The sequence below is a fragment of the Solea senegalensis genome, linkage group LG21 (genome assembly GCF_019176455.1).
Source record: "Solea senegalensis isolate Sse05_10M linkage group LG21, IFAPA_SoseM_1, whole genome shotgun sequence".
In the NCBI taxonomy this organism is placed as follows: Eukaryota; Metazoa; Chordata; class Actinopteri; order Pleuronectiformes; family Soleidae; genus Solea; species Solea senegalensis.
Window position 1 is genome coordinate 5,383,706 of NC_058040.1, and position 72,089 is coordinate 5,455,794.

Sequence of the window (72,089 nt, forward strand, 5' to 3'; positions counted from 1 at the left end):
CTGTAATAACTGCTATTAAAAACAAAATGGAACAGTATAGGAGAATATAAAGTGGGTTTGGTGCACTTAGTGCAGCACTGATCACGTTTCTGAGAACTCAGCTTTTGCATAAAGAGTTGCAGTCAACCTGTGGTCACAGCTCATATCCTGTCATTCTTATCTCTGCTGCTGTTTCACCAGCTTATTTGAACAGATTTGATCACATGGTCCATCTGCAGAGAAGTGTGTGTGTGTGTGTGTGTGTGCGGTGTGTTGCTCCATGCATGTTTGAGTGAGTGAGTGAGTGAGTGTGAGAGAGTGAAAGCTGCTAACTAACTAACCAACAAAAAGAGAAAGTAGGATTGGAGGTTGTTGGAGTCAAAGCCTGTGGGGCTGTTCAATGAAACATCTGCCATGGGTGGTGACCTTTATGAACCACCACCCTCCTCCTCCTCCTCCTCCTTCACCACCACCACTGCACTCTGTTCATCCAGCAGTTAAACCACACTGACAACGTGAGTGAGCAGATATTCTAGAGTAGAATAAAGTTGAGTAGAATTCAAACACCAACAACCCCTCTTTTGATTTGTTTCTGCCCGTGAACGCGCATTTGCAGCTGTCACTGAGTTGAGGCGTGTGCCCGCGCGCAGTTCTCTCTCTCTCTCTCTCTCTCTCTCTCTCTCGCGCGCGCGCCCTCTCTCTCCTCCTGAGTGAAGATTATGCTGCAGCAGCTCCTGGCCATCTTGTTATCAGGCAGCAGGATGAGACTCTGAAGAGAACCAACCGACGAGCTCCGAAGCGGGGGGTGCTTGTGCGTTCTATCTCGTCACTTCCATCGCCGACACCAGGTGAACGACAACACCACAGGATCACCAACAATCACGTCCGTGGGCGCTGAAAACACCTCGTGCGAGTTGTGGATTATTCCGAGGACATCGTACTGGAACCATGAGCTGGGGGTCAGAGCTATGGGTGAGTCCCCCGTGCACTTGTAACCGTCTGTCCGCGGCGGTGTTGTTGTTCGGACACAGAGCACGAACCAAGCGGCGCAGTGGGGTTTTTATTTTGCCGCTAATATGACGTTAATGTCGATGTTAGCCAACAGGGGGCTAATTTGCAGCGGTTATCGCCACCGTTTAACGTATTATGAATCTATCTTTACGTGTGTTGACTTAATTCCACCGTATTATCAGTGTAATACGGTGTTTTAGCGTAAATTGGGGGTGTCTCTGAATATAGCTACGCAATTTTAGTTTACTCTTCAAACCACGCTTTGCACATAAACACACATACAGTACACACACACACCCCCTCAGTATATTCTAACGTAGCTGCTGCTGCCGCTGTGTTGGTGCAGTCAGTGTTTTACATGCACGTTGCTCTGACATATGTCTTTGTAACCACCTGATAATAAAATGTGTACCAGGTAGTTTTTGTTTAATGTCGATTATAAGTACTTGTTTGGTCCAAAAAATGTTGAAAAAGGTTGATCGGTGTTTCCCCAACATGGAAAGTATGGTCTTTGGAATTGCTTTGTCATAATTCAGCAAAGAAACGAGAGAATATTTACATTTTAAGAGGCTGAAACATCAGAAAACTCGAACCAAATAAGCCATTATAAATATAGTTGACGATTAATTTGAGTAATAAATGGAGTAAATTGAGTAATAGATTAATCCAGTGGTTCTCAAACTTTTTATACCGAGTAACACCATTATCAAATAACGTTATGTTTAACTATTTAAGATAGGTTTATATGCAAGATTACGTCTGAACAGTCATTCAACATTACAGATTGAAGTGGCTGCAACTTAATTGTTCTTTTAGTGACTAATAAATGGATTACGCCAATTAATATTATCACACACAAAGTTCATCTTAAAGTTCTTGTGCTTGTATTGTTAGAATATAGTTAAGTCGATAATATTGTCATGTAGTAATGCTCCATCATATTTCATTCTGTTGCACAGTGAATGCTGAAGTGACTCTTGATGTAAAAACAAACAAACAAATAAACAAACAAAAAACACTTGACCGTGACCACTTTACAATAAACAAACAGCTCACTAATTTAACTAGGCCTGTTAAACATCACAATGAGAGAAATTAGGGATACGATTTTTAAGAACTTTCATCTTCAGTTTCAAAATTAGGGATGAGCTGATATATCCGGTATCGGTATCAGTCCTGTACTGGTCAAACTTCCTGGATTGGATATCAGAAAGATAAAAATGTAAAAATTCGATACAATCCAAAAATTCTATACATCACATGCTTCGCTGTACACAGACTGTACAAAAAGGTAAATAAAAATCAGCAGCAGCATTTTAGCTGAGTCATGTTGTGGGCTGCTTATTTCTTCTCTATGGGAGAAGAATATTTGTGACACAGTTGGAAAACGATGTCTTTAAAATTAGATGAGGGGTAAGTGGCTTTGTAGTTCAAAATAACTGTGTTGACAATTTCATGAATAGCTTTGCAAAACTATTATTACAAGAGTTTTATTACAGTCATCTTGTACATATTTTCCTTTAAATGAATCTCGTACCCCTGCAAATCATGCATCTTAAATATGGTCCTCTACAAATGTCCGAAAAATATTAAATACCGCATGTTTCATTATGTTGAATTCACCAGACATTATTACTCTGTGTGCAACACAAAGCAGGAGCCCAGTGACCTTACTGCAGCAAATTCCTGTGCCATGATATCACTTGGTTTTAATCCCCCTTACAGTAACTTTGAAGTGAACCTGAACTTGTAGTAACTCTACTGTAACAGTGGTTATTTCCTCCATATTCACCCATTTAATTATCCAAACTTACATGTTTGGTGAAGATGAAGATCACAGGAGTGTGTCAAACTATTTTTACAACTTGATAATAAGCAGTTTGGGGGGGGGGGGTAAGTGGAATTCCTGCTGTCAGGGTTTTGTTTCAGCGGCTCGTGTTGTCATTTCGCTGTGGAAATGATGGACTGGGAAAACCTTCACTCAGCTGTCTGTGTGATGAGAGACAGACGTCGGACACACGGGCAGCAGAGACGCTCGTGTTGAGGCAGGATTCACCGCACGGTTTATAACAATAGAAACATACAGTTTCTCAATTTGTTTGAGTGTGTGTGTGAGTTAAATGACATGAAGTTGGCATTTGACTCTGCAGGAAGAGACACGTTTTATTTACTTAAGCTTGTGTTGCACCTATTTCATTACACTTGTATGCAACAAGCTACCCGGGCCGGGCAATAATTCAATAACAATATATACCACATTAAAATCCTCTACAGTATTTATCGATTTAATGTTTATGCACTGTCCAAACAAGACACAAAACACAGTTGCTACGGAGGTTTTGCCTCAAATTTGTCAGTTGTTTTGTTGTCTGTTTAGAACAGCAATTAACTACTTTTCTTTAAATTTCCCTCTGGAGTAATATTCAACCTTCCATCTGACATGATAGCACACAAATAATTAAAATGGACTGTGTTTTATCGCCCAGCCCTACAAGGCTCAAATCTGTATGACACAGATTCTGCACAAACCCCTGATCACAAGAGCACCTTTCTCTCTCTCTGATATTGCTCCGCTGCAAAGTCAATATTATGAGTTACATTTGTTTCTCCTCTAAGAGGGGCCTGGAGATAGTTGAATCAGTGATGTGTTTTCCTTTCTGAGAAAGAACAGGAGGGGGAGGCTCTGCCCTGAATTCTCCACTAATTTACCTGCTCCAAAGTTCACAGAAAAAAAAAAAACCCACCACATTCTTTGCATTTTCCCCCGTGTTGTCAGAGTAGTTTTACTTTACCACGGCAATGCTCGACTGGGGAACACTGCTGCCCAGGTAGTCATGCAAAGCGAACGTAGCCTCAAGGTACTTTTTATGTATACTTTAGGTCTGGAAAACGTTTGCAAGTTTTTTAAACAGATCCTGAGCTTTTGCAGGGAATCTTGTATTACAACCAGATGCTGTCTTTCTCTCTTTCTCCCCCCCTTGAATGGAATCCAGGCACTTGTTTCTTTAATCTGAGTCCCCTCTCTAGGCAGACAGAGCTGCTCAGCTGCACGACACTACAGGTGGCTGTTGCTACTGCTAGTGCTTTTTTTTCTTGCTGCCATAACCCAGATCAAATAGAGAGTCATACATTAACACAAGCACTGTTAGATTCAGAGAAAGAGCAGGATGTTTTTTAGGCACGGCTGTATACCTCTTGTACCGCCAAAGTCTCTCAGTTCTTTTGTTTTTTTTCTGATTAGTTGCACTTGACGTCATGTAAGTGGCAGAAGCGCAACAACACAAAGAACAACAGAAGAAAGCACTATGGAGACCAGTGACAATGTCATGTTGGTTACACATTTAGTATACCTTCGTCTTTAGTACCCACTTTCAAAGTCAGCTTTCGATAACGTTGTGCCAAAAAAAAAGGTGCAGCATCAGTGTCAAGACTGCCAAAATTGAGTAGCAGTAGAAGAAAGTAAAGCGTTCACCTGGGCCTCATGTTATCATCACTGCTGATCAGAGCCAGGAGCTGATGAAAATGTGAGTCCATTACAGTCATTGACCCATGTTTGAATGTCTATTGTATAAAAATCCAGAAAAAAGCCAGATGTAGGTGGGAGTTGTGGAGTTTTTGACCAGTGGAAAGAGGTTTTTAGGGACGCAACAAATAACAATTTGCATTAATAATTAGGCGTAGTTCAAAATATTGATTTGGTGATATATTGTTGCCCGTCCTCGTGCAGAACGCCAGGGCAAATATCAATTCTAAAGTACAACAATCAGTCCTTGTCAGTTTCATTCGCTGGCTGTCACGACTTGATGTCTAATCAATCAATGGGCAGAAGAGGGAGTTTACATGCCGAGATGCTCCATCCATATTCGATACATAGATTTTTTGCACTGTGGTCCCTGTGTTGTGAATGAATAGAAATCTGCACTTTTAACATTTTGTTTTTTCTTCAGTTAGACAGATATTGTGATATGATTGTCTTGCAATCTATTGATTATCCCGTATTGCTGTATCGTGATATTATTGGTATCATGGACCATGTGTCGCATATCATGAGGTACATTGTGATACACACCCCTATTAATAATGAATCTACCCGAACCTTCGTAATACAAAGACAAAGTTAATAATGTAAGATCCTTTTTTTTATTAACTTTCTCCTGTGTTTAAGATCACTCTTTAATGTCAGGTTCGTGCATATCATGACAGATTAAGAATGAGACAGCAAACACTACATATTCATCATGCACTTCCTGTTGTTCTTCCTGTTGCCAACAGGAAAGTAAATGATGTTACTTCAAGATACATTTGACCGGTGTTTCTCAACCACACACACACAAAGGCTGTGGTGAGTCAGTGCAAAGACGAAGTTGATGAGTTTGAGCTGAGCTCCGAATCGTACTGATTGAGGCTCGTTTGATTGGATGAATAAGGGCGAAGGCTATGAATGGAAAAGATTGTTCATATTCAGACAAACTAACAGAGTAAATAAATAATCAGAAATGAGTGTGGTGGACCTCTGTTGTTCAGGCTTTGTGAGTCATTGTGAGTAAAAAGGCCACATTCTGTTGAGTAGACTCCAAAATGTTGAATGCCTTTGGTGCAACATCATAGCACTGATTACAGTGCTCACTGTGTTCCTAAAGAAAGACCCCGGGGATGTTTGCTACCATGAAAATGATGACAATCACTGTCTCATCCTTGTGACTTGACCAACAACAACAACAGACGTCTTCATCGTGTTTGCAGAGCACCAAAATGTCTGACAGAGATTTGTTTTATTATTCTATGCAAGCAGAAGACAAAGTAGCACACCACTAACGAAAGAGACATTTATGCACAGATGCAACCAGGAGGGAGGAAGTCAAATGTGGGGAAACATGTGACTGTTCCTCTGCGGAACAGAGGTTGAAAGAAAAAAAAAAAAGACATTTTAAATGAGTGTTTGTGTTTGTGCCATTAACCATAGAGGCATTTCATTCAGATTAATCATTCTCAGTCATGTTGAATAGTCTGTGTGTGAAGAATGATGGACTGCAAGATCTCAGAGGTATTTCCTTTCAGGCCTCACATGTCAGAGCTATAGCTGGCAATGTAAGCAACTAAGCTGCCTCTGACTCAAACAGAGACACACTTATGGATTAAATGTCACCAGTCTATCACAGATAGAACTGAAAAGAACAGTTAAATTCCAGCATCTGGTGTTACTTTAAACAGTGTGACTCCCACACCTTTGCACTGTGACACACCTTGAAAGTTTCACTTCATTTGTGCGAAAGATTTGGGAAGTGGACGCAAACGAGTTCACCTAAACTCTTCATATGAAGTACGTATGTAAAACTGTCGTTTTCTCTTCCACACGTTATCGATGAGGCAGCATGGATAAGGCCGACACTCTTCTCAAAATGCAGCTGCTGAAGGTGAGATGAACCGCGGAGTGGTCATGACATGGGTGGTCCGCTTGTTTGACGGCGCGTTACTTTGTTGATTCAGTGTCCGCTGAGGCGTAAGTATCTGTTAGGTCACCGGGGACAACTTTTCGAGGCATTCTTGTAGACACATGTCACTCTGGTGCGCATGGACCCTGATGTAATTGAGAAGGGAAAGTGATATTGTCTGGAGACGCCTTGATAAACATCACTTGTTTTCTCTCATGTGTTTATGTGGTGCCAGTCTAGACTTTGCCAGGGGGGCTCAGACAGAAAGGTTTAGTCAAAATCTTGTGCTCGTATTTGTGTGAATTCTTGGTTGCACTGATCTCCTGGTAGTGATATTTTACGTTTGATCCCGGTGTTTCACTGAGGTTCCTTTTTGTTGTGTCTCATCTTGACTCAGACTCCCCCAGGGTTTGGCCTCATCCTCTGCTGCTCACTTGACATTAAGGCCACTTCCAGGGCTGAAACCTGAGCCACTTTGTTTCATTTTGTCTGGGTCAGTGGAGTGCTAAGACACTGACTGAACCCTCCTTTACTCACCAACACCCACCTGCTGACGCACCCAAATGCCCACTTTCACTTTACCTCTTTCTTGGGCCCCCTTGTGATGATAAATAGAGATGAATTGTCCCCGACTACACCCTGGGGAGTAAGGGGCAGAAAGAAAGAAGGAAGCGGGAAAGAGGTGAAGTGATTCAAGTAGAAAAAGTTTGCATATACATGTGTTAGATATGCAGATTCATACCAAATGATTTTTATTTATTTTAAACCTGTTATATACTTATGCCAACATATTGATGGGTGGTGTTTTCACTTTCTGCTAATAAACCCTCCTCAATGTCAAAGGCTGTATGAATTTAACACTATTAACACTATTTTCATACGATTTAGTCAGCAAGGGATAGACATATTCTGCCCCACTATATTTTGCCCACTTCCTCTGAACTCAATAATTGTCAGCCTTTTTTATCTGTGTAAAGTTGACTCAGTCCTTCCAAACACAAACTGCTGCAGTCCCTAATTTTTGCTATAGCCATCGCTTCTCCTGTTATTTGTTAATTCAGCCTCTAATCAGTGCTGACAGTGGAAATGATATCACTGATGGGCCTCAGTCACATGAGCTCTGACATAGTGTCACCGAAGACCTCACAGCCCTCCATGCTCGCCTCCTTACTACAACAGTGAACTACATACTGTCGTTTGTTTCCCTAATCTATAACACCAGTATGGAAGTAGACATGACCGCTTTTATCGGTCGGTTTATCAAAGTGGAAGATCTTTTTGAGACTACTCCTGCTGTGTTCCTCATTCTGAGCAGAACTGTGTCGATGATTGTCAGTAAGTCTCTACATGTGCACAGCATGATGTATACATTTTGCACAAGTATTAGCTAAAAGCAAGGAAGTGGTATTAGAAATGTATTTTAGGGCTTAGCTGAAATTATATCGGTATATGTACAAACTGCACCGTACTGTACCAAACCAAACCATACCATGATGAAAATACAGGATTTGTTAGCCATGTGTTCTTAAAATGGCTGGTTATGGCTAGGTGTTAATAGATATAAATGTGTTATAAAGGCTAGAAGTACAAATATCATTCTGATACAAAGTTATAATTCAAGTTTACATGGTTTCAATATATGGTCGTGATATTAGTATCAGTGATGTAATCCTCCACAAGAGTTTTGCTTTCTCTGTGCCCCAAAGGATGGAAGGACAACACAATTGTCTACTGTGGCTAGTTAGCAATTGGGATCATAAAGAGAGGGGGGTGATTCAGTGGGTTTCAGTGGTCTGTTACTTTAGCTCCCTAAAATATACCAGATGTAGATAGACATGGTCAGTACTGTGTTAGGACATCTATGGTGCTTTCCCTTGATGCAGTTGTAGTATGACTCATTTTTCTTTTTTTTCTAGGGTTAGTACCTGGTACTTTTTTAGTACCTGGTACTTTTTTAGTACCTGCTCTGGTGAGGTTCCAAGATACTAAAATGTGACGTCCGACACAGGAATCAAATCTAACAATGCTGAGCTGTAGATCAGTTACAAAGACTTCTGAAAACATGTGTTAACCCCTGACATTTAGCAAGGAATTTTCTAAAATCTCAATATTTAACAGGAGTCTGGTGTATTTAGCTACAGCACTGTTGACTGCCGGATCACAACCCGTTCAACCGTACTGTACTGTAGTTCAGTGACCATGTCAGATGGAGTCTGTGCTCCAGTCATGCAGGAAGTACTGACTAAATCTTTTTAATTGACTTATTGACTTATTCTGTTCATCAAGAACTGCTTGGCTTGTCACTAGTTTGTGCGTTTGTGTCACGTATAAAACGTGCAGCTGTGCTATGTCGACCCCAGCCACATTGAAGAGGGACTATGAAGTAATGGAAAACCACGTGCCTGATACCAAACCAAGTAAAGTAGAGTCGAGCCGAGTCATGCCGTGCCACAGCTGTATAGTGGAAAAGAGCCATTAGCTGTTTCTCAATGGCTGCTAAATGTGAAACAAGGGTTAATTCATGCTAAACAGAAAGGGTGGAGGGTGATAGTATGGGAAAATAGTCTTGGCAGTAAATAATGATCCACAACTCCGTTTAGTGAGGCCTGGCTGCAAATTTAATATGTTTTCATGTCTTCTCTGAGTCAGTGCCACTGATAGAATCAACAAACAAAAGCCCACAGACTTATCTTGTGATATACGATAATGGAATGATACCAACCAACCAGCGGCTACTTCTGCAGCCTGTTGTTTTGCCATTACTTTATTAATGTAACACAATTAACACTAAAAAAGGAGTTGATTTATGAAATTATTATTCTCTCAGAAGTTAGACAGTAAGATTGTGTAAGTATCAGACCATCTATGTCTAACTGTGTGTGTCATATCACTGGCCATGGTAAAAGTTAGGCCAGTTGAATTAGCTCAAGACGGATTATAACAATTACAATGGCAATGCAAACCATAAAGTCAACAGTGTGGGGATATTTTGTCATTTTTTCTTGTACAAAAAAAGGTATGAACTGATCAGATCTGCCATCTTTACTCATATTTTTGAAATGACACAAGTCACAAGCTGGCATGACCACCCAGATTTGAGCCAATTTTGATGAGTTGAATAGAAGTGAGTATACAGCACTTGTGTAGTCCAACTTCACTGTCTCTGACTCACTTCCCCTAAAAAAAGATTGTAAATATTCTACCATCATCACAAAACCATTTGTTGTTTGTAATAGAGAGTAGATCCATGGTCTCAAGTCCTCAGAGAGCTGTTAAAATGTTAGCGTTTCACCCAGTAAAAAAAACCCCAATAAAAAGCAGCCAAGAAACTGAAATAGTAAACTATGTGTGGCGTAAGAGATCTGACATAATATCCATAATCTCTAGAGCCTTATTCCCAGGAATTAAACATGTTTTTTTTATTATACAAAATCTTTTGTTTAGAGTTAGAGCTGCTGTTAGTGGAAAAACCAGAGTGAAAATGCGTGTTTCATGACTCTATATTAGGACAGCTATTGAGTCTGTGTTTAGTCAGTGATGTGGGTCTCTCATTCTCAGTGGTTTGACATTAAATCTGTAAGAAACATATGAATACTTCTTAACGCGATGAAGGTGCAGTTAGGCTGCATGGTGGTTATTGAAACCCCCATCAGCAAACGTGTTCATGAGGTGACTTATGAACACGTTTGCTTCCGAAGTTAGACAAAGGTTATCAAAAAGTAGACATGTAAGCAGCTTAATTACACAGCAGTTGGTGTGATTCAGAGAAGGTTTACTTTACCATGAATTTGCCCATGAAGCAATTCTGACCACCATTTGTGTCGTCAAACACAATAGCAAGTACATATTTACAGTTTCATCTCCCACAGAAGGCAGCAATACAACATTTCAGATGCCAGATGTTCTAAAACACCAAATTAGAAGAAGGCAAAATTCAATCCCATGGTTAAAACGGTAACCCTGTACTTTCTTGACTTTCATAACCGTCATTTGACATGTTTCAGCAGTATCTGTGCAAACTAATTGAGCTAAATTGGGTGTATGAATGCAACAGGCAGACAAACATGGACTACAGCAAGCAGAATATGTAGTCTGAAACTCCAAAAAGAAATGGAATATGCAACGGTAGGCACATAGCCAGATGAACCCTGCTGTGGTCTGACTTGATCTTCAAGGGATTGATGGGCTGATGTAATTTAAAGCCAAGTTATTACACTATACCCGTAGTGAGTAAAGAGCCATTGCAGGAAGAGTTGGCTTACATGACAGTGACGAAAAGGTCCTCAGACGGATCTATTTATGAACTGAAACTGTAAGCAAGTCATACAGCTTGGTGCTAGTGCAAAACACAAATATCTAGTCTCTCATTTACAACCATCATGTCTGCCAACGCACTTAATTATAAACTGTGCTGTGTGAATATTTTTTGGGGAATTCCAGTAGATCCAAGTCAGCTATGATTACGTTTGATGACTGACACCTATTGGCAAGGAAGTATAGTAATTATAAACGTACCATCTTGACCAACTACAGAGGAACATGTATTTACTATGGTCTTTAGTGGGAAATGTGTACATGAGACACATAACATGGCAGCACATAGCAGGAGTGCCTTTGCAAGAGAGTCACTGGAAACTTTTATAGTAGGCAGCTGAGCAGAGGTGTCATTTACAGTAACACTCTAGTCAATGGTAACTTACCTTTTGCCCCTCAACACATATCATGCCAAGTTTTAGTGTTTATTGAAAGACATTTTTTTTGCCTGACGGAAACTGAGAACAGGTTACAACAACTGATACTTCAATTTAATCTGATCTCATGACTGTACTGATCATTGGTGGGAAAAACTCAAATTAAGAGACAATCTTGTGCTTTGCAGTACTTTTCATACACGAAGTCTGGAAATGTCTCGATGTTTGGATAGGCAGAATGAGATTATCTGGGTCACATGCTTTCACAGCAGCACCTGGGTTGAGTGTGCCAGAGGCAAGACTCTGACCCACCCGCTTGCTGTGAATTTCACAGAGATTACCGTCTTATCACATGGGCTCAAATTGACATTTTCTTTGATTCGGGGGCTGGCAGGGAAACTTCATTACTTGTATGGGTTGGGGTTGGTAAACTGGAGACCAAAGATATTTTAAGTTTAATAACACTTGCCATGCCAGCCTCTAGGATTCACTTCTCCATCAGTGTCCCACTTATTTTGTACCTATATCCAGATATAGGTATCAACCTTGGGGGCTCAGAACTGGCTTAGTTATCACAGGTAAATCCGGATTGCTTCCAATTGGTTTACTGAATGAATCCTTGATAACATTCAGATAGTAGATAGTAGATAGTAGATAGATGTAGTACAGTAGGTGTTTCTCATGGGGAAATGTTTTCTTTAATTTGAGGGAAAATGTTTCATAAGAATTAAAGAGCCTTATCCTCCCAAAAGAATGAAAACAGCTCAGTGGGAACAATGGCGGATGTGTGTTTGCTGGCCTAGCAGGATTAATCCACACAACAGCCTATTGGGTGGCTAAGGCAGCTACAGGGGTGGTTTAGTAATCAGATTATTAACAGCGTCATTTAAATAGGTTCTGTGATGGTCAAAATATTTCTGTTCTCTTTTATTACACCTTGTGGTTTGCTGGATTCCGTGTGCTTCAAATGATGAACGTGTTCTTGGATTTGGCATAACCAGGATATATGAAGACTTGTTCTGCCACTATACGATTTCCTTCTGAGATGGATTAACGTCATTTAAGGTTGTTTTTTTTCACCCCCCTGCTTTGAATAACGTGACCATGTTGCGCAGAAAAAGTGAGTTTTTTATTTTCCTGGACAGCGTTTGTTCTATGAAAACAGAAAAGGATGAGCAAAAAGAGAACCCGCTGAGCCCCTGTGAAGAGTATCTGCAGCTACTGCTGCAGATGAAAATGACCAGTGATGTAAGTGAACAAAGAACAACAGTAATTCATTATGTTTTTGCATAAACTATCATCAGTGAAACAACAAAGGCTGCGTGCACACAACATGTGCCGTGTGGAGGCTACAAATGAGACATGTAGAGAGTTCCCGCTGTGTAAATGATGACCTCGTTACATACTCAGCTCACTCCTAATTCATTCATTCGGAGTCTAGAGTAAAAAAGTGAGTGTTTGATGTGAATCAATGAGTTGACCACTTTTCCAGTTATTGTGACTCACAAGTGAGAGGCCGCAATTTCCTGTTGCTTAACTGCCATGAGGAGGGTTTGTACTGGTGACTAACACAGTCACTCCTCACAACTCTTTCAAGTGCCATGGACGGAGCAGGAAGGGTTGCATAGCGACCAGGGGGCTATCACACACGGGGAAGAAACATTTAAAGAAAACACGAGTGCAATACACGCATACACAACACACAATCTTAAATGTCACAGGCAAAGCAGAGGCCTTGTATCTATAAATATCTATATGGCATGCAGACAAGAGCTCCTACACCTAAGGTCACACAGTGTCCCACACAGCTGTTCATATTCTGCAGAGTGTGTTAGTGAGTCTGTTCATGAGAAACACATGTGTGTGTGTGTGCTGTATTCTTCCAGAGAAAGAAATATTGTGACTGATGTTAAAAATATGAATGTCTATGTCTATTTACTCTTAAAAAACAATTACAATTAGCTAATAAATAACACGACTGGAGTACACTTAAATTACTTATGTTTATTTTTCACATCAATTTCAACATCAATGTATCTGTGATAAGCCAATATAAGATTTGGTCTACTTGACCTTGAATAACCTGAACTACAAAATGTGTGGGCAGCTCATGAGCGCATCATCATCATCATCAGTCTTTGTTTATGTGTGTGCACACGTGTTTTAATGTGTCTGAGTCCACGTTCTCTTTTCCTGGGACTCGCCTCTGACACAGAGGTTACACCAGGCTATGGCGCCCTTGTTTTCCGCCCCTGTCTTCTTGGACAAAGCCCGTGGTGTGTCTGAGAGAGGGCTTGGCATCTCCCCCAAATATTTGTTCTTGCTGCCTAACACCCACTGTTGCGAGATACAGTGAAGCAGTGCCTTGATCAACTCAAGCACGACAGTAGTTCTGCTTTACTGAACACAGAGTTTAGAGCCTCAGATAACTTAACGTGCAAAGAGGGCAACTCCTGAACATTAGACAGTTTAAATCAAATGTTGAGCTAGATATTTTGTAGTATCTAAAGTGTTGTTAGCATTAGAGATTTATAACATACTGTACATCACTCAGTAGAGTGATGTAGAGAGAGAATGGAATAATCACTCCCTAAATGGGAAATAACTGACAACAGGAGAAAGCTCCTACAGCTTTTAACTCAATCTGTCAACCTGATCAGGATTTCTTTATTTACAATATTACCCACAGGTGAGAACATGCACTCAGAGCACACAGTTATCCCTGGGCACACACAGATATTTTCTGAGCCAGCTTACAGAGAATTGCAGTCGGTGGATGCTGCTCCATGTCTGTCTATCTGCAAAGAGGAGACTCCCTCATGCTTGCATCTCCAAGATGCTGACGCTGCTGCGACTGCCTTTGCCAAAGTCACTCAGTTTGTACAGGTCCCTCTTTTGCCTGAAACCTTCCCTCTGCTGGATCCTAAGGGGTTCTACTTCAAATTATGGTCTTTGAGACTGCAGCATGCATTTCCGAACAGGTCATTGCAGCTCAACTTTACACCCCGCATTCGAAATAATAGTCGTAGTCTCATCTCGACGCCCTCTTATCTCAAACATTCAGATACGTGCTCCATGTGGTGTTTCTGTGCTCTGAAAACCAAGTCATGGAAACAGGGTGTGCTCTTCTACTGAGCTGTTTGCCAGGGTTTAGATGTTTGCCTCTTGCTCAACATATTGAAGAGGACAAAAAACAAGGGCATCTTTAGTCCTGTTGCCTCATTGTCCTCCCTCCTACAGAACATCTGTCCCCAACGTCTCTGTGGATTAACCCCAACTGTAGCGTGACGCCCTCTTTTATTTATCTCAGCAGGTTTCCTGTCAGGAGCAAGATTTCAAATAGTCAATCACCACTGATGCAATGTGAAAGTTTAAAAAGCAGTAAAACTTTGGACAAGCAGATGTTTTTTCATTTAAATGCTTGTTAATTAACAGATACATTAATCAGATTATGTATACATCTTTAAGTGATATGCTTTCAGTATATACCTTTACTCTTCTGTATATTACAACCCCCAGATTTTATACATACACTTCTAATCAGATGTGTATGTGCATACAGGTGGTTCCATGTGATGCCTAACTCACATCTCATTTTTAAGTCAGTACTTTTCTTTGCTGTTTCCTATGTGGTCAACCAAAGAAAGAGCTCACTTCTATCTCATCTGTTTTAAATGACGTATTTTTGCTGGGATCATCACAGCAGAGGAAGGGAAGCTGTAATAAAACATTAAACATCCCCTGGAATATTTGTTTCGAGGGTCTAAAACAACTTTTTCGTTTTTCAGTATTATTATCTTGCTTTATAGCTTTAAATGAGCACCTTCATCACAAATCAACACTTTCTGAGGTTGATTTACTAAAGTACTACAGAGCTACTCAATACACCCTCTCTGAATCAATTTCATCATCCTTAGGTATTTGCTGAAAGATCATTCTCCGTAATCATTTCCTTACTGCAGCAGCTCCTGTTGAGATTGAAGGCGTGTTGTTGCTCTCTACTGCTCCCTGTGGTAGAAAGGAGAACAGCAAGCCAGAAAACAATTGACCTGCTTTAACTGTTGATGCTGTATGTTGACACACACATTATTTTTAAGGGTGTGGTTTTTTTTTGTCCTCATTATTGTCCACATATGAGGAAGTAAACATGCAATAAGAGTTGAATGTAATGAAGCTTCATTATGTTGGAAAATAGGATAAACGGGAAATTTGGATTACACTGGATTACATGCTGCACCCTTTTCCTATGATTCTCTTATGTTTTGGAAGGAAATCTGAATCCATCTGGGGATGGCAGACCTCATCTCTGCCAATTAAGAGCTTCTTTTTGTATATGATTGGATATAATGAAAATGAACAGGATTAAAGCTGTGATCTCATGTTGCCTTGTGCTTATTATAGTTAAATTGTTGTTCTCTGAAGCTTTCTTTTGGCCAGTTTTCAATATTTGAGGATCAGGAATGTGCTTAATTAAATAGAAGTGGATGATCTGTTTGTTTAGGTTCAGGAAAAGCCATAATTCACTGTCGCAACCTGAAAATAAGACCAGGGCATTGGTCTCTCTGTGTTAGAGAAAAAAAACCTGTCTGTGCTACAGGATGCAGGTTACTGGGCTGTATAGGATGTGTACAATATGGAGTGGTGGCTAAATAATGTGCATTTGTTCAGATTAACTGGCAGTGGAACACATTAAAGTGTACCATAATCCCCATCAGCAGTTCGGAAGGGTTGAAGGTCAGGAGGCTGAGCCTCAAACAAGCATGTATTTGTTGTTGTACTGCACATGAACATGCTCAGTAACCGTCTGGCATCTCCTTTGGTCTCAGTGTTTCCCGTTTCCCGGATAATAAAAAATATTTAGCCGAGTGGACGTATTTATTTTTCTACATGTGCTTCCACAGCAGTACACATGTTACAGTGAGTGGGGCTGTGTCCTGAAATAACAAGCAGAGTGGGGCGGGTTCGTCTTCCACTCATCCCCTCCTGCAGGAACAAGGTCAAGTGTCAGAGGCCCCAGATGACAGAATGGAAGTCAGAGCAGGAGCAGGAATTATTACTCTTTTTTTTTTTGTACAAGAGGAAGAGGTTTTTATGATAAATCATGAGCAGATTTCACTTAAAATGCAACTTTTTAGTCTAGATAACTGATACTGTATCATTTACATGCAGGGCACACATGATAAAATGTGTAATAGTTTTTTAAATCAATCTTTTGGCACTGAAAACTCTCAAACTGGTACCTCAAAGATGTGCAGATTGGTTTTAAATTCATTTTAGAATTGAAAATGACTGTTTAAGTGTGAATGAGACCATGAATAGTTGTTTTGTCTCTGTATGTTGACCCGGTGATGGACTAGTGGCTTGTCCCAGGCGTACCCTCCCTCTTGTTTAACGTCAGCTGGGATTGGTTGCAGCTCCTCCAATGACCCCTTAAGGACAAGTGGTTTCGGTCATGGATGAGTGGATGAAAATGACATCTGCCCTTGACATCCTGCTGCTTTATAGATTCCACTGGAGGAACAACTGACAAAAAAGCAGGGAAATAAAATGAGAAATGTGTTGTTTTTGTTGGCACAATTGCTAGTAGAAATGTTGAAGAACTGCATCATTGCATTTGAATGAAATGCTTTAAAATATCTTACAATGTATAAAAGATTACATTACATGTCATTTAAAAAAATGATAATAAACAGTGTATATAATATAAACATTTACATATACATGTACAGGCTGGATCGGCTCAGACGACAGGAGTTTCTGACACACTTTCGAGATAATGTCTTGTTTTCTTTGGTATCTCCCTCCTTCTGCTTTATAATTTATTAATCTGCTCTCTTTCTTTCTTGTTGCTGGGGAAATGCCATGAATTTTCCATTTCACTCGAGCAGCTGCGTCCTCTGTCCTGTCTGACATTAGCAAATATTCATAGACTCAGTGACTCGTCACATTTCTGGTCGTAGCCTTTACGCTTACGTTGTATTTTCTATACATTTATCACATTTAGAATATGATAGAGTGAAGCTGAGTTTTAGGAGACCCCTGCAGCACATGCTAGGCCCCCACCTCCTCCCATGTAATCCCGCCTCTTCTGTCATTTCTAGTCCTTTCAAGCCCCCCTCTCTCTGTTTTTCCACTCCCCCTCTCTCTCTCTCACTATCCACCCATCCTACTTATTCCACCTTACGCCTGATGGAGCATTAAGCTGTGGGCAGCGGTGGCCTCAGATTCAGAGTGGTGTGTTTGTGCACCAGCGCTGCATCGGTTCCTCCCCTGCTCTCTGGAATTCTAACTTCGTCCAGACATTTGGGAATTGCTTCCTACAACTGTACAGTTTCTTTGTCAGCGTGTGGGAGTGGGATCAGCGGATCATTGTCCTCTCTCACTAAACTGCACTTGCTGCACTTTGGACACCTGGGAAATGGTCCTGTGGACGACGCTTGCTTTGACCTAACCACAGCCAGTGTGTGGCCTTGGACGGCACGGATTATATGGACATTTATTGGAGTTGCACACTGGATAAGATGGTGCCCCTGCATAAAAGGGTAATCTGAGTTATGTGTGTGTGTGTGGAGGAGAGGGGAGGGTTTCATGTGTGTGATGTGGCCGCAGTGTCGTGTGCCTATTGTTGTGTGTTTTCTTCTCAGAGCGGCCACCGTCTATTGATTATGACGTAAATTCTGTTGGATGACTTTAATTTCCACGTGGGTCTGAGAGGAAGCTTGTTGGAAAAACAAAGAAACGGCAGAGACAGACAAATGTGACGAGACTAAGGAGGCGCCTTGTTGTTTCAGTAAAATGTCTGAAGTGTTAAGTATTATCTCGTCATTCTTCTGTTGAGTTGCTTGTTGATGAGTGATTGCTCATTGAAACTGACAGACAATGCAGACTGGAAGCCCCCTCCCCACTCAAGGCACTCTCTATTGTTTTTCTTGAGTGCTTCAATCGGGAGTTGTTTCATTTGTAAACGCAGTATCAAGGGCTCTTCCTCTCTGAGTGTCCACTAGACAAAGGTATAGTTTGTTTCATTTTTGCAGAAAAAAAAACCAAAAAACTGTTAGGCTGTAGGTGAACCTTTCATCGCCTCAACCACTTCCTGTGGCTTTGATATGACGTTGCCTTTGATGACAAAGACAGGCATACAGTGCAAAGTTTGCATAGACACTTTGCAGTCAGTTGTTTCACAAGCTAAGTGTCTTATCAAAGGATCTGTTTGCTCATGAAGAACCCTGACATGGTAGAAGAGACGATGGGGAAGTGTTGGAGCGCCACCAAGGTCATTTTTAACTTTATGGTTCATGTTAAAATAATGATACCTGCTGTGAGTTTGTGTAGAAGTAACGACATGATTGTCAGTAAATCTTAGCACGTGTGTGTGTGCGTTTCGAGTAAGTGATATTCCAGGTGAAGTTGTTTTTTTGTCTGAAGTGATGAAATTCAAAACATGACCTCAGCCGACTAGTGGCTCACTTTTTCCTCACATGTCATGAAGAAATCCTAAATAACGAGTTCAGCTTCAACAGCTGTGTTTGGTTATCAGAGATGTAGGCTGTGTAGGCCCCTCACTGTTTCTTCACTCTCCTCCTACTTGTACTGATGTGTGGGGCAAATGGGGGGGTATTTCTAACATAATACCAGATAATTCTACTTTCTCCTTCTGTGTCTTACCATATATAACATAATATGTGTTGAATGTTGGAGTAGGTCATGAAATAGGGCATCCTCAGCTTTAAAACATGTTAAGGAAATGTTTGGCTTGGCAATAATTGGATAATATATATCATAATACCAGTATAACTAAGGAGACATGACACACTATCTCTCTTTTAATCAAAGTAATGTTTACTTGTCCTTTAGTCACATAATTGTCCAACAGTTCGCCTGACAGGCTTTAAACTTGGCAGGTGAATTACTAAAGAGCACCAGTGCATTTCTCATCGAGAGATATCGGTAGAAATGTGACCTAAATGCCCCTCCCCCCCACCGTGTCTTTAATCTTTGTTTATCAAACGCTCACATATCAAAGTCAGAGCCATTCTGATGACTTTGCGAGAGAGATAAATCGGTAGAAATGCGACAGATAATTCCCCAAGGCTGTGATTATGACAACACCTCGCGTTGTCAGGCTCGCCATCTTTGACGGAGTGTAATGTCTGAGGTTCCGCCCAGAGAGTGGGTCAGAAGCCTTTTGTTTGATCAGTGACCGTGAATAAACACAACGACATACATGTCTCTATGCCTGATTACGTCTGCTGATTATCTCCACATCTAATGAGGCGCAGCATTTAATCTATCAATATAGAATGTAAATGATAGGTTGCTGTCTCCCTCGCACTTGAGTGATTCAATCATTATGTCTTTTTCTTCTGTACAGGATCAGTTTGACAACTTGGAGAAGCATACACAGTGGGGGATCGAATTTGTCGAGAAGTACACCAAATTTGTCAAGGAGAGATCGGAGATCGAAACCAACTATGCAAAACAAATTAGGTAAGTGCTCACCGTGATTATGTCTGGGTTTGCATTACTGTTATTAGGGTGTCTGTTTCCCATCCATGTGGCTGTAGATGAAGAACCCCCACCAAACACTCAACAGCAGGATTTGACCTACTCAAGTGTCCTTGAAACAAGAGAGAGAGGATCCTCACCAGCTCATTATGTCGCTGACTGCGACCTCTGACCTCCCTCTGGAGAGGAAACCAGAGCGGAAATTCCCCCATGGGATGTAGAACGTTGAGATTTGTATCATAAAAGAAAAAATCGTATGAGCACTGTTGGTGTTTTAGAGTGAAGAACATTTTTCAGAGCCACTTGCATAGCCGTTAGCATTAATGTTGGATCAATGGGATCATCTGAGTGATTGATAAGTAACAGAACAGCGTGCTTGAATTTGACCGTAGAATTATGAACCCTAGAAATAGATTTGTTGAATGAAGACAAAGGAGCAGAAGAGGAAGAAGAGGTTCGAAACCCTTCCGTCCTTCTTTCTGTCTTCCCCTCTCGTGCATGTGTGCTGTCTGGATTTGGCCACAGACAAGAGGAAGTCAGGTTGTGGGGGTGGAGCTTGTGTTTCCATGGAGACGAGAAGGTATCAGCATTGTCAAGCCCAGGTCTGACCCAGATTTCTTTTTTCCCTCCAACCACAAGTGTCGGCTCCACCCCCTCCAGTTCTCTTTGCACATGCTCTGTTTTGACGCAGTCACAGATTTTTTTTTTTTTTTCTTATGGGGAGTGATGTGAGCAGGAGCAGTCGAGCACAGAGAGGATCCACTCCCTCAGGCCTTCTGCATCCTAACACAGCAGGATATAGCAACAAATCCAGAGTCCTTATCTGTAAAGAGGCCACTGCAATATGGCTAATGCTCTAAGTATTGACCCCAACCCCCCGTTTCATCGCGCCCCCCACTCCTCTTATTGAGAATTAAGTCTGCTTGAGATAATAGGACTAGTCATCTTTGTTTACATGCATTAGTCGTCTACCTCTGCATCCACAAACCTTTTAAGTATTTAGTAGCCATACTGTATATAAACCAGAAATACATGTAGCCCTACACTATTGGGGTGGGAATCGCCAGAGACACCACGATACAATATCATTTTCCACAAAAAAGTTCACTTTTTTTCACAGATGAACTCCTTAGGTGGCAAAATTTGATATCAAATGACAACACATTTGCAATATTAGCTGATACAGAGGAGGTCTGATACCCAGTGGTTCTCAAACTTGTTATACCAAGTACCACCTGTGGTGTACCAAATACTGAGCTCTCAAAGTAACACAACTTTTAAATACAAAGTCAGTTACATCGGCAGATTTATTCCCAAATAAGACAATTTGCTGTCTCATCATCCTCCTCTTCCTCACAGATATATAGCAAAATTAGATTAAGATGGAGCAAGAGATGTGGTGACTCTTGATTATTATAGGTCATAATTGCTCAGCTCCACTCCAATCCCATCCCCTGGTATATACAATAGAACAGTGTCTCGCCAAGTTTTTCCTCCAAGTGTCACCAGAGGAAGCTCGCGTACAACTGGTGGTACACGTACCACAGTTTGAGCACCAAGACAATGCCGCCATGATTGCGTTACTTAAAAGTAACGTCATTTGTTGTTTTGATTCTTGTATTTGAACACATGATTGAATTATTGAGAATCTGCTTACACTGTGTTTAACTAAAGGACAGGAACATCATCATGTTGTCATGAGAGGTTGGCTTTTATTGAACTTGAGGCCCCACAGATGGTGCGGATGTTTTCAGTCATTCTGCACACACAGGTCAGCCTCTGTCTCTGTTATCTGGTTGACTCACGCACACACACACACACACACACACACACACACACACACACACACACACACACACACACACATTAGTACACTTGTCAGAAGAGGCGAAAATGAGGAAATAAGGAGGTGCAGATGGGATAGAGTGAGTCATGAGGTTTTCCTGTGTCTTTACCACACTACACTTCTTTGTTGTTGTGCAACACTGCATCGCCTCAGGACTAATTATCCCTCGTAATCAACTTAGCTCATGGAATCAGGATTAATCCAACAAGACACACTCAAACCTACAAATATGCAGGGCAGAATGGACTAATGCCATTGGTCTTTTGATGTAGTCACCTTGAATTGTTCCCTCTTTTCTTTCCTTCCCTCATAGTAAGAAAAGTCTTTTTATAGTCAGTGGAAATACTCAGGTGCAATTCATTTCTATTAAAGTTTGGTGACTTTTTTATAGTGCAAGGTTTGTTGTTGCCAGGACCTGATGACATGAGGGCTGTCCCTGTTTTCCAAAAATCATGTTTTTACCAGACAACCTATTCATTTAGAAGACATTCATATTTTTGAAGACAAAGTGGTTTTTAAGTGTTAAGTGTTTTCAGTGAGCAGATAAAACAATTACTGCCCTAAAGTAGATTTGAGTTGAAGTTGAAGTGGTTAATGAAGCAATTGCTTAGGTGACACTTTTAGATAAACAATTGACTAGTATACAAGTAGTGCTGCTTTTCATGGTCTTATGTGAAAGTCAATTAAATAACTTTGGACAAAAAAAAGCAGATCAATTATGACATTTTCTGGACACTTTCATTTGACAATTCTACCATGTCTATCACCGTAACATTCACATCCCGCACTAATCCATCAATAATCCTCTTCTCTTATAAATATGCAGGATTCCTGTAGTGTAGTTATTGGAGGGCGATGCATTAATATCTCCTCCTCCACCTCCTCCCCCAAATTCCAGTCCAGCATAAGCCGTAACACAGTAGGAATACGTCACGGCTAACAAAAGAAATGGGGTGAGGGTGGAAAAAGGAGTGTTTTGATATATTATCAACTGTGTTAACCCTTCCATTAAGTCAGTGACTGTGGATCATCTTCCACAAATACACACCGGCAGCGCTCCTTTAAAACGGAGTCAAATGCAACAATGATATTTAATACAATGATAAAACTGACATTTCACATCCAATTGTGAGTGGATGAGTGAGAGGGTGAGTGGGTAGTGGGACTATAATTAGAGATGGGCTGAGAAGGACAGGGGGTGAGATAGACAGACAGATCTGCCTAGCAACAGTGCAAACACCACCAGGGAGAAGAAGTGTGTGTGTGTGTGTGTGTGAGAGAGAGAGAGAGAGGGGGAGACGTGGGCAGAGAGAGCTGGATGAAGTGCAGACACACATTACATGAAGAGTTTTTTCTTCTTTTTTTTTTAAACCTGTGCATTATTTATTTCAGCTGGAATTAAGCATGTCAGTTAACATGCTGAGGCATTTACAGTGGGTTCCATTTGGGAGTAAAGTGCTGTAATCTTTCATTCAGGGCAACTGTTACCACCAGCTTGTTTAAAGTCATTAAAATTGATTCACAATCATCATTTACATGCTGATATGAAAATGGGACGGGAGTGACGTGTTTATTTTTTAAAGATTAACTTACATTTGTTCACAGTTTTATGACTTTTATAATAGTGTCAATGGAATACGTCTGATAAATGACATATTATCCTTGGTTTTGGTGTAAGCCTTGATATATTCAGAGTATTGGCAGTTTGTGCCATTTTTTGTGAGTGTGTGTTTCATACGCAAAGGTGCTTTTTAATTAGACAAACCACCCTAAGTACACACCGTGCACCCAAATCCATCACAGCTTTGTGTATATTATTATGGTTTGCTGACAGAGATACCGTAGCCTGTCAAACACACACATACAACAGTTGCCCAGCTGAGAGAAGGACATTGACAGCCCGCTGCGATCGTAATAAGGCTTGTTATTGTCATTCAGTTCCAGGACACGTCCCCTCACATGTCCTCTTCCCTTCTCCTCCTCCTTGTGCTGCACTCATGTTGTGCTACGGACATGAAGTGAGTGTCATAACGAGGGCAATTGCAGCATAAATAAAGCACACCTGTTTCTGGTGATTGCTTCTGCATACAGAATCCCAGAGGGTGAGGATTTATGACCTGAAAAAGAGAGGAGAGAGGATGTAGTAGCATGAGCAGAAAGCACTCTGTTGGATTGAACGGTGTACTGGATGATCCTTTGGCAGGTCCATCAGGGGCAGTGTCAGGGAAAGATAATGGGGTAATGGTGCACGCGACCCATTAGCAGACGACGATACGGGGAGAAATATCTGACGATGCTTAATGTCCTCTGTCCTTGCAGGAATTTATCAAAGAAGTATCAACCCAAGAAGAACTCAAGAGAAGATGAGGAGAGCAAGTGAGTCAAACAATCACGTATCTGTTTGTCTATCATAATAACATAAGGTTTGTACAGGAACAGTACCATTGTATCTACACTGCACACAGAACCAGGGCATGCATGTCCCATCTATGTATGGAAATAATTGTCAGATGTTTGATGACAAAAAGGTCACTGCTTCATCACAGTGGTCTTGCCTGAGGGGATTTGTGTCAAACACTTGACACAAATGAATTTGGGCAAATGCAAAAGAAACAGCATCAATTAAAATATTTAGATTGAGCCAGTGTGCATTTAGCATTTTGACAGTCTAGTATTTCAAGACACTTAAGGACAGTTAATAGAATAAGCATTCAACACAAGTCGAAAACTGGCAATACATAAATTAATGATAGAATAATAGATTAAAAATAAATAAAAAGTAGAACAAATACAGCAGTAAAAGCAATAACACCACTGGGTTATTACTTATGATGTATCAGGAAAGGCCATTTTAAAAAGATGTGTTTTTAGTTGTGATTTAAAAGCAAATTCAAATGTAAAATAGGTGATAGACATTTATGAATAAAAACTCCAAATGCAGACAGACCCAATAAAGCAAAAACAATGACAACATTTTTGAAACATTAGCTCACTTCAGGTAATCTCATTCTACTCCAGAGAGCTAGTTATTAAAATAATAACAGTTTCTTTTTTGTCTTTTTGCACAAATCTGCACAAACCATGCTACTGCTGTTATTACCCCTGTTGCTTTACCTCTCGTGCTTTTTCCCCCGTGTCTCGCCAGGTATTCCTTCTGTCGAGCCTTCCTGACAACACTTAATGAGTTAAATGACTACGCGGGTCAGCATGAGGTCATCGCCGAGAACCTTACGTCGCAAATCATCGCTGAGCTTTCGCGCTACCTGCAGGATATCAAAACAGAGAGGAAAATGGTGAGATGTCTGTTTTTTTTGCAACGCATCGACACAAAGTGTCTTGAGTTTTGTCTACATGGTTTTTGTCATCGTCCTCTTTCAAACGCTTTAAATGTGACGTTTAGTGAAGGCAGCTGTCCGTAAAGGAAATAAGATACACTGGCATATGAGAGATTAAGTAGCCCATTCCCTATACTCCCCTCTATTCTCTCTGAATGGAGGTCATCGCTGAGTAAATATAGATGCACCCAAAGGGTTGCCAGAGGTGCAGAGCTTGACTGAGTGAGTCATTTTTATAGAGCCGTCTCTATCATTACAGCCGTACTTCCTTGGAAAAAAAAAAGCACTCACGATTGTTAATCAGTGAAGTCATTATAACCTGATTTGTGATGTCGTGAAGTTTAGTGAAGGAGTTAGTGAAGGAGCAGATCAGTACAAAGCCAGCCAGCTGGAAAAAAAGCACTTTCTGAAAAGTCTGTCATAGACTCTGGTGTCAGCAGAGGGCCAGCTGAGGGAACTGGGGCGGAAAACCAAAACTAGAGGGCACAGAGGCCCATGTTTCATGTTTTCATTTTTCTTCTATACATGAATATATGTTCATGTAAACCACTGGTGACAGTATTCCCTGTACTTATAAAGCTTAATTGGGTCACGTTATTTTTGTGATCAGTTTTTTTAAGCTAGGGATTGGCGTAAATATTCAACGGTTTGATTAGAAAAAAAGTCGATCAGTCAATGTGACTATTTGTGAGTATATTAAAAAGATGCATTATTAAAAAACAGCTTATCTCTCTATCCTCCATGTCACATGGTTTAGCTTTGAGTGCTACAGGATGTTTAGAGTCACTGTAGGTTAACATTTCCTCTGGCAGCACAGACAGACACGCACATGTATACTACTGTATGTCCTCATAACAGCAGTCATTTCGCATTGCTGATATTATCATACCCGGCGATTATTGACACTTCTGAAGTGTTCTCATCCACTTTGTCAAGGCGTGTTTTGCTTATTTGGCTTCGTGCAGCAGCACTCTTTGTCTACTGTCCAGATTTGGCTCCTGTCACTGAGGGTCATCAGACAGGCCACTGGTGCTCAGAGGCTGCAGGATGTCACTCTGACACCCCTCTTCCTCTTCGTTTCCCTGCACGTTTCCCCCTCTTTTTGCTCCCTTTTCTCTTTTTCATTTATCCTGTATATCTGTCCCCCTCACTATGTCCCAATAGTGTCTCCTTCGCAAAGTGTGCGGCATCGTTTTAGTCGCGGCTGACGATGTGAATAGCTTGTCACATGTCTTGACTAAAAAAAGCCCACAACAGAGTTCCTTCAGTTTGACAATGTAGGGGGTGGAGTTCATAACTTTATTATGTACAGTATGTTGTGTGAACAGAGGAGTCTTTCATTAGATTGCACTGTGCAAACTGATAAATCGTACATTCACAATATTGAGAATACCAGTGGATGTGGAGAGACGAGCAGACATAGGTCAGGGTTAATATAGCTTAAAGGACTATATTAACTGTCGTGGAGGTCATGTGATAAGTGAGGTCACTGGAATTCACAAAAAAGTCAGAAAGGGCATTATATATACACATATTAAAAAAACCTGTGCATTTCCAAAGTATCTGCATCCTATAGGACAATAGACCTAAAAATTACACAAACATTATACACCGGATATGCATTACATTATCTTCATAGAGCTATAAGAGTATAAACGTGTGAGTAAGGGATGATCTAATTGGCGATTGTGAGGTCTTATGACTTCCCAAGCTTCCTGTCATAATTTTCTCTGCTTCTCATTCACATGAATTTTTAAGCACCACTCAGTGTTACTGTTCTGTTGCGGCTGTACTGTGTGATTTGTGCCCGTGTCAGACACAGCTATGCAGGCAAAGCCAGACAGTAGGATTAGAGGAGGGTCTGGGCTTATAGAGAGCTTATTGGACAGGTAAGGGTCCACACACTACAAATCAAGAGGGAGAAGAGAAAAACAATAATAACAATACCACCTCATTAGTTTCTCATGCAGGGCTTTGTAACGCTCCCCTCCCTCATTTGCTGTTTCCCTGAGTGAACCTCTTCTTGAGCTTAGCTTGGGGTGGCACAGGAGGTGAAGCCAGGAATGTTGTCTGAAACGATTTTGTTTTTACAAAAGTGGAAGCTGGTTTTAGACGACTTGATACTTCATACTACACTGGACTGTTCTTAATAGTTTAATAGGTAAGAATTAAGAGCAGGCAGGGTTAATGTGGGATACAGAGCCTAATTCTTATTGGTGTGCAATTGTGCAGAGGAGTCATATTAAGGTGTTACGACTGACCAAGACCATTGGGCCACATCCACACTATGTTTTAATAGGAAAACACATCATATCTGTCCTTTTCATCAGTGCATGTCCATAGTATTTTACACTGCCACGCTCATATCCAGTGTACATAGATGGTCACCAATGTGACTTACACTAGATATTTGAATTAGTTGTACATTTTGTATAAATGTGTTCAAATTGTTTTTAATTGACAGAAAATGGTCGTCTGGTTGAGATCGTTACACTCGAAACACACATTTTGAACACATTGTAGTGTAGACGTGGACTTTAACACTGTAGCAAGTGTAAAACTTGCAATTGCCACTGTTTATACAGTATAACTGTATCTTCAGTTGTCCACGTTAATGCTTTCACCCAGATAAAACCTAATGAGATCTGTTGATGTAACATGTTCAAAGCTTGAACCAGGTCAGCTTCCCTTCCCCTAAGGGCCCAAAAGCAAAAGAACATTTTTTTCAGCTGAAAACCATAATGTGCTGTAAAACTACTTTAGGTGGGTTTGGCGGAGGTTACTGTCCTCGTTTATCGCTGAGAGGCTGAGAAGAAAGATGAGGCGCAGTTTAAGAACAATGTGTCTCCACTGGAGTGACCTCGCACGCCTTCTTGTGAGGAGTGGAAAGACAAAAAAAAGAAGCCAAGTGGGAGATTTGATGGTTAGAGCCTCCCACATTTGCAAATGTAAATCCAAAAAAAGAACTTCTGTAATATCACTCGGCTCGAACCATCACCTAATGCTGTGAGCGCGAGGAGGAAACATGTCAGTGAAGCTCTCGGGAGATTCAGTCAGTCATCTCTGCGCCTCCTTATGACTTGTGGCCATGTCTTGTACCTGGTGATTTTGTGTGTTGTTGACAGCTGTTGAACACCTCATGTGCACATTCCTATGAAGCAAATCAGTGAATGATGAGCAGATTAGTCCGAGCTGGTGTGTGAGACCTTTTCACACAAGAGTAAACGCGTTTTGCTCCTCTGTTATCAGCCTAACCAGAGCATTTATGTCAGTACGTTAACATGACGTTTATTGTGTCAGTCCAAGGAAAAACCAGACTTTTAAAATATATACTGGGACAAGGACAGTAATCCAATCAAATGATGAAGTCAAGCTACAACTGAAGCTTAAATCAGCTGTCCACAACATGTTCTTTACATGTCTCTTCATGTGCTATAACTGCAGAGGCTGTTATACCAAAAAATCTGTTCCGTTTGTGAAGATGCAGACACTGCTTGTCACCACGAAGTAAATATAATATCTGCTCTCTCCGATCAAATTAGTTTGGATGGATAATAATTGGATGGTGTTTCACACAGACTACAGCACATACACTGATGGGAGGCGAGATAACGAGAAGCAGGTGAAAACAATTAGGAACAGCTGTGGGTAATCAGGGGAGATCGCTGAAGGATACAGGAAGTACAACGCAACAGACCCACAAGGAATAAACACTACAAAGTAAAACAGGAAGTAAACTAGACAAGATGGACCGGGATAAGTGAAACTAACACGAGCCATCCAAGGTGTAGTACAACTATGTATCTTAATATGTATCTAATGGAAAACAATATCAAACCATCAGTTCATCTATTGATGGTCTTCTACATTAATCAATTCTATGTATCGGCCATGAAATGCAGAAAAAAAACCCATAGCATATTCACATTTAAGATGCTGAAATAAGAAAACTTGTTTTGCCATAGTACATTCAATAATTAATTAAGTGTTGCATCCAATTATATTACTGGTAATTAATTGATTTAGCTTTAGTGTGGAGTCTGGGATTAAAGAATTTTATTGTGCGTTGAGTTCATTATTTTGTTTTCTCTCGTTGTCTTTTAAACACCTTGTGTGTTAATCATGTGTTAATCTCCAACATTTAGCAAGGAAACCATAGTCTGGTGTATTTAGTGACCGCACTGCCAGAATCACTAGTCACCAGTTGGTGTGTGTCGAGTATAAAACAATGTCAAGGCAGTTGACTCCGCCCACATTGAGGAGGTACTATCGTAATGGAAAACAATATCAAACCGAGCCGAACCTTCATCTGTTGACTTATCTCATAGTGACTTTGTTTGGTTTGGTCAGAGTAAGAAAACAGAACTAAAACGATGGTCACAGTTGATCTCCTGACTCTAATGGAGGTGTTTGGGTAGAAGCACGTGTGTGTAGTTCGTTGATGGAAGGTTTGTTGATGCAGACAGCCTGAGACATTGAGAGTTCTTCAAAAAAAAAAAAAAATGTTGTTATGGAGACAAATATTTGGTGGAAAGAATACCTCACAGTAACAATGATGTTATCCCGTCTGGTGCATGTGTGTGGCGAACAGGCTTTATGGCATCTTCACTACATCTTATCACCACTTTAGTGAGACGTTGTTCATCATTGAAAAGATTGCTGCTATCAACCAGGAATTTGAAGGCCAGGCTCTTAACAGCATTTGGAAAAAAAAGAAAAGAAAAAGAAATGCTATACCTTGGTTTGACAGGACGTCATCAACTCATGTCCTGTTTTCTCTTTGAGCTCAAATACTTCCTCTGAAACTCTGGATCACTTCCTTATTTCCCTTGAAATGAGAAGCACGACTACCTGAGGTAAACCAGCCTCACTAACTGCTCTCATGTGTCCATTGTTCTGTCTTTATTTCACATCTCCTCCAACTGTCTTTGTGTTTGAGTTAATGCACAGAATACTGACTGGACTTCCTTGTGCTGTCCAAGCGCTGCAATCCCAGAGAAGCACAAGCAACAGCTTTCTGTTCTTTCACAATGTCCTGGGTCTGTTATTGAATGGCAGCATCGTTATTCAGCTCAGCTACTGACTGTTACTTCTAGCAGACTGTGTAACCAGGGGATACCCAATTGATATCCAGGTCTTTCTTTCTTTATTCCATTTCATTTTCCTTTTTTTCTTTTTTTTTTTTTTTACATTTGATTTCTTTTGGACATTTTAGCAGTTAATGGAGGATTTGTTTCTATTTTTTAAGCAGCCATGGCGTGATTTTTAGCAACAAAGGTTTAGAATTAGTAGTCTGTGTTTGAACATCCTGGGCATCTGGCTGTGGTCCACACAGAGAGCTGCAGAGAGATGTGCTCTCTCTCCAGGCCAAGTCCTCTTTCTCTCTTGGAGTGAGATAGACCAAGAGGAGCCTGTTTCAAAAAAAAAAAAAAAAAGGCTTGTGTGTGTGTGATTATAGATCAGCAGCTGCCACCCTGCCTTGACCACCGCGCCACAGTTTCCATGCACCCACAGACTACTGTCTTTCGCCCACTAGATTACATTATCTGGTGCCTCACACACTTCCATGTTCTATCTGGTGGCATGTTTGCTTTAAGAGTCTTGTTTCATGTCCACCCGCTCCGTTAGTTTTCTGCTCTACCTCTCCATACTCTCTCAGTTATCAGTCGTAACCGTCAGTCTTGTCTGTCCCTCTGGGCCAAAGCACACATTCTGTGTTGATGGGGAAGCTGTCGCCACATGCTCCGACATAACTATCTGCAGTCGATACACACGAGCTGATTTCAAGCATGCGATCCATCCCAGATAAGCATTTTACAATGTTTTCATTTGCACCAATGTTTTTTATTTATATGGTCAAATCTAAATACTTAATTGTAACTCTTGAGGTCAGTCAGGCAACTGATTTCATGCAATTCCATCCCTTTTCTTACTGGACTGTTGTCACTTGATGTGTTTTACCACTGTTTAAAAAAACACAGCGCTTGTCCACCTGTGTTTAACTGGTGGGATATAATCTGGTTGCTCTTTGATAGACTAAATGGACTTATATCCATCTGCTGGTGCAAATCTCTGGGCGTTAAGCCTGGCGGGTTGTGCAGACATCATAGTATAGTATCTATTTAAATACGCCCTACTTTCTCATTTAACATTAATACTCTCCTGTCACAGTGACTGTAATATTCATACTCTCTTTCTCTCCCCCCCTGCTTTTAATTTATTATTCTGGCTGTGCCAAGGTCAGGTTCACCTGCTTTAAAATCCCTTAAGCTTGTGAAGCGCTTGATGATATTTATAATCAATTCTTTCTCTTCTCCATCTCTGCTTACAGCACTTCCATGACGGGCGTAAGGCACAGCAGCACATCGAGAGTTCGTGGAAACAGCTGGAATCGGTGAGTGGGTCTTCCTGCGGTGTACAGTCCCGTATTGATTTTTACATTATTCCAGTCGCAGTAGCTCCAATGACACGGCGTCAAGAGGAATTTCTCATCGCAGGTTCACGTTTTGGAACAGATCCCTATTTTCCTGGAGAAAATATGTTAATTTGACACATGTTAATGTGATAGATCTTAGTCAGTGCAAACAGCAGACACATTGTAGGCTTTCTAATGTTACCCTGAATGTTTTCTGCATTGATATTTGGCAATAACGAAAGAAGGATGCTGACAAAACGTGTTGTTAAAGACCCAATCGTGGTCAGGACATTCAATATAGTGTATTATTCATTTAACATCAGCAACATGTAATACAAACTCACATGCTACAAATGCTTAGGGAACATCAGTGTCCCTATAAAGCACGAGCTGAGGTTCAGCTGTGTTTAAATGAATGTAAAAACAGGAACCGGGAAAGTGGAGGACTGTGCAGAGCGCTGGGGGACTTGGTATTATACCGCAAACAGTTCTCAAGTGATATTTATGACGAAGCTATAGCAAACTTTCATTTTTTTTTTGTTTGTTTTATTGCGTCATGCAGGGTTATCTGTGGCCAAGATGAGACTGAATGAAGAGAAAGTTGAAAAACTAAGCAAGAGCAGGTTTCAGAGCGTGACTTTTATACATTTTTTAGTGAGAGATTGCACAGAACACCAGCCTCTTATCTCTACCCGGCCCCCCCTTCAAGCGGGAGAGAAAGAGTGTGAAAAGAGATGCATAACCGCCTTGTCCTGCAAAATCTCTGCACGTTCAATGATTCCATTGTGTTGTCGAGGCAGATAGGCATAGTTCAGAGTGCACGCTGGCCCAACAAACACTGATTGTTCAGTTGGAAGGGTCGAAAGAGGGTTGGATGAATGCTTGTTTTTCTCTACACAAATGGCCACTATGAACATTTGTTTAATCTGCAGGCTGCAGACTCTGACAGACACCGCGTCTGTGTCAGTGGCATAAACCGACCTCTGTCACACACACAACGCCGGGCCTGGAAGTGTATATGACGCATGTGTATATGTTATGACGTGTATTAACTGTGCTTATTAAAAGGTCAACTCACTGTGTTGTTCCCCTGCTACAGCTCAGTTACTGACGCCATGTGTCTCCTCTTTTTAATTTAGTGTAAACGGCGGTTCGAGAGAGACTGCAAGGAGGCCGACAGAGCACAGCAATACTTTGAGAAGATGGACGCTGACATTAACGTGACCAAGGCTGATGTGGAGAAGGTATGTGTCATCTCACCCCCTGTGCTGCAGCCACCCACCACTCACACAAGCAAGCCTCATACCGTCCATGCATGAAACACAGCTTCACCCTTTTATTTGCCCCATTCCTCACTCCCCCCCAAGTAGCGCTGTCCACTTAGCGCTCACCATTTTATTTGCCCTCTTCCATGCCCCCCACTCCCCTGCGCTTGACAGACAGTCAAAGACTGAGTGAGCGTGCGTTTGATGCCTGCGCCTGTGTGTGAAAGCTGGCATTGTCTAAAAGAAGCCGATGGCAGCCGCGCATCCTGATTATCACTGTATCGCAGCCACCGCAATGCTCTGCTCTGCTGTATGGGCCTTAGCAACAAGGAAGAAAAGAGGAGCGTGTGGTGCTTGTGTGTGTGTTTATGTGGGTAGTGATTATACGTATACAAAGTGTGTTTTTTTTTTTCAAATGATACACCATCCTTCAATAAATCATCACATGCGGTCAAACATCCAGTGCTTAGCAGACCAGAGTCCCCGAGGGGATGTAGCTGATGTCATTTCCCGTTGTCATAACCAATTTAAAGCAGCCCTCACAATCTTTAGCCTTTAACCCACACAGCTCCCACGCCCGCAAGGCATGATGGGTCAGCAGAGCGCGGTCCTGCTGCTTCATCAGCTGTCGGAGCAGAGCTCAGGCGCAGGAATCGACACAGTACAGACCCGATTATTATGCAAATACAGAGTGGAATAAAGGGCCTTTCTGCACTTCTGGACGTACAGCCAGAGAGCGACAACAGTCTAACACTGAACTCAACTGCAAGGACTCAGCACTGCAGCTAAAAAAACAAGCGTGGTGTTGTTTCTGATTACAGTTCTTCCATTTATTAAAGCATGAAAGACTCGTACATTACTAAGACTTTTCTAGTAATAGTCTACTAAGACTATTACTTTTCTTTGCTCTCATTTGATCAAGGTGTTAATATGCGAGACGCATCACTAACCTCTACAGAACCATAGAACCGGGACTGGGTTTGTTCCGGCTAAAATGAGCATTAATTGAATTGTGCTTCATTGCACCCAGGTCTTATCCCCATCATTGTTACCACTCTGACAACTTATAGTTAGATTTATTTCAATAACTTTTTAGTAGAGAAGTTGGCGAGACTTGTTTCAGTAAAACTTCAGTTTCTTTGGAAAAAGTTAGTTCTATAATGAAGTTGGTTGAATTGTTTTGACTCCTACTGACATGGTTGACATAATTTCCTTTTAAGATTTTTTTTTTAATCCAGTGTTAGTCATAAATGTGATACTTTTTCCACACATAGCGTTCAGATAAATCTGAATCAAGTTTCCCAAAGAAAGGTTAACAGTCTTTGAAATGAGTTTTCTTGTTGGTGTTTAGTCTTCTTACGTTTCCATTGTTCAGAAATTAAGAATTTTCTGCGGACATGCACTCACTGGATTATTGTCCAACACTTTCAACTCCTCTCTTACGTGTGTTCTTCTGACAGGGGTTTATTGGTATTGTGTTTTCCTTCGTTTTGTCTACATTGACTGTGTGAATGTGCAGAGTGGCTGTGTTTTATTTGTGTTTTTTATCAGTGTTGGTAAGTGCCCCTTGTCAGAAGTTTGGCTTTAAAGAATAAAGAGTATAAAGCGAGGATGTACACACAATAAATAGATATATTCCAATACCTATTTTCTATTAATGCACCTCAGCTTCCTGGAAAGAGATAAAATGAAACAAGCTAAGGTGTTGTTTGCAGTTTTGCGGTGTAATTAAGTGTGATTTTAAAAAAGAAACTAAGGGTTTGTACATGTTAGTGGACATAGATGTGTGTGGTATTGTGCAGCATGAAGGCCACGTTAGAATTCAATGCGTTTTTAATGAAGAAATTATACCATTTAAGCTCCTCGACTAATTTACTTGTCTCTGGCAGTAAGAACGGAGCTGTCAATATTTGACATCCTTTGACAAGCTCAGTTGATCTCGCTTGTAACGTCTCATCTCTTCCTCTCTTGATGCAGAGGAGCTGCTGTTTGTGGAGCTGAAGTATTGCGGGTTTCTCCACCGCTGGAGCAAACCTCTAACTGTTCCCCTCTTTTCGCCTGGCGAACAATACCCCTCAATTTGGGGTTTGCATTCACGGCCCACATAGCCACAACGATCTGACGATAGACTTCCCTAAGAAAAGTGAACACACAGCATAAGATACCAGCTTCCTCTTTTGTCACATTACATGCGTGGTGGTCCAGGAAGTGCTACTATGGCAACTTCTTGTTTGTATGGAAACGGCTAACAAACTTTTTTTTGTTTGTGTGTGTGTGTGTGTGTGTACGTGTGTTTTGATATTTATTTTATGCCATGCCTTGAAGCGAAGTTCTCTCAAGGTAGGTCCAGCCGACAGAGAGTCTGTCCTGTCTGTGGGATCACACTCTGTCTCCACACAGCCGCGACCAGATCACTGTTAACACGCCCTGTCCTGTCTTACCCGTGACCAGTGGCTTGCCTCGCTGTCGTCCTCTCGTGTCACCGTGAGGTTTATATGTGTGGTTTAAGAAAAAAACGAGGACGGTGTTGCACAAGGTGTCAACGTGCAGTGTTATTCTTATTATTAATCTATTTGTTCTTCATTCTCAACTTTCTTAGAGACGCGAATAAACACAAGTAAATCAGGTAGTTTCCAGGAAATGACAGCAGGACGTGATGCACGGCCGCTCAGTTTGTGGTTTTCGGCATCCGACAGGTTACCATAGCGACATTCTCGACTCACATTCACTTTGCATGCTCCTACACCAGTGCAGCACAGACATGCTCACAGGGCTGCACCACACGTAGATTTTAAACAGCTGGGGTTTTTTCTACATGTGCTTTTTAGCTTTTCTCTGGATTCCTTTTTTTTTTTCTTCATTGTCGGAGGCTGTGACTATCATTTTCCACAGAGGTATTGTCTGTCAGTCCTCATGTGCCAGACATAATGTACCTTTGTGTCAGACAATCTTGGCTCTCATGTCCTCCTTTTCATCTACTATATCATCTACTATATTACTTACCCATATGGGAGTGTGAGAGACTGTTGCCGCAGATGTGTGGAAGTCCTTTAAATCTTTTCCCAGAGTTTGGTTCCCGCTACTGCCCCTGCACAGTTATTTAGCTCTGCTTTATTTGTACATCTGCAGTGAGCAGACCAAGTGCTGATTGCAATCACAGGTTCCTAAGGTCACTTTTTGTTGATGAACCAATGAAATCACTTTTTTTATATGTGGGAACAGGCCTCGGATCTAATAGAAGAGGAAACAGATATGAAGACACATATACACACACACACACACAAAACCCTGCACAAACACATACTGTCTAGCTGAGATAATCTCATCTCCATCTGCTTGCCGTGGATTCGTAATAGGCTGCTCCTGCTGCGTTTCTGCTCGCCTGCCTTCATTTCCTTAGACGAAACTGGCTTAAAATAATCGACGTTATCAGCAGCAGACACTGAGCAGGCAATCCAAATCCAAATCCCTCCGTTCCGCAGCCGGTCACCTGCCATTTTATGTGCGGTTTCGGGCCGACATATGGTCGTCACTGCTGCCCGACGAGGGTTTGCACCTGTGTTTGTGTGTGTCCATGAGCTCCGTGTTTATACGTGTACACGAGCATGCATGAACACGCCAATGCACAAGTGTGTCAACCAATGTATGTTTTTATGCCCTATTTCTCTGTGTGTGTGTGTATAACCCATATGACTGTGATAATCAGGGGACACCTAGGACACACTGAGGAAAGCATGTGTGTTTGACATGCTCTGTTTGTGTGCCGTTATCTCCAGGCACGACAGCAAGCTCAGATGAGACACCAGATGGCCTCTGACAGTAAGGGCGATTACTCCTCCTACCTTCAGAAGTTCAACCAGGAGCAGAATGACCATTACTACACAATTATCCCCAACATATTCCAGGTAAATACAACAACAACCACCACAACACAAGACATGCTGGTGAAATCTGTGGCAGATATTGAGATTTGATTTGTGATAGAAGTTACTTTTTAGTTCAGTATTCACTGTTTAATAGAGGTAAAATGTGTAATAGGGATTACAGACTTACAGACACAAATGATTTAATTCATTGAAATTAATGATGACATGAACTTACTTTAGTTTGATTGAACCTCACTTCAGTTGTGTTACCAGTTGAAGTCATTTTTGTTTGTTCCTTTTTCCACAAGATACCATCAACATACTAAGCACTCTATTTTAAATGCAAGGATGAGAACCTTAAAATATAACATTACTGAAATCATTAACACTAAAGTGTAAACCCTGGGTCAGATATGTTGCATAGAATATATCCTAAACATTATAATCCTGGTTTAGAAAGTTCCTTCTCCATAAAATGTATTGCCAACGACAGCAACATTATTATATTATTAAATTTTACGCTTTGCAGTTTGTAAATTGCCTTATTTCACATTGCGATTTTGAATTGAAAACAATTCATTCTCCTGCATATGTTAATAGATGTTAATAGAGTCTCCTCCTTTCAGGAAATTGTTTTTTAACATTTCTGTCTTTGCAAATGTTGCTTAAAAAGTTAATGTGCAATCATTAGTTAGCGTGGGAATTCAGTTCTGTTTTCTGGCTCCTGCCTCCACTCCCCTGTGGGCCAACGACCAAAAATAAATTCTCAACACGAGGGTAACAAGCCATTATTATAACGAGTAAGGCCACATCCCAGTCGGACAGATTGTGAATTTAGGACACAAAAAGGAGGTTTTTCTTGAGTGGGTTTCGTGCTGTCGTTTCAAAGTGAAATCAACCAGTAAATAAAGTAAAAAATAAAAAAAAGACAGAAAGGGCTTTACCAGATGGCACGTTAGATCTTTAGTTCTCATTATCAAAAGAGCTCTGTTTCAGGCGGCTTTATTCCAAGCCCATTGTATCAGTTTCAAAGCGAGCAGCGCCCACGCTGATCTGATTCTCGAGCGCGTGCTGATAAAACATGTGGTTGGCGTTTGAATGTTGTTGCTTGTTTTTTAAATGTAGAAACTTCAAGACATGGAGGAGAAAAGAATTGAGAGGATAGGAGTGTGCATGAAGACGTTCGCAGACGTGGACCGCCAAGTGCTGCCCATCGTGGGGAAATGTTTAGACGGCATGACGAAGGCCGCCGAATCCATTGAGCCCAAGGATGTGAGTAAACCCACTAAATTTCTTCCATGAACTACACCAGGACACATCATAGTCATCCCCACTCAAAGGGAAATTCCTGATTTTTGTTTTTACAAAGGAAGTTCAGTTATCTCGTCTTGTTTACTACTCCGGTGGCAACAGTCGCATGATGCCTCAAAGACCAAGAAACACGTTAAAAATAAACATTAATGATGTCATCAGGGTTAGACACGACAAGAGATGAATTATGGGGACGTGAAGGACACAGCTTTTATCTAAATTACAGCGAGACCCGAGAAGACATTTGAACCGTTTTTTAAATCGGTGTCTCGTTGAAGTGGAATTTATAACTGGTGGATTATAACACGCAGTCTCATGTGAGTTGATGACTTAGTTCACACATATCCAGCTCCCTCAGCGGTCGATTCCTCTTCGGTGCTTGACAACAGGCTCATAGCAGCAACAGGCAATTTTCACCCTTGGATGATGCTGAAGTTGCTGATGCTTTTCCTACTTGATGTGAGAGCTGCACAGTTCATCACATACTGTATTGGCTGCATTGGCCCTTTTTACTAAGAACATTTTGCTCTCGACGTGCAGGCCGGCGTGCTGTGGTTCACTGCAGTCCATTAAACCTGAGGGCAGAGTTTGGTATTGTGGGAAATCCATGTAAAGCTGCAGTCAGCAGGACTTTCGGGGTTGTTTTACAGATAATAGAGGAAGTTCAAAAGTCTTGATTGATTGATTTACATTGCGCTGGATGATTATTATGGATCCTGACACTCTACACAATTGTATGCAGTTGCTTTATAGTGAAAATGGTGCTTCTTCAGTGGCTCACTGTGCTACCATATTTGTGAAAACCTCAAATGTAACAACCACAGTTTGTCATTCATCGCGGGGTTATGAAGATTAAGTGAGACACGCAGCCAGAGCCAAGTTCTTTTCAGCTGTTTTCAGGCTTTATTTGCAGTTAAACCAATAGAATAGAACGTGAACTGTAGTAGATATGGGACCAGTATCTGCTGCTACAGCAAAAAAAGCGTATATTTCTTTGACTGCGTTTTCATTTCACTGGCTGCTAACAGCAGGAAGCCAAACCGCCGCGCTTCCAATAGATTCAACCTATTGATCCGAGCTCCAAGAGTATCTCTGTTTTCAATTATAAACCTTCTTTGAAGTTAATATGAAGTTGTTTCACTTAAGTTCTGTCACATGGTTTGTTTGTATTGTTTGCCTAAGGGAGAAAAAAAAATACTTTATGATGAGATAATAAAGAAATGGACAGTGTGATATATTGAGATGTCACATGTTGGCTGTGTGCTGTGTGACATAAAACAAGATCAGCTCCAGGCATCACGTCGTACGTGCATGCGCGTGTGTTTGTGTTTGTGTGTGTGTGTGTGGCTCGGCTCCAGGGAGACGACTCCAGCCTGTGACTGTGTGTCTGCCGCAGTAAACAGCAGCAGCAGAATAACATGTCACATGCTCCTTTCTTCTCGGCCTCTTCGTGTATACAGTGTACAGCAGCTGAACTTTGAACTCTGGTGCTAACTCTAACCAGACCCCCTGACTTTATCAGTGCAGCTATATCCATCCATGTGCCGCACGTGATTAATGTGCGTCTTCCTGTGTCTGACGAGCCGGCTCGTGTCCCTGACCCTGGTGTTTGGTCATAACTCCTCCCTGACAGATTTAGGTCTTTTCCTCTTTCTTCTGTGGCACCACTAACTAAATAATGGCCGACCCATTCCTTTCATGGTACAGTCATGAACTGTTATCAGGCACAAACTGCTCAACAACAGGATCACCAGGCCACTATTGTGTTGAGTCTTATCTCCAAACCTGCTGATTAGCAGGACAATCCTCTCCACTAACAAAAATACCACATCGAACATTGCTTCCATTTAAAAGTGAAGTTCTAAAATTATAGTTTTATCTTTGCAAAAAAAAAAAAGTAAATAACATTGTTGCTGATTTTTCCAGGACTCAAAGCAGGTGGTGGAGTCCTACAAGTCTGGGTTCGAGCCCCCGGGCGAGGTGGAGTTCGAGGACTACGGCCAGGCCATGAAGAGGACGGCGTCGGACACCAGCCTGACCAACTCCAGAGAGGGAAAAGAGAAGCCCGTTAGCAAGAGCAAGGGCAAACTGTGGCCTTTTATTAAGAACAAGAACAAGGTAACGCGTGAATGCACACTCAACAGAGAGTTCCGTTTACACCCCAACGAACGTTCCGCAACACCTCACCGGTTGTAGATGATTTCACTCTGTACATTGCACTTTGGGGGACATTTTTACGGGGATGGGATGAAGATTAAATGTTACATTACTTTATGTTGGTTATGTCTTGTGACACAGTGGCTATAGAAAGATGTGCGTGTTCAGCATTGTGTCAAATTTCTATTATTCTTTGACTTTCGTTGACTTCTGTTAAGTTTAAGAAGTTTTTTTTGCCAAGTCTCTTGTTAGTATTGCCATTTTTGTTGTTGTTATTATTATTATTATTATTATTATTATTATTATTATTATTATTATTATTTGCCACCCTTTTCCTCCTCCCTGGCAATCACCCTCACCTATTATTATTATGGAGCCACCCCTCTGTAACACACACTAATGCATTTCTTCCTTCAACCCGTGGACGGACTTGTCTGGCAGATATTAACCAGGTCTAAAGTAACAGTCTGCCTTTTGCTGTTTTTTTCCACTGACTGGTGATCGGCCTCGAGTCGACTTCTTCAGTTTCCTGCTTTCTGAACAGCAAAGCTGGACTTTGATTGACCCCCCTCCTGGGCTGGTGGTACTCTTGCTACCGGATTAGGTTAAATCATGAGCAGTGTGCGTGTGTAGAGGAGGAGAAAGGATGAAAGCAGGTGTGTGCAAATCTAGATGAGAAACCTCAGTGTGCTGACTGTCTATGGACAGGAAATACAGCTTAAAGTCACATACGTGAAGTTACAGTATAGTATGCAAAGTTTATAGATACAGTTTGTGACACATTAGCAGCCATACACAGATCAAATAAAACGAAATATTATACTTATATAGCGTAACGTGTTTTAGCACCATTACTGTCCTGAATGATGCAGGGTCTATTGGTGTTCCTCCAGCGGTGTTGTTGTAAACACTTGTCTCTAAATCACTTGGCCTTGCATGCGCCTCGTCACTCGCTTCACTCTCCAACTGCCAAACCGGTTCATGAATTATGCAGTTTGATGTTTTATGAGAACAAGAAGCTGTTTGATTCCTCTCGTGATGATGCTGACCTCAAATTCAGCGGCTGATATTCTTTCTCTGGCAATGTGGTGAATTCTTCTTGTCGTCGTTGGCATGTTACAAAGTCAGGAAAGGAAAAAAAAAAATAAGGGAGAAGGATTTTCTGACGTGAGGAGAGCTGCATGCGCTTTGACGGAAACTCTCTTTTGCTGTTTGCTCTGTTGCAGTCGCTTGCTTTAACACATTTTACACTGCCTACTCACTTCTGGTTGTTTTTCTATCTTTTAACTTTTTTTTATGTTTTATGTGTTTGACATTTTACTGATACACTAGGTTCGGTGTTTTCTTCAGTTGTCTTTTACATTCTGTTTGGGTTTTATGTTATGTGTTTGTTTATTTTTTTTAATATTTGTAGGCTTATTTATATCGTTTTGTGTTTCCTCCTCCTCTTCCTCCTTTTGTCTTTTTTATGTTGGTTTCTCGCCCCCCTTTTTTTTCTTCTCTTCTTTTACCACATTTTTCCTCCTCCTCTTCTCCGTCACGGCTCCCTATCTTACTGGTAGCTTATGTCCCTGTTAACGTCCCCCCACCAGCCCCCACCTGCCCCCCCAGCCTCATCCCCGCCCTCACCCTCTGCTGTTCCCAACGACCCCCAGTCTCCCAATCAGCACAAGGAGCCCCTCTCCCACCGCCTCAACGACTTCATGGCCTCCAAACCCAAAATGCACTGCCTCCGGAGCCTGAGGCGAGGGGTAAGTGTGTTTGTGTGTCCAGCAAGCTTTGTGCATGTGTGTCTGTGCACCTGTATGAGCTCAGAGATGTGTACCTGCTACACTGTATGGGTGAAGTCGCGGCTCGTGATTGGGCGTCTGTAGCCAGAAATTGAAGCGTTTCTATTTTAAAATGTAGTGTGTAACCTTTAAATGTAAACAAATATGCGTTGCAGTCAAACAACTGAGCTGCTCTTTTACGCTGAGACGGACAGACGCAACAGAAGCACTGCGCTAGTAAAGCGAGACGGATGCAGACAGGTTGTGGTATAACTGAAACCCACAAATAGTTTCAGAAAACCTGGTCAGTCAGCGCTTCTGATGGGCTAAATCCTTCTTGTACCCATGCGACGCTGCGCTGCAGGTGTATGCACACAGCTGCTCCCTCCATCACGTCTGGTAGTTTTGCTTGACATCAAGCGGCAAAGTAATGCCTGACTGAGGGAGCGTTTCTTTTGAGCAGCCGCTGCTGAAACTCTCGCTTTGCTAGAGTGATGTTGCCGGCTCCCGTTAAAGAAAAAAAAATGAAATAAATAAATCACTTCCTGTGTGCAGCATGCGACTGTCGCCAGGCGACACCAGATCTAAACACTGCTAAACTGGAAAAACAGAGAGTCGTGTGGAGCTTATAGGCTTTATCAGCACCGTGTGAACTAATTTGACAATTGTTGATATTTAAAAGTTATGCACTACAGCTTTAAATATGACCTCAGTTAGAAAATAGCACCTGCATTGACCCATCACGTAAAATTTGATGCAATTAAAACCAAAAAAAATTGATTTAGTGTGTGAAACCCCAATTTCTCTATACAATTCTTTCATAGAGCGACAATAATAGAATCGTAAATCAACTGCCCACCCGACCTTCACTCATACAGTGTTCAGGCTTTTTGTTCCTCTAGCATGCTTTTGTAACGCGTAACTGTGAATCCATCGTGCTCGTTTGACTCACCAGCGGCATCTCCATCTTGTCCCTTCATTCTTCATATTAACTCTAAAAAAAAAAAACCTCCCATCATACCTTCCCCTCTTCCGCGAACCCCCCCGACACAGTCATGGCAGTAGCATGGAGGCGGCAGTTGCTTCCCCCGTGCAGGTCTCTGCAGTCCGTGCTGGAGGCAGATTCTTTTTGCTTCTTCTTTTTTTTTTTTGCGTATAAGGGAAACAAATGAAAGAGGAGGATTAAATATCCCAGTGTGAATTAATTCGAGGGGTTTCAGTTGTGGCAGTCGGACGACAGATTTTCTTCTGTGCGGAGTCAGTAGAGTAATTTTAGAAGGCTTCCTGGAGGGTGGCTGTGTCAGCACCAACCCAGGGTCCTGGCGGGTGTCATGACCTGTTCCAGCGCTGGAGTCCAGTGTACGTGTTCTAACAGTCACTGGAGCAGGTCACAGCATGTCTTCCCATTACATGCCTCACCCTCCAGCTCTCCCTGCACTCAGGATTGGGCGTTGACTCACGTGTTCCTTCCGGGCCCCTCAAATATAGTTTTTGTTTTACCCTGGTATTTTTAAAAGGGTAGCAGGTGCCCAAAGTAAAAACAACGGGCGTGAATTGGTGCTAACGTGACGTCTAAAACAACAATGTATCGTAGAGGAAATGATTGAAGGTCAGCAGAAAAAGGGGAAGCGTGTATTTTCTTCCAGTCCCGCACAAATCAAGCAGGAAGTGACCATTTCTCAAAGCGGAAGTGCTGCAACAACTCTCGAGAAGAGTAAAAGTTCAAAGTTACCTCAGACGCATTGTTTTCAGCCGAAACAGAGATGAAAAAGATTGAAGTCTGACCTTAACTGTTACTGTTACTGTTGCTTTTCATAGCACAGTAAGCACTGGAAGGTTGAGTGACATTTTTAAGGCCACGGTCACAGTTAGTACTCCCATAATTCATACCAATACATTTAAACTTGTACTCCTTTGTATGATTCACAGTCTCCTGTTTGTTTTTCCATGTATATAAATGTCACAGTATAGCTTTATTATGCTGTATATTAGGGATAAAGGAACAGAAGGTGATCGGGTTAATCCAGTATAATGAGAAGAGGTTCTGGCTCTGCTGCCTCACACAGAGTTTAGACTAATACTTCTGAACTAATGTGGTAGAGGTTACTAATTAATTGGCACAAACAGTTTGCCTGTAGTACTACAGTACCTTGCGTTGGTATCTGCTGATGTTCCAAGCTTCGTAAATGTCCGAATTAAAAATTCACACGGGTCTCTTTTGCATAGACAGTAATGTCTGTGATTAAAAAGAAAAATTCGAGATAAAGGATCATCCTTTATTAGTCCCACTATGGTGTAATGTGCTGCGTCACAGCAGCACAGATGGTAAAGAATGAATTAGGCTTGCGTGATAAACACCAGGAAAACATAAACTTTAATTTGTCATATTATAAATATGTCAATGTGCTTGTATTACAACTCAAAAGATTGAAGGAAAGTAGTAAAGAGGTTGATATAAACATGTTTATTGCAAAGTAAGTTCATACCTTGGCTACAGATTTTCCATCATCATCAATCAAATTCTGTGGCTACAGCTGCAGGTAAATTAAGAAAATACAGCAGTTTCCCACCTGTCACAGAGTCTCACATCAGGGATTAGTGCAGATTTGCCCCTGGAGGTATCATGTCTCTGTACAGTGGAACTATATCTACCTCTGCAGGAGAGCCTTTGTGTGCGTGTGTGTGTGTGCGTGCGTGCGTGCCATATAAACTGTGTAATCCATCCGCAGTCACTTTGTGTGCACGTGCGTGTGTATTTTTTTTTTAGCGAAGACAAAACAAATCTGTGGGGTCCTGTAATAGAGTATAAGAGCGTCAGTGCTGTTTGTGTGCGCTCTCACTGACAAAGCTGTATTCTCTCCGACGACCACCACAGCAGCAATCCCCGCACTCGCTCGTTTGTCACAAAGACCTAATGAAGAGGACACTGGGCCGGCCCACATATGCTTTCGAAGCCAGGCAATATGTTGTAAGTGTGTGTGTGAGATGGATGCCAGCGAGTACTCGTGTGTGTGTGTGTGTGTGTGTAGCAGGAAGTATGAATGGTGTGTGTGTGTGTGTGATTAGTAAAAGCCATGTACAACACGGGACAGTAGCCTAAAAAGTGTGTTTTGTGATCCAGTCTTTGTGAGGAAGACCATAAGTTTGTCACCATAAAACGAGGAAACCTGTCCCCCGTGTCTGTGCCTGGCTCCTTATTGATCACACGGCCGTGACGCGTGTGGAGTCAGGAGCGAATGATGGAGAAAGGAGACGACGACTTCATCCCCCCCGCATCACATGTATCAGCTTGAGGTTTTTTTTTTCCCCCGCTGTGTCCCGCAGCTGTTTCGGGGGCCGCCGAGCATCGACAAAGGGGTCAATTCACAAAGTGTCACGAGCACCTGTGGATGTGCGGAGTGAGGATGATGATGATGTCATTCATCCTCTCTCGGCCGTCATCCCGCCACGCCAATTAAATCTCACTGTCAGGTGGTTTTACATTAGCCGAGGTGTTGGTCACACTTTGGGTCTGGGCTCAGCCTACAGTACCCAGAATTCACCCCTTCCAGGGCTTTTTGTCTGTGCTGGTCTTCCTCCCATGAGCAGCAGTGTTATTCGTCTGTGAGTAACTTCCTGTGATATACCTGTATATCTGTGTGTGTCTGGGTGGTTGGGAATGAGCTCAGGTCGATTTTATCCATCGAAGAGCAACAACAAAGCAGAGAAGATTGATTTAGACTACATTTACTCATGCTTATGCACAGCTGTCATGTGACTAGCTGTCATCTATCACAAATACAGTGCATTTAAAGCAGGAATAGCCAATCAGACACAACCTCATGTCCCTAATTCTTATAAAGAAAAACACTTACTTTTCACTCAGCAATGACAAATATGATTTTAATTCTCCATTTGTGTTGAAATCCTAGATGATAATTTGCAAGAATCTAACAATGACATATGTATAGGGATGATACAATTATATATGAGACAATTTAAGTGTTAACGTCAAGCTTTATTCTTGTTTACACAGTGGACAAATGCTGGAATTGTAGTAAAGATGTCAAAACATCATATCAGATGTTAAAACATGATAAATCCAACCCACTCTTCTTTATATTTATTGCATATTAATGTTCATTCTTTTTCAAAACTTTTACTTTTCCTGTTTTTACACCAAAGGTTACATTTATAAATCAGTATTTAGAGTCCAAATTTGACCCACTATAGTTTGACACTGTTTTTTTTTTAACAGTTATAAATGAGTTATAGGAAATCACTCACAGGAAATGTGAGATGTATTAGAAGGGAGGTGCGTTGCAGAATCACAGCATGTCATAGTGAGGATCGCACCAGGCCTTTCCAGGTGGACGATTCGATTAGTGTGGCTAAAGTGGGTGGAGCTCCTCCGTGCACCAGCCTGTGAGCCTCTAACAGGATTAGAAATCATCTGCTCCAGCTCCACCATCAAACCTGCACTCGTCTCTGTTCCTCTTTATTCCATTTATAAACTCAGGAGGAATTACTCAGCAAATGATCACAATTTCTTTCCCCAGTATATTTGACAGTGAAGTCGCTCTTGTTTTCTACTTTCATTCAGCAGCTTTTATCTCAAGTGTATCATCTTAAGTTTTATTCTCAATGACATAGTTTGGGATTTTAAAGTGCCTCTCCAGCTTGTCTGTGCACATTATCTGCCTCCATGTCACCATATGGACCTGCTTATGTGATACATGCTTATGGCGCCCTCTGCTGTCACCTGTCTGTCATTGTAGTGGCAGCGTGGTGGTAATCGAGAAGTAAAGGGAACACCCGCCCGCCCATCCCCATCACACGCCACCGTCCCTCTACATTTACTCTCATTCCGTCTTCCCCTTAATCGTTTTCATCCTCTGTAACTCCACGCTTGTGCATTAGGTTGGTCCTCTGTGCCAACTTACTCCTCATTTCTCATTAATCCAGCGTATTTGAAAATGTCAAACTTCATCACGTTAACAAAAGAGCGGGGTGGGGGGTGGGGCTCTGTGCCTAACGTTTGAACCACACAGCACCGCCCTCTTTCGGCTAAACGATGAAGTTTGGCAAATGTCATGAAAATCCATGTTTAGAATTCTGTTTAAGGAAAATGAAAGCAATGGTTCATGAGAGTCCCCTGTTGTTGACTTTTGTCTGTTGTTTCTTTCTCTCTCTCTCTCTCTCCTGCTCCCCGCCATTTCTATCTCCTCTTCCTCCCATGAAGCTTTCTCTCAAGCTGGTAAGCATGACCGTATAACCTCACGTCCATAGCGGCATGACCATAGCACGCATGTCACGTCCTCCCAGTAACACATTGTTAATAACGTTGTGTACACCGTTTTGTTTTTTTTCTGTGAGTGTGTGCACTTTCTCTCTCTCTCTCTTCTAATTTTTTCTTCTTTTTTTTTTTTTTGCAATTTGAGATAACAATGTAATTGTTGCTGCGACTCAAACGTTTGGACCCCAGACTCACGTCGCTGTGTTATTTTTGTTGTTTTGTTTCTGTGTTTGTGATTCGTTGTCCCGTTTCCTCCCAAAACTGTGTCTGTGATTGCCGTGGTGCAGATCACACTCAATTCCCACGTCCGGAATCTCCTCGAGGTGATCACATTTACTCTGTGTTACCGTGTCCATAGCCTGTCTGGTAGTCCCTACTCTCTTTTCTTGTGTAACAAGTACTAATCTGATCTCATTGGAGTCGTCGTTGTTTACTCATGTTGCTCACACATGCATGCCAGTTGTCACTTGTCCAGTAGAACAAGCTGTGATGTTTATTTTCTGACCAAGGTGTAAAAAAAGGTAAATATGAGTCTACACTTCACATACGCTCATGAATCCAGTGTTCAGTGAGCAGAAAGTGAATATGTTTGAATATTCTGGTACACAGTATTGAATATTTATGTTCTTTTTAAGTCCATGCTTGATTTAGTACAGAATTTATCAAGTGTACACATTGTAAACAGCAGATTTCTAAACGTCTGTCCATAGTTTCACTCTGATCATGTAGAGCTGCACTCGTTATTAGTCCTGTTTTTACATAAACTATACAAACACTAACTTCATCACTTCTTCTGTACTGTAACCTTGTGAATAGAGAAAACCAGCATGTCACTGCATGACGACTGACACGTCTTTGTTATTATGTTGCATGCCGGGTAAAGTGTTGCGTGCTGACACAGGGAGAAAAGGGTAAGGTTGCCGTGGTAACCTAGCTACTGTGTGTGCAATCCTGACCTCAAGTCCGAAGCTCCAGCAGTTATAACCTGTGAGCGGCCTCCATCTGTTTAGTCCACACAGAGATTTTCCTCTTTATTTTGCATTAAATTAAAAAATATATACAGTATAGTGACAAGGGTTCTATTGGGATCAATATTATTCAAATGAATGCATAGCCTCACATAAATCAATACAAAATTGCATGCATAATGCAATCATTTGAAAGTATGAAAAAGTACAAGGCTGAAAATAGTATTAGAGTTCATGTTCAGGTCATTATTGAGGCTTTTATTTTGAAGGCGCAAGCTTTATATTATTATTTATAAAAAAAAAAACGTGTCTTGAAATAAAACTTAAAGGGATAGTTTAGGGATTTTTGAACATTAAGTTGTGTGGCACAGATTTGACAGGTTGTCAAATCATTTAACGAGTGAAGTAGTCGTGGGAGAGCCTTTGAGACACGTAACATAACAGGTTTTAAACCACAAACATGCATGCGTTACGTTAACATGTTTGAACAAAAAACCTCTGTGCAACACTATGGTTAAGTCACAAGTGTTTCAGCTGTTTTTGACAGAGAGTGAGGGGAAGATCCATCGGGTCATCTTTATGAACCAGAGAACACAGACGAGGGACTTCACCAGAGAGAGAAACCGAGTTTTTAGATACAGCATAAGTTGAAAGAAATAATTCATTTATATACTGTGTGGTATTTTAAGCATGTTTGTGATCATTTATTTTGCAACTCTTGCTGTGGCGCTGTCAGCCTCAGAATATGTTGCCGAGCAGCAATGACTCACCAGTTCACTGCTGGAGCCTGGAAGCCTTCTCATCAGGAAATATGACCCAACAGCTTCACATGCATTAGGCAACTCACACTGAAACGTTATGAGCAAGTAGGATGCAGCCAGTGTGCAGTGTCTTCCATTTCCTGATGTGATTTGCACACCGCAGTCGCTACAGTGAGGCGGCTGAAAAGGTGCAAGGCCTCAAAGTCAATAGACAAGACAATTATCCCCAATTCTCAGTGAGAGTGTGTGTGTTAGAGAGAGTGACTGCAGTATCTCCTTCAGGTCGAATTATGTGCTTAAGAACAAAACAAGGGCTCCGTTTGTGGAGCTGTTATCCACTTATCCCCCGAGTCTTGGTTCACAGGGTTCACAGCAGACAGAGATGCTGCACCTTCCCTGATCAAAACAGCAACACAACAAATCGACGATATGAAATTCTTCATCTCACCGTTTCTTTCCACTTCTTTCTCCAATTTTGATCCCCCTCCCTCCCTGTTTTTTTTATTTTCCTCTCAGGGCTCTGGACCAGAAGATTTCAGCCACCTGCCGCCAGAGCAGAGGAGGAAGAAGCTCCAGGGCAAGATCGACGACTTAAACAAAGACATTCAGAAAGACATGGACCAGAGGTATCAATATAAAGTTATATACCTTATACACCATCTGCAATATTTGTGTTTGCCTCTTTAATACGCAACAAACACTGACTGTGGTCATTTGTTGTCATAGGGACGCTCTAACGAAGATGAAAGACGTGTATGTGAAGAACCCTCAGATGGGAGACCCCGCCAGCGTTGACCCCCGGTTATTAGAGATAGGCCAGAACATCGAGAAGCTCCAGTTAGAAGTGCAGAAATTTGAGGTTCGTTCGGTGCCAGTCGCCAAGCGCTCGTCTCTGTGTGAATGTTAGTGTTGGCAAAGTTGTCTTATTTAGATTACAGGAGACGGTAAATAATGAGGAGTTTCTAAGTGCTGGTGGAGTTCCAGGGAAGACAGCTGCTTGTCCATATTAGGAGAAGATGTGATGCAGCTGCACTCGCTGACTCACTGCATTTTTCCACCTTTTTAGACAAGGAGAGTTGTGCATCATCTCTGTAAATAAATGGGAAACCAGAGGTGTTTGAACTCTTCCTGAACTATAAAAGCCGTCAGATGAACCGGATTCTTTAACACATGTCGTAAAGATTTCGACACATGACACGTAACTGTCGCGTGTGTTTCAGGGTTGGTTAGCAGAAGTGGAGGAGAGAATGCCGTCCAAGAGTGACACGCAGCGGCGGAGCGGGATCTTCGAGACCCAGAACAACACGACAGTGAGCAACAACTGTGCGCAGGACAGAGAGAGGTATGGTATACTCTGTTAATAAACACGCTCAAGTTTAGATTTGCAAAGGAAAACTATGTTTTCACAGTCTATTTACTGTGTCTGTGTGTGTTGGCCCTTGAGCAGCCCGGACGGCAGCTACACAGAGGAGCAGAATTCAGAGACTCAGGTCATCAAAGTCAACACCCATCCTGTCCCCACGTCCTCCACGCCCGAGTTTGACGACGAGTTTGACGACGAGGAGACGTTGCCCACCATCGGCACCTGCAAGGCTTTGTATCCCTTTGAAGGTAACTCCACACACACACACACACACACACACAAACCTAACTCATCTGCTTAACTGAAGCTTCAGTTCAAGTGTTGCTGGTTGGATGGATTTCAAACACCTGCCCTCTAGTGGCCAGCTTTATAATAACAATAATGGGCCATAAGAATAAGCACAATGACTTTACTGAATCTGGAACAAAAGAACCTTTTGTAATTCTATAGGGAGACTGAGGACTTTAATACAAGGACACTGTCAAGCACACTTTTTCCAAATTCAAAACCCCTTAAGTTTCTCACTTAAACAGCCTGTGACCTGAATAAAAACGTAGTTTCTCACCCAGGTACAGATTATTATTAATGATCCAATTGAAATAAAAGGCAGAACTATCTCTAATTACCGTTACTTCTATGATTTAAAAAAAAAGAAAGTAGTTAAGGCATCAGATATGGCCTATTTCAAGGGTCATTTAGAAGTTAATGAAGAAAGTGTTGTTTATTTTTAGACCCATTTGGAGGCACCGGACCAACAGTAGTGACGTCACTCAGAAGAATCTAAATTCCCGCCTTGAAACCTCGAGATTTGCACTTTGGCTGGTGCCATGTTGAGGTTTAGCTGAATTTGCATCACCTGCAGACAGCTGGACAACACCAGCTGTCAGTGGCATCAGTGTCCACTCATGTGCTGTGTTTTATCTTATATCTTTCTGTAAATAGGAACAAACTATACAAAGTTGACCTGGAACTCCTCAGGGAAAAAAAAAACTTTACCAACTTGATTTGCAAATGAGGAATCTTCCACCTACAGCTACTCTCTGTCACACATTTTATTTTTATCATCATGAAATCACTTCCTTCGTCTCTAAGCTCCCTCTCTCGCTCTCCATTTGTCCATTTTCATAGGTCATAACGAGGGCACAATCTCGGTGGCCGAGGGCGAGCTGTTGTACGTCATAGAGGAAGACAAAGGGGACGGCTGGACACGAGTGCGCCGGAACGGGGAGGAGGAAGGCTACGTCCCCACGTCCTATGTCGAGGTGTTTTTGGAAACAAATGCCAAAGGTGCTATGACATACATTTAACTCGACGGGTCTCTTTTCTTTTAACGTCTCTGTGAATCGGCAAGTTTTCCGTTCACTCGCTTAATGAATGGCGATGAAAGATTGTTAGTGGCAGATACACATACACACACATTTGTTCTCTGTCTCCAGAGGGAAGGACCAATCAGATTAGTCCGTTATGCCTCATTACACGTGGGACAGTTGTGGAGGACGCTGGGCGCGTGTGTCACTGTACAATAAATGTAAATAATCCCTGAACAAAAGTATTAACAAGGAGCCGGTTCCGTAGTGTAGTTCCTCACCTCTCTTATTCACTGCAGTGCCACCAAGTGGCAGAAAGAAATACAACACCCTCTGTCAAAGCTCAGAATCACTCTGTAACAGTGATCACACGTGCGTTTCAGAACACTGCTCTTGATTTTTGTATCTTTTTGTTACTCTGTAAAATGTCAGATTATCAGATTACCATGTTCCACTCAGATTAATATGCTTTTAGTCGCATCCACGACGCACTGTAAACTCAGCCGAGTGAATGTACGTCTGCAGTGACGCTCACCATCACGCGACAGGTCACAAAGCATGCTCGACGTTCTGCTGTCCGTTTTGAAAACAGATATTTTTGTAGGCCAATAAGGGAAAAAAAGAACGATCACGAAACATCTGGCAAAGCAAATACTCCTCATTCTGGTCGTGATTTTATAAAAAAAAAAAAAAAAAATTATGAATTAATTAGTAACTAATTGTCCCCTTGAAGATGTTTTTATTCCTTTTTGAATCCACATTTTCATAATGAGAGTGTCGGGCTGTTCTGGTCCTTTCTTCCAGGCCAGTGGTAAAGAAATGGAGGACTGAGAATTGAACTGTATAAGAAGGTATACGGTGAGACTGGACTGAGTCGTGGAGATTTAAAGATGTTTGGGTTTAATTGCACGAGTCTCTGACTCAGTGGTAACAGCATGACTGTGAATAAGACAGACCGTGACGTGTTTACACCAGAGATCATCTCGGTCTGGCTCAGTCGGCTTTGATCACTTGTCATCGGCGCAGCATGAGGTCGGCGTTTTACTTCAGTGCTGTTTGTTGCAGCCTGTGTGCTTTTTTATTTTTGGAGAGCGTTTGCTGCATGTTGCAGTATCTGTGGATGGTTTTCTTCATGATGTTGTGAGTTCAGCATGTTGTGACCAGTCAAGTGCAGGCTAACATGCATTCAAGACAAGGTCCAGTGTGTAACTTTTGGGAGGATTTATTGGTAAGAAAGGGGTGTCAAACTCTTTTTAGTCCAGGGGCCACATATTGGATCTCAAGTGGGCCGGCCCAGTAAAATAATAATATGTTAATCCCTTTGTTTTACATTACATATTATGAACAACCTGAACTTTCTCGAGAAAAATAAGTTGTCATTTCAACAATATTATGCTTTTGGGCTTTTAGAAATAAAGAAATCCAGAATTCCTTGCTGACGTTTTTGACCAGCGCTGACCTTTACAATTTGACCCCTTTCTTAATGTATTATTGGACAAGCAAATCATCATTCATGGTTAAAAATAAAAGAAAGAAAATCAACCAAACTATTTACACTCTGTATGTTCCACCCTTGGTCAGTAGGGGGTGCTGCAGCACCCATGTATAAACACTTTAAAATTGTTTTATACATGTTTTTTAGGCAACAACCTTGCTCTAACAGATAAAGCAGCCAGATTGTGAGTTTTCACGAGGGAAAAGGAGAGATGATTACAATCTTTATTACAATCTGCAGTCACACCATTAGATGTCACCAATTCTTACACACTGGACCTTTAAATAGGAATAAATGAACTTGAAGTCTCGACTTCCTTGTTCCTCCTGTCTGAATCACAGTCTTGCTACATCTTTCACGTGATTTCCCCTTAAAAGCTATCTAATGTTTCTTTTTGTCGTTTTGTTTTTTGTTTGTTTGTATTTTTGTTTTTGTTAAATTACAGATTCCTAAAAGTGTGAGGCTGCTGGCTGAGGAATGGCAGGGCAAGCAGCACCGGAGAGAAACCACCACGTTCCTCACACGCTCAGAGAGTCAGAGAGAGAGAGAGAGAGAGAGAGAAAGTGAACGATGTCTAAAAGGGCCGCTAGTAGCGCATCTCAATTTTTTAAAAACCCGTTACAATACAACAAGAAAAAACAAAAAACAACGACGTATCAGCTGTGTTGTTCTTCTTTAACCTTTTCCCCATTCTTAACACCCATGCAGCAGCCCTCAGTGCGGGTGTTCCCTTCTTTGTGTTGAGTAAAGCTTCGCTTCCTACTGTAACTAACTGCGCTTGCACCACGTGCAGTCGTGTTGGCTTCCTCGCCACTTCTCCTTTTCCCTTTACCCCTGCTACACACACACACACACACACACTGAAGAGGGTGTGGTCAGAGAGAGAGGACGGAGACCAGCAAAGAAGAAGAAATCATGGCCTCCGTCATCCACAGTTTGTGTGTCATGAAATCCTCACTCGCTCATTGACTTTTCTGATTCCGTGTTCATCTATGAAGTGGTGAAAACCTCACGTTCTACTGAAGGCGGCTCCATATTTGTAGGTTTTTAGAAAGCGAAGGTGTGACAGTCATACCACTGCAACGAGCTTTAAAAAGCACCCGGAGACGTAGCTCGCCGGCGTAAAACAGGGGACGTTGATTCCCTCGTGTGCGTTTGTTGAGAAATTTCTAAACGAGAAAAGTGAAAGTAAGAAACGTGAACATATTTGGTGTGAACACAGCTTTTCATTCACACTTCACGGTTTTCTTAAACGCTGGGCTGGATCGTGTGTGGACGTGACCGGGCGTCAAACTAAATAACCACTGTCACTTAAAAACACATGAGCGTGGATGTTTGTTTGTTGTTTGTTTTTATATCCTTATTTTAAAACGTTTCCGTGTGTTTGTGTGTGTGTGTGTCGTCAAGAAACACTCACTAATCACTCTCACATCCTCCTGTCACTGGTGCCTGTTCTTCTCTCTGACCACATCACTTCTATGACCCCGCCTCCATCCTCAAGCAAGGCTATCCCTTGGCTGCTTTGAGGTCCCCTCCCTCCCCTTCTCTCTCACCCACCCCTCTTGTCCCCCACCCTTTTTTTTTTTTGCAACAGCTCAGGGGCGGGGCCTCTCTGCTCTGCTGTGCGGTGTGCTGCATGCTTGCCCTGTCTTCCTCCTCGCTCCCTCTGCTGGCAGCCCGGATGAGGTGGTGGGGGGCTTGTTTTCGAGCAGCTTACTCTCCTCCTCCCCCCCCTTGCTCTCTGCCTCCAGCCTCTCTCTTCAGTTAACCCTCATTGCCTGGATTTACTGTTCAAATTAACCTGAATGCTACTGTTTAGGTTCAGTGCCTGTGTTCTTTTTTTTTAATATCTCTTTTCTGTTGTTGGTTCAGAAAAGCATGTTTTTCCCTTGTTTTCAGCAGCGAGTGAGAAACGGAGCGTTTGTTTCGCTGTACACTCACAGTTACAGTGTGTGTGTGTGTGTGTGAGAAAGGTGTTGTACGTTTTGATCAGAGTGTTTGACGCACGTTGTTGTTTAGTTTACAGTGAATCAGCGAGCAGCAGCAGCAGCAGCCCTCCCAAAAAACAAAGTTATCCCGTTCCAACCTGATGTTTTTATTTACACTGAAACATACTGTGATTCATCATTTTCCTGTGAATTTGGGACAGAATCACCAGGTTTGTGTTCAATCATTGGGAGAAAAAAAAAGGAATAAGATGTGATGATCTCAAAAGGTTTTTGGTTTTAGTCATCATGCTCCTCCCCTCCCTCCTGCTTAATGGCACATAATGTGATTTGTTTTTATATTTGATTTTTAATTGAATTTCTGCTTCTATGTTAAGCTGGAAATTAGCTTCTCTTTTTTTTAATCTCAGCCTGAGCGGGACTAAAATCTCTTCAGTGCAAACAGTATAACAGGGGTTGTGTTTTGGATGAAGCCATTGCTGAACAGATCGTCTGAAGCAGAGTGTCAAACACTTGTGGACGAGTGATGGACGTCACGACTGATTGGACTCTTGATAATGGAAGAATTGATCAAATCCCTGCTGAATCAACAGTGTTTTGTTTTTTCTCTGCCCATCTCAAAATGTCGACATTTTCTGACAAAGCCATTTGTTTTTGTTCGTGTTAACGTTTTCTGAGTGATACATGACAGCGTGTAGACCTCCACTCGTTTCTGCCTGTGCTCTGCAATGAAACCAACACACAACGTGAATAACCCGCCTGTACAGTGGAAAAATGGCACAGTGGAATTAGAGAGAGAGAGAGAATATATATGAATATATAAAGTTTAAAAAGGAAAAACATCTATTTTAACTATTCAGAGTCTTACCCTGACTTTATCTGCTTTGCAAAAGTAAGACTTCTTTCCTTTGTGAGGTTTTACCAAATGGTGTGTTTTTTGCACTTTTTTCTTTTCGTTTCTTTTTTTTTGTTGGTTTTTGGTCCATTTGGTAGCCCATGCTTGTTGTTTTGGAGCACTGAATACTTTGTATTGTGTTTACTGTGCCAATTAAATATGCCTGGAAAGTAATTAACAAAGGGCTTGTGATTTCTTTGATGGCAACTTTAATTATCCACACTTAATTGCTGATTTATGAAAACACAGAAGGAGAAGCTTTAGGACTTATAATTAGTTAATTTAATCAAACTCAGATTATGCGCCACACAAAAAAAAGGGCCATGATGTCATTGCTCCGCCTTTACTCTTAATAACTCGATTGATACTCACATAGAAATGTAAACGCCTGAATCTACACACTCCAAACAGGCAAGAGAGCTTAAATAACAGAAGAAAATAAACATGGATCAACTGAGTAGAAACAATTGTAACAGGGAGTCATGAAATGGATGTTGGTGATTTTATCCTTAAAAGCATCATCCATCAGATGACACTGGCTTTTTTTTGTCTGTTTCCCTGTTTTACCACTAGAGGGCAGTCGTGTTCCACCAAAAGCTGCTCACAAGGCGTATCCAATAATATCCCTCTCTCATTTCCCCTCCCTCCTCCTTTTTCTCTTGTATTTTTAATGAAATCATTTTCAGTGACAGCGCTCCACATTTTTTGAACGTGACAAAGCGTCCACAGGTGGTGTGTTGAGTCATGCCGACGCCTCAGACGCTTTCACTTAACCCAGCGAGCACTTGGACTTGAACTCATTTCATTGCGCCTTTAAAGTCGATTTCCTCACACGGCTGTCGTGTGACCAGCAGACCCCGCAGCACTGACGTGTATCGTGTATGTGGCCCGAGGACACGTCGTCTGTGATCTCGTCTCCACAGACACACACGCTCAGTCTACCGTGGCTTGAAATGGCTAAAGCAACAGCTGCTTTAGTGAGTTTTACCTTTTCAGACATCAAGCAGAAGTCCTAAAGTGGCAGGAAAATCATTTAAAAATAGCAAGAGTGCAGATTGTTCTCGGCTTTTGAAGACAAGCACGGATCAGGTGACCCAAACTCTTGACGTGGAAACTAAATTTAAGCGGGCGAAAGTAAAAATAGAAAAGGTTTCGCAGCGTCACATAACACAACTGACTCTCGTTAGTCCTTTTAGCCCCCCCCCCCCGAGTGGTTTGGTAACTTCTGCTCCTTGTGTTCAAGTTGACCCCCAAAAGCAACACCAAACCTCCAAAAAAAAATAAATAAATAAAGAAGGGAGGCCGCTGCTGCCAACAAACCAGCCACAGACAAAGTTTCCATGTGTCCTTAGGCCCAAATAAATCAGAAAAACATCCACAGATGCATGTGTGACCCAGACAGTCACTGCCGGAGCATCGTCATCATCATCACATCTTTGTTCAAGGTGTTTTCTTTTCTTTCTTCTTCCTTTTTTTTTGTAAAAATAGACGTGAAGTGAAATGTTCAAGACGTATTAATTATTCTCATGTTTGATGAGTGTTACTTGAGGCAAAGGAACAATAATCTGCCAACAGGATTCTGGGATTCTGGCAGCACGTGACAGCAAACTACATACAGTACAGTCCTCTGTGAGATTATTCATCCACACTGGAGCCTGATCGTCTCCTGGTCACCTTTGACTGATAGTAGTTAAGATAGAGAAATGCATCAATTTGAAGCGAGAAGGCTTCGGGCAATGTTAACATCTGTCGTGCTGAGGAGTTTCAAATCGGAGATGATTCTTTCAGCTGTGGCACAGAACAAATGTGTGAGGATCTTGATGGTTTTGAGCAGGATTAGCAATAATCTGGTCTAGTACAATTGATGTACTAGACCAGTGTTTCTCAAACCTCTTATACCACTCATCCACTTGGTCAAGTGAAGAACAAACTTAAAATCATTATGATGCTTGCCAATTCACATTCTATTATAGAGCTGGATTAAATTTGTTTTTTGTCAATTTTATATACTTTTTTCAATCCCACACACATTTTTATCTCTGGAAGTTAGTAAAAAAATGTAGATTTTCTTTGGGCAAAGTGACCTTTAAGCTCTCAAAGGCAGATTTATTCCCAATAACATAATTCACTCTTCTCACAATTGAGTAAATTAGATTAAGATGGAGCGAGAGATACGGTTACATACAGTAGAACATTCCATATTTCTGATTTTCCTCCAAGTACCACCAGAGGAAGCTCGCATACCGACCACAGTTTGAGAACCACGGTGCTAGACAACATATATGTTGTAATCCCACCCCCACAAAAAGGAGTCTATTTTAAGTAAAACACTCTGAACCACTTAATTTTCTGTGTCTGCATGGTGAGAGGAGTTGTAGACGGAGGAGAGATTTGAATGTCAACTCTAGTGTTCAGAGTCTGAAATACAACACCAGAAAACCCAGCGTCAGGAAGATTTCCACATACCGATACAGCAGCTAAAAAGAAAGGATACAGTATGACTTCATAAACCGTGACTGGATGCAAAAACATTCCTGCGTCTAAGACGATGTATCCTCTACTTACTTCAGTAAATGTCAGGGTTAAGTCTTTTGCACACACACACACACACACACACACACACATATGCACTGCATGTCTCACAAAAGGTTTGGATTCTTGCGTACGAGACTGAAAATCTGACGTGTGTCTGTCCCGGCTGCCAACGGGACTTCTCTGTTACTAAGTTACACGTTTGAAGATTTCCTTCCAGAAATCCACAAAAATCCAACACTTTGACACAACTGTCACTTTGAGGCAACTTCATTTAAAGTCGGGCCGTGTGATGTGAAAGATTTAAGAGACGCTCCGGTCTCTCTGTCTGTCTTCATTTCATTTTCACAGCTTAAAACATAATAGAAAAAGAAAATGTGAGCAAAAGGGTCAAACTTGGTCAAATTGTCTTCCTAAAGTCCTAAAATCTGCCATTTTATTGAGTGAGTGAGTGAGTGAGCTGGTGTGTTTGGAGTATATAATGGGTTTTCTGGCCGCCTGGTCACTGCGGTGTGTTATACCTGTGGGTTCCAGTCTGCTCCATTACTGCTATGTTCCTGTCTGGCGTCTGATGATGGGAAAAGCAAACCTCTGGAGCCCGGCCCAGTCTGTCCCGTCATTAAGGACCGGTTGGTTGCTGTCTGTCTGTGAAACACATATATACAGCATCACCTCATGCCCTGTGTGTTTTATTACCTACATTATGCAACTTCCTTTGTTGTTGTAGACTAAAAATTAAAAGTACTGCTTTATTTTACACCGTTAAGCCCATTTTGATGTGTATAATAACATTATATATACACTTTTCCTGAATGAAGCGGTTTTCTGATCTCGATTAATACGGCTGCCCCGTCAGCAGTGTTAGCCAGAGGACCCTGAGGGCCTCGTGGACCGCTCTCCCGGTGTTTCTAATCAAGTCCCGGCGTGGACACAGTGCAGGTGCGCGGAATGACAAACATTATTCACGGCCTCCGTAATGGCGATGTCAAAATCAAGCCTGGAATGAGTAAACAGCTCTCAGTGCTGAGCAGCGGTCAGCTGCGCTGTCGTCTGACTCAGCTTCAGTGAATTTCGTCCAAAAAAAAGTAGAAGAGGACAGAAAGACACCGTCATTTGTCCACCCCCAGACAGGCCTGTTAAGTTTCATGTCTCAGTCACAGACATGCCATTAATAGGTCATACTTTAATTGTAGAGACAAACGCAGTGGCAGTCACAGTAGCATTCCCCCCCCCAGAAAAGAAACCACAGACATTTTCATTTTGCCAGCGTAACAAAAAAAAGGTCAGACAGAAGCTGGTTCCTCCATTTTGAGTCGAGCTGTTGTCAGCAACTGTGGCTTCACATCACTTCTCACTCATTCTCTGCTCATTACGTAAACACGGCACACTCGAGTTGCCATCTGGTGATCACTCCCCTGTGATCTTCAAATATCCATTTCACAGAGAAGACGACAAATCTGAGGTCAGACAGCGAGGCAGGAGGTGGGTTGTTTTTTTTTTTGTGTGTGTGTGACCGCGCTCGAGTCCATTCAGGGCACGTAACCAATTTCAGCAGCCGCGTAACGTTCTCCGAGCTGAAACAGCGGGAGTTTAGAGCGCCGTTGATGTGTGCTATAAGTTTACACTGGGCCTGGGGGCGTGTCAGCAGACACTTTTCACTTTCCCCACAGCAAGCCACGACTGCTGCAGGCCACACTCTGCTCTTTAATTAACTGCTGCTAATTACAGACAAAGACGCACCACTGTGGGTCAAAGACCATAAAACACCTCGCGGTCCACCAGGAAATCCATCTTGCCCCACGTGCCCACTCGCTTTTCTTTGTCGTTCCTCAGGCTAAGCGAGGACGGAGCGCCATTTGTTCGTTGGAGAACAGTGGTGGAAAATATGCTGCCAGTTAGCGAGGGGGGGAAAAGTTGAGCTGGCAGAAGCTCCTGACCAGAGCGGGTAAGCTGAGCAGTGCTGCATTAAAGCTCATAAGAAAGTTTAAATCTACCTCTAAATGGACCGAATTAGCAGGAGCGTGTTCTTTGGAAGCAGAAGACATCGCGCTGATGAAGAGGAGGAGGAGGAGGAGGAGGAGGACGGGGACTGTGTCAACATGTCGTCATCGCTCGGTTTTCAGAAAAGCATTAACCTGACGGGCTCCACATTTCCATTCTTAGCTCACAGCTGCGAGGATGAAAAGTCCTCTCTTTGTGCGGTTTTGGAAACGTGTGCTTGAGAGTTTCCTGTGAGAGAGAAGGAACATGGAGCTCACTGTCACTTTTAAAGAAACCCCCACTACTTTTAAAGAAAAAAGAAAAAACACTGGGCGACAATGGAATTCCTCCTCTGACCTTTCCACCTTGGGTTGTAATTTGTTTTCGACGGTGGCTCGGAGCCACACAGACAGATTGCAGTGGTTCATATGAAGCTTTCGGTGTCATCATGCTCGTTCAGATCCCACAGTAAATCATGAACACACACATACACACACGATGGAAAATGACATTTGGAAACAGACCTTTTCCCAGCGAATACCGCAGCATACGAGTGTAAGGAATGCCTTCGCCGCAGCACAAAGGAACGTCTGTTGCCCCAGCCGCACTTTGTAATCTTTGGACAGTTTCGTAAGGCTCTTTTTCTACCCGGTGTGTGCAGCCGTGGCCAACGTCCAGACCCATCCGACCACCTCTGACTCCGAGCGGCCGTACCACAGAAAACCCATCTCGCAAACCAGAGATGGTCTGACCGCTCTCATACGGAGCCAGCAGTGAGCGATGGGTAATTAAAAGCACAGATCCTCCCCAACGCTTTCAAACCATGGACATGGATGAATGCACATGACAGGAAAAACCCCGAATGGATGAGGCTTGTAAACAATCCACTGTCCTCTCCTCCTCGTCCCATGTCATTGATTTTAGATAAATCAATTAACCCTTCTTCAAATATGGTGCCATTTATTGAACAGGGAGTGAAGTCACGCACCTCAAGTTTGTGTTACTGTATTCAGAGGGGGGTGTTTACCGCGGCAAATCTCTGGTTTTACTTATCCTCCTTTACTCAGGTGTAATGTTCTTGTCAAGCAGTGTAAAAGAAAAAAAACAACAGGGCGGGGCAGACAATCAACAGGAAGTCAAACTTAACAAGGTACACACCCGAATACAAAATAAAACTCAAGAAACTCAAAAATGTGAAAAAAGCACAGTAACAAAAAGTCTAAACAGGATCAATGTCCAATAAATGTTTATGTTCCGATGTCCTATTCTTGTAATTTACAAGTTGTATTAACTTTTCCTTTCAGAGACGATGTTAGTAGTAATAATAAGCGTCACATACATTCACCAGTGACTGAACGACACACTAACAGACAGAAGCAAAATGCTTGAAGTTAAACTTCCCTCCTGAAGAACATTAAACTGGATGTCAGTCCAGCTTCTGAAGGAGTCGTCTTCTTCTTCTTCTTCTACTACTGAGAGATGTCACCGCAAAACAAGCTTTAATTAAGAGACCTTGAACCAGTGAAGTCCCAGAGCGCCTGTAGGACAAAGATCTCATTTCTTCTAGTTAATTCATGAGGTGACTTTCACCGCAGGCGTGTTTTCCTCACTCAATCACGGGAAGGACTCCCCAAGCTCCGCTAATGAAAAATCTGCCTGAAGCCATGTTAGTACAAACAATTAAGTGAAGGGATTACTGCCCTTTTTTGTTGCTCTGCTTCTCTGGAGGCAAAGAGCCCGACTTCCACCACGAGCTGCTCTTCATCCTCAAACACAAACACTACCCTCTGATGATGGTCAAGCCTGAACTGAAACTAAAATCGGCAACATTCTCACACACATGCATTATAAATTGTATTTCATCCACTTTACAGCCCCTTTAACAGGCCTTTACGGAGCAAACACCAGGCTCTCTGGCTGCTAAATGTGCTCCTATGTTCACAAGCTTGATACGGATGATAATGTTCTTTAAAAAGCCTGAAACACTGCGTAGACCAGTGGGATACAACTTTTGAAAGGTCTCATATGAGCAGTTAGTGGTGCAGATTTAGTGAGTCATGGCTGTGCATTACATTCCCTCTGGTGATCAAAGTTTTCTGTCAATAACACTGGGACTTATGGGAATAATTTACAAATGAAGCTTAAGCACTCACATCTGATCTCTTTAAATCAGTTTTACAAAGTGTGTAAAAAGTCATTTTTAATATTATTGGGCCCACTGTCTGTGAAGAATCATTAAAACACAACACATCGCGGCCTACAGCACACAGCTTAAAATATTCATATCACATATAAAACAGAACAGCTGTATTTAAATTATACCTATAGGCTCTAAACAGACATTTGACGTTAATCATGGCAGTTATTGCCTATATTGATAGGATAAGATTAGCAGACATGCACAGAATCTTATGTTTTGTAAGTAATGATTTGTATTTATTTGAAAATCCATGATTTCACTGCTACATCTAAATGGTTTTATCATAAAACTCACTTTTTTGCACATGTTTGTGGTTTCATATTCAACTCTGTCTCTGAAGCGATCGGTGCCAATGGAATAGTGGAGGAAAGTAGGGCGCCGTATACCGTTCCCCCATAATGGGCCATTTTGACAGGACACAGTAGGGAAATCACAGGTGTAATTAATCAAATGAATGATGGCCAGGTTCCATTTAGCTTTCTCCGTTTTCAGGGTGCATGCAACTTTCACTGAATTGTTAATTCACTTAATTAACAATTAACTTTATTGTACAAAAACAATAAAGGAATTATTTAGCATTTGTGACGAATCTTCTTTCCGCCATCTTGAAATGTCAAAGGTCATCTCCACTCGGGACCTCGTGTATCACAGTTATCTCCCAATTTCCCACTGGAAATTACTATGTGAGGGGGCGTTCATGTGCATATTGCACGTCGGGAACTCTTATTTACCATAATTCTGACAGCACGTGAAGGCAGCATAAGCTCCCTATTACTGTGAATACTTTCTCTCTACAAGAGAAGAACTAAGGATTTGAAGTAATCAGTTGTAGCAGCATTCATTTCACACTTTGTATAACTATAATATGTATATTTATTTAAATGTGACATCTTATGTGTGTGTGTGTTCACCTGGGGACTACAAATGTGGTACAAAGCTGGGATTAATGTATTTCATACACTGTCCCTGATACAAATACAACTAAAACCTTTATTGCCATGAAAGGTGTCTATAACTATCAGTTATTAACCCTTAGTGCTCGGAGGTACACCCATGGTAATTTACCGTGGGAATAATACACAACTCCTTATATGGGGGGGGATATGTGTATTATAGGTCACATATCTAGGCTTTAAAAAAAATGCAGGGGGGGGTTTGAGTTATGATTCATTTGATATCACATTTTTAGTAGTGATAAACTAGCAATAATTGTTTTTCTTTTATTTTTGTTCATAAAAACGAGGCGAGTGAACTTTGAACTGTGACCTATTTCCAAATTTCACAAATTCAATCCGATTTTAAACATTTTGCTCAGGTGTGTTTATATATAGCTGGTGAAAATGTCGTTTTTTTTCCCCATCAGATTGTCTAGGTCGTGCTGGGGAAAAAAGGATATGAGACTATATTGCTCATTATTATACCCTCTGTATATACTGTATGTTTAAAAATAGTAATGGAAAAATGCAGCTAAAATGCTGCTTTGTGTCAGAATTACTATATGTAGTTCACGCAGAATCAGTCCAGCTTTAAAGTAGAGCAACAATACCTTTAGTTGGACCGCAGTGTCCCCCATCTGTCAGTAGACATTTGTCTCAGCAGACACATTAACGTGTGTTAACAGGAAGAGCACAGGTGTAGTTAATCATCAGTAATTGCTTTCTGGGCCGTGTAAATGGAGCAGAGTCATCGTTAATGTAATTCGTTGCACCTGGGAACTTCCTGCCGTCTCCACAGACGTCCCCCGTTTTAAAACTTCCTGAGACGTCTTGAAATTTACAGTAAACTCGAGTTCATTTTCTTGACGACGTTGCTTTATTTTGGACAGAACAGTGACTGAGAATGAGAACATTGTCACTTTTAATGCAGGTGAGCTTTTGCAGCCTCCGTCGACGTCTCTTGTCTGACAGCCGCGTGACGACGAGATCCAAAAACATCTTCTTCAATGACCTAGAAACACATCATCATCATCATCATCATCATCATGGAGTTCTGGTGTTTCTGGCTCGACTTTCCTCTGTGTCAGAAAATGTCAAATCGAGTCAAAACTTAATAACACTGAGATATTACGCAACGATTCGGGAACAAAATGTCAGAACAAACACCCTCTTCATCTTCCACCGCGCGTGGAAACAGAATCCTTTGTCTGGATCCCTGCTGTCATCTCGTTCTGTTGTCGGGTGGCTTCACAGCAGCTCGGGTGACACATCCCATCATAAACAAGGATTCTCGGGGACAAAACTCCGATGACAAGCGTTCGTCGGATTAATCCACGAACATTCAGCAAGAAAGCCTATTAGCTAATAAGATTATAACTTTATTTATGTTTCACTGATTCAATGAGCTGAAAGAAACGAAAAAAAAGCATCTGTTTGCTTTTAATAATGTGAGGAAATGTTGCTCTGTAGATTTTTATCATCACCACAGGTCATTTTTATGACCACTGTTATTTATTAAAATGCCTTTTAATGCATTTCATTGATCATCAAGGACACAGCAGTCATGGGAAAGTTATTTTGCTGCGGCGTTACGACACAAACGTACTATAGCACGCAACTATACAATCTGCAAAAACAAGATGAAGGGCAATCTGAAGAACCTTTATTTTCAAAATAGCTGAAAAACACTAGTGTAGATACACCAGATGGAACATATCACTCTTTATAGGCGGAACCAGAATCTGTGAAGATGAGGGTTACAGGGGGATCCAGTTTAGAAAATCTGAAATGGTTTCAGATGCTGGACGGGGGATGCCAGACAGGCCTGAGGGTGAAGCTGAGTGAGCAGGTGACAAGACAGGTATGAGCAGGTCAGACAGGCAAAATAAAACACAGTGCTTGGCTGCAAAGAGTGAGCACAGCAATCCAATAACAAACAATGTTACTGAGGATCTTGTATTTTTTTGGTCTGGTGCGTTTACACAGCTGGAAGTTGTTTCACCGACGACTGAATTCAGCTCAGGTGAGTTGGAGGAACAGGGCAAGATTGTGGACCATCATAGACATAACGCATTCCCCTTACAACCCTAATTCCTTTAATAAGGTGAAGAAAACCCACACACTGGAAAAATTCAATGGATTCCCTCTCTAAAACATCTTCTGTCCCCAAACCTAGCCCATCAGTGCCACAGGTGTCGCTTCTTTAGAAAGCAAAACCATCTAAACACAAACTGCAAGGACTTTTTATACCAGATGGAAACGATTAACAATCCTGAGCAGCCACTGAGGACGCTGATTGCAGATCAGGATCAGGTGCTGTGGAGGCGTGTACTCTTCTCTGATTGGATGACAGGGATTTGGGGGGCGGGTATTTTTGACTATAATATGTGTAACGCGTGCACTGTCTGACTCTTTTCCTATGATGAAGCCAAGAGTCTGGTGAAATGTTAGGATGGAGCGCTCACTTGTTGTTATTGTTGTTGATGAGATTTTACATGTAGTACAACTTAAGTTCCTCCAAAAAAGTGGAAATTGGGGACTAGAGTGTTTTTCAAAACCAAATGACACGCATGCCCTATTACACAAAAATAGCTTCCATCCAGACCACGCCGTTAAGGGGATTGTCAAATCCCAACTTATAAGGTTTCACAGTAAACTTGGCATGAAGGTGTTCCAAAAGGTAGCAACCACATTTTTTTCTGCTCTCAAGAAGAGAGGTTATGGTCACACTTTTCTGAGGTATATGAAATCAGAAGTGGAGAGCGGCTTTGGGGGAGGGACAGTGGATCAAAGTGTCACAGAACCCCTCTCTGGTCTGAGAGTCAGTCAGTCTGACTCATTCCCAGGATTGGATGCTCCAGTTTGGCAAAGGGTCCAGCTGGACTACGCTCGACAAACACAAAACAAGTGATTGTACTACTGCAACAGCATCTGTATCACATCAGAGAACTGACTGAGGTGTCTGTATTATATGATAATTTCCGTACACATGGGGAAAACAATTTGCTTATTGCAGGCTTAGGATGTGGGCCACATTGGTCCGCAGCCCAGAGAATAAGAGCCGAGAGGCTCAGGATCATCAAACTGAAAACAGGGATCCCTAGTGGCCTCAATGAATTCCTCTAAACTGGGGGACTGCAGACCAGAGACTTGAAAACACTATAGGCCTTTTGTGATGGTAGTGAGTGGAGAGACGCCCCCTTTTTAAACCATCTTCTTTCCCCAAACCTAACCCTAAAACCAGGTCTTAACTCTGAAAAAGCCCTTTAAAGTTGTGGAGCCCAGATAAAATGTCCTCACAAAGATGGGTTTGTCTATTTTTGCACTTCACACACACACACAGGTGAGGCAGGGGGAATAATCTCATCAACTCTTCCAGGTTTCATCTCATTCACTGCGTCTGGGTCTGATTTGATTAGTTGGAAACTGCCACAAAATGTACTGTAACTTACTTACGCTTACTTACACTAACACTTAAAAAAAGAAAAAAACATTATTTCCAGTGTAGGTGTAACATCTGAGAACGCTGTAACACTATTTGCTATATTTTTACACTGCGTGTGTGTGTGTGTGATTCCAGTCGAAATATCAATATACTGAGTAGAGTGCAACGCGGGTAAAACAAATGTTTGTGATTCAACTGTCGCTGATAGGAGTGCAAGTCTCAGCTCCTTTGGAAAAAAGTTCATATGTGAACTATTGATATTGACCCTAAGTGTCGAAACTCAAAATGGCTGACGTCCTACTTTTTTTACAAATAGTTTTTCTTCCTTCTAAAAATACATGCGAGTGTTATTCGGTGAAGCGAGCCTGGCTACTTGAGCTCGTTTGAAAAGATTTCAAACGGCCGTAATCTGTCACTGACAGTATACGCCTGTTGGGATTGTGTTTGCTTAAGAGAAAAGCTGTGAATGCTCCCAATGTAGTTTTTTTCCCCTCGCTCATAGTCCATATGATCACTAATGTAAGGGATTTTTTCTCAGATTAACTGTGAGGTTTGACTAGTATTTCAGTTCACCAGTCACTTATGACAGGGAAGTGAAGCCAGATGTGAGAATGTCATTTAACATCTTAAAAAACGCATTCAGATTACATCTAAAATCAACTACATCACTCGATCGGGAAGTTACAGCTGAGATTATCGGGGCACCCAGAGGTGCCACTTAAATCAGGGCAGATTAGACTCGCCTGGGGAAATCCGTCACACTGCCTTTTTGTAGTGAAACCATCCACCCGAGCCAAACAAGAAGGGGATTTTAGATTATTTTTAATCACAGCAGAGAATCAAAAGCAATTGTCTTGGCTGGTTTCATCGTTCTCTTTCAGTCTTGTGTCCTCACAAGATCAACTTTCAACACGCACGCAAGACATGTGGGTGGGCCGGACCTGTAATCTTGATGGCTGCAGTGAAATAATCTGATTTAAAGTCGGCGATTAGCCGCTAAATTGATCCACTCGGAGCTGTTTTTGAAACCCTTTGGGACACGAGAAGAGAGTCATGTGCCACGGTGATACGTTACAATGTAAAAGTGGCCGAGTTTGACTTGTAGGAGAGGTGGAAATAATGACACTAATGATCTCCCATTAGTGAGTCATCATGCATGGATTACAGCCACAATAATATTAGTGATGCCAAATATCTTCCCTGAAAGGCCTATTTGTGCTCATGTCCCAACAGAGGTTGTGGACTCTAAGATTTTGATTTAAAAGGGCAAATTATAACACGTGCACCAGATATCAGTCAAACATAACCTTTTAGAAAAATCAACATGTACTCTTTATTTCTTTATTTCCCACAAATATAATGGTTATTTGTTTTCTGAGGTGTTCCTGGAGCTGGGTCGCCGTCCTCCACAATTACTATTTAATGTTCTGCAGCTGTGAGCAGTCCATTTCCTTTGTGCATTGCATTGTGTGACACACATACACACACAAAACACAGATTCACGCATATGTGTGTGTGTTAACTGATTTTGTGCCATTCTTAGCTGACATAGTGTGATAGGCAGGGTACATCCTGGACAGTTCACCAGTCCATCACAGGGCCACATAGAGACAATTTACTTAATCCCCCATATTGCATGTTTTTTCTTTTCTCCTGTGAGAGGAAGCTGGAGAACCTGAAGAACACACACACACACATCATGCAAACTCCATGCAGAGAGGCCCTTGTTCTGACCGAGTTGCAAACCCAGGTCTTCTTGCGGCAAAGGCAAGAGTGCTAACCACTACACCAACCGTGTGGCCCTGGCAGTTTCATATCAATAATGAATAATACAAAAGAAGCAGTGGTGAACTGATTTTTGAAAATCAATATTTAGATGGTATTTAACAGTCCACTGGGTTCAATTTCTGCAAACAGTAAACCCCCTAAATGCTGCACACTGGACCTTTTTTGGCAAAGTTGAAGCAACAACACTACAAACTATTGTGCATTTGTTTTTTTTATTTTGAGGATGGAGTTTCCCAGCACGATTTGCATAACGCTTCAGCTGAGCAGTGTTTCAGTAATTACAGGCGTTATATGGGCACATATGCTCGTAATGTTTATATGTCCTGAACTCCATTGTCTGTTTGTTGTGTTGTGTGTTTTTATGATGCTCTGTTACAATGAACGCATGTTGGCACCGTAAGGGAAACTTTCACACATGCTAGTTACTTCCAGATTGTACCAAACTCCACGATCACATATATAAGTTATTCGGTAAACAATATTTGCTCTGATCTCTTATAGCTGATTTATTGGCCTCTGTTTTTACCAGCTGGGTTGTGCAACTAAGTAGAGGTCAGCCCATGTTTAATCCCTCACCAGTCTCTCCACACAGTGCACACAGGCCTCATGCTGTGGACCGGAGTTTACACGGCCAGTCTTTTTTTCTCCTGCTACTTATTTACAGTGCAGTTGTCTAGCAACCACCACAACAATCACCCCAGCCTCATCACCGTCTCCTCCTCCTCCTCCTTCTCGTCTTCTACTCACTCTGTCATCGGCAGTTTACCCTTTTACACAAAAGCCACATCTGCTGCCCACACATGTTCACATGTTTTGGGATGTTCATGAGAAACAGACAATGCAATGTAGCAGGAGGGAGAGAGGGAGAGAACTTCCATGTGTTGTGTTGGGTCAGAGGGTGAACAAGCACGGTGGGCGTTCAATGACAAACTGGCTGCGACTCAGAAAACCCCTTTGACTAATCAGAGGATGGCAGTGCTTTAAGCGTCGCACACACACACACACACACACACACACACACACACACACACACACACACACACACACACAGTGTTGTCTGGGAACTTATCGGCACTTCAGCTTTTGCTTTCTAGTCTGTGCTGAGTGTTTTCTGGAGGAAAAAAAGAAAGATCAGAGTCCAGTGCCTCCAGTCTGCCATGACATCATCCCTGCTCACATCTGGAAATGCTAGAGCTGGTTTGTGTGTGTGTGTGTGTGTGTGTGTCTCTCTGTATGTGTGTGTGAAAGAGAGGGGGAGAGGGGGAAACGGCAAAAAGAATGGGGGGCTGGTGACACATCAGCAGTATGGAGAGCGAAAAAGTGGGAAGAGCAAAAGAAAAAGGAAATGGAGAAGGACTGTTTGTTATCGGGAACATAGACAAAGTTTGAAGTGTATAACCAAATTGTGTAAACACATTTTCTCCCACAGCTCTAATGATAAATCAGGAAACGTGCAGGAGAAAGCAACGGCGTCTGTATCTGAGTGAATACTTACTGCACTCCTCAAATGGATTTTCAATCTCCTGCGTTATAATTTTTAAGATTTACACCGACTAGACTATCAAGTCACCAAAGAGTGACATCAACACACTCATTGACCTGTTTTTAGTTAGCGTTGTTTTGTTGAGGGGTGGAGATCTGGCCGTTATCTGTCACATGTTTTGCTTCTGCAAAGCGTGTGACAGGCTGAAAAAATAGGGTTTGGAGCTGTCATGCATTTTGTAACTCATTCTCACCACTAGATGGCGAGCACTGGATTTCCCCCTGGTTGTGTTTATTCCAGTCTGATGTGCAGATGTGAGGTGTCCTGTCATATCATGAGAAAGTGGAGCCTCTTTTATGGCTGTTGGAGGATGAAAGGAAGATAACGTTAACGCGACTTCCCGGTTCATGTTGTCGTCATGCTGTACGTGAATATGTACATTTGTAGGATCACGCCCCTCAACACAGCCCGTGTGCACATAACTTCCACTTCAGTCGTACAGAACTGCAGAGATGTGAAATGTTGGAGGGGGAAAGGGAAAGAAGATGGAGAAGTTAGTAGTTGGGGGGCGGGGGGGCGGAAGAAGGGAATGCTGTGTGCCAGATGTTTTGTTGGAGCACTGCAGCATGTTCTGGAAAACTGCATTTGAGCCCAAAGGTCTCATTCAGTATTTATTGATGAACTTTAAACCCCTTTTTTAAGGGTCAAATCCCAAATTTCATAAATGAATCTTTGCCCCCCAGCGTTATTTGTCATAACCCTGCATTGCTCTTGTCTGGCTTTAGTGACTGACAAGGACGAAGGCAAAATAATCAGTAGTTGAGAAGAAAGAGAGAGAGTTCAGTTGATGTGAAAAAGGAGAAGATGGATAAAAAAGGGACAGTTGTATGAGGGCGTCCAAGTGTATTACACAAGAAAACATGAAATCGAAGGTCAGAGATGAGAGGCAGGAAGGGGGGAGGAAGGGGTGGCATGTCGGATATAAAGTATTTTCAGCCCATGTGTACTGTAACTTCACTATATGGTTCTCTCTCTCTCTCTGTGTGTCTCTGAAAAGAAGAAACAGATAGGAGTGCAGCGTGACCTACTAATCCAGCCGCAGGCTCCTGCTCAGTTGTTGTCTCCAGCAGGGCCTGTGGAGCACAGTGGACCACAGCTTATTCCCAACCATGATCCTGAACTCTGCTGAGTTAGGACGTGTTACCACCAGAGCCACAGACACTGCGCTGCCACATGACCGTTTCCATCAAGTCCGTCACTCCTCCTCCCTCCTCTTCCTCATCTCCTCCTCCCTTCCCCTCCCGTCTTGTTCGGGGTACACGCTGCATTCACTGACCATGATGACAAACTTGTCTACAATGTTCCTGCGGCCGAGGCGTACAGTCTTTCTTTCCATGGCCATCATCGACCACACTTGGTTACATGAATCTTCACTCCCCCCACCCCCAACATCCAACAGTCAGAACAAGGCCTCTACCCCCACAGGGTTCTCCTTCCTCCTTCCAGTTTGGAAGAGTGGAAAAGGCTCTGACTCACAAGGTGATAAATTCCTTTCCTATGTTGAAGGATTCCCCAAGGAAACCCTTACTACTAGTTGCAAGAATGTCATGAGTTGAAACAAATAAAAATCTGACTGGCTTCAGATGGATGAGAGTTGGTTTTAAGACATTGAAACATGTCCTGGACTAATGCAACCAAAGCTAACATCTTATATGTTCTGACAATGTAAGTGCCTGCTTGAAACCTGAAACCTTGCTTGGAAAACTGGACCATTTCGGCGTTCAGGAGCGACCTGAGGTCATCCAGTAAAATCCCAGTGTTAATGCTTTTACTCTGACATGTTTGACTTTCATCTCATTTGACTCGTATTTAATTGCTTTATCCTGTTTTCCTTGTTTCATTTCCATATTTGCTTTTTTTTGTGTTCTGTAAAAGTACTTTGTCACAAATGTGGTCGTGGATCATACATGCATTGATGAGGAGGCGTGTCTTGGCAGGTAGAGTGGGGTGGAGTCGGGTGACTGCTGAATGAACTGTGGTAGCTGTGTAATCGGCAGTGCTTATTTACTGATTGATAACACAGAGGATATCTTATCTATATATCTATATTTTATAATGGCAACAGCTTACTTCA

At 41.9% G+C, this 72,089-nt stretch overlaps 1 protein-coding gene across 16 annotated transcripts; it reads left to right on the top strand.

The window, feature by feature from the left end:
• The first annotated feature begins 499 nt into the window (after positions 1–499).
• LOC122758742 (formin-binding protein 1) lies at positions 500–55,766 on the top strand. Of its 16 annotated transcripts, none has more exons than XM_044013050.1 (18): positions 18,283–18,386; positions 19,485–19,600; positions 23,784–23,840; positions 24,610–24,757; positions 31,131–31,193; positions 32,354–32,458; positions 36,256–36,384; positions 37,471–37,617; positions 39,583–39,774; positions 41,376–41,564; positions 46,804–46,818; positions 47,145–47,180; positions 49,103–49,212; positions 49,313–49,445; positions 49,807–49,928; positions 50,022–50,197; positions 51,078–51,236; positions 53,197–55,766. In XM_044013050.1, the coding sequence occupies exons 1-18, from the start codon at positions 18,330–18,332 to the stop codon at positions 53,202–53,204; spliced, it is 1,962 nt and encodes a 653-aa protein (XP_043868985.1). In that variant the 5' UTR covers positions 18,283–18,329; the 3' UTR covers positions 53,205–55,766. The 16 variants fall into 16 exon arrangements, with proteins under 16 accessions (XP_043868988.1, XP_043868983.1, XP_043868985.1 ...); XM_044013052.1 differs by having other exon boundaries at positions 18,285–18,386; positions 50,034–50,197; XM_044013053.1 differs by lacking the exons at positions 18,283–18,386; positions 53,197–55,766 and adding an exon at positions 500–951 and having other exon boundaries at positions 51,078–51,985.
• Positions 55,767–72,089: the final 16,323 nt, after the last annotated feature.

What these genes read in the sequence shown, in the direction of transcription:
- LOC122758742 (XM_044013047.1), top strand. Translation starts at nt 18,330, where the DNA reads ATGAAGAACCCTGACATGGTAGAAGAGACGATGGGGAAGTGTTGGAGC. An exon ending in CAGAAAGACATGGACCAGAG is followed by an intron (nt 49,213 to 49,312) that starts GTATCAATATAA and finishes TTGTTGTCATAG; the next exon opens with GGACGCTCTAACGAAGATGA. An exon ending in TAGAAGTGCAGAAATTTGAG is followed by an intron (nt 49,446 to 49,806) that starts GTTCGTTCGGTG and finishes CGTGTGTTTCAG; the next exon opens with GGTTGGTTAGCAGAAGTGGA.